This window comes from Bacillus rossius, chromosome 11, assembly GCF_032445375.1.
Source record: "Bacillus rossius redtenbacheri isolate Brsri chromosome 11, Brsri_v3, whole genome shotgun sequence".
NCBI classification, from domain to species: Eukaryota; Metazoa; Arthropoda; class Insecta; order Phasmatodea; family Bacillidae; genus Bacillus; species Bacillus rossius.
In genome coordinates, this window is record NC_086338.1 from 9,176,741 (window position 1) to 9,248,829 (window position 72,089).

The following is a 72,089-nucleotide window of genomic DNA, read 5'->3' on the forward strand; positions in this document are numbered from 1 at the left end:
TGTCCAGTGCTTCCTGAGAAGCTGGGATCCATTGGTAGCGCTGTCGAGGTGACAACAGGTCTTGTCAGTGGGGTTGCGAGTGTGGCGAAGTCTGCGATATAGTTCCATAGCCAGTTGGCGAGGCCCAGGAACCGTTGCAGCTGTTTGCGTGTTGTGGGGGGTTCTGCCCCTGCAATCTTCGCTAGGTGTACCGGTTGGGGCCGGTTGTCCTCAGCATTCCACCTCTCTTAGTCCGATGTGGCACTTCTGGGTGGCGCAGGTCAGGTGGTGCATTTCTAGCCGCTCCAGGACCAGCGACAGGTGGTGCGCATGGTGCTCCCAGGATTTGGAGAACACTGTCACGTCGTTGAGGTAGGCCACCACGAACTGGCCGATGTATCCCTCTAGTACGCGGACCATCATAGTTTGGAATGTGGCCGGTGCGCACTTGAGGCCGAATGGCATGGCACAGAACTGGAATCGTCTGCCATCCGGTACAGTAAATGCTGTCTTTTCTCTGTGGCGATTGGCACCTGCCAGTAGCCAGAGCGTAAGTCAAGAGTTGTAAATACCCGTGCATTGCCTAGACTTGTCAAGGCTTCTTCTACGCTGATCTGTGGTGGAGGATAACTGATCATAACCCTGTTCAGCGGGCGAAAATCGACACAGAACCGCATGGTTCCATCCTTCTTGGCCGCTAAGACAATGCGTGAATTATATGCACTGTTCAATGGCTTGTAACCCCATCTCGCAACATTTCTTGCACCTGCTCTCGTATCAGCCGTTGCTCCCGGAACCCATATTCTCTCGGGGCTTCATATATGGGTTCGTCATGTGTGGTGGGAATTTTCTGCTCGGTCACTGTGGTGCACTTTAGAGGATTTGCAGTGGCAAGTATGCTTTGTCTTTCCCTCAGAAGTCGCCCAACATCGTCCTGATATTCGGAGGGTACCTGATTGTCCAGGTCTTCCAACCATGTGGGCTCCCCCTGGGGTGGTGGTATGCTTCCTAGTGTATATACTGCCAGGCGCTCATGTTTACCTAATACCAGGCTTGATGCTGGCGAAATCAAGGCGTCCTGATCTACCAACCATGGCTGTCTGAGTACCAAATCTTCTCGGAGGCCTTATTATACCACGACTGCTGGAGTTTGGGTCAACATCTCCCGTATACCCACTGTGATGATGGCATCTCCAATGGCTATCCCGGTTCCAGTGTTCGTAGCAAGGTGCAGTGTCTGGGTGTGATATCTGCGGGTGGTACACAGTGCTGGGCGACGAACACATGGCTCGCCCCTGTGTCTATAAGTGTAATGGTGAGCTGCCCCAGTTGTTCTAGGTTGTTCGGCGTGGCTTGCGGCAGGGGATTGGCTGGCGCGGGGGGTAGGACTGTAGGTCCTAACCCCCCCTGCTGCCAGTGATACGTGCCCTGTGGGCATCCAAGACGGCACTGTGGTGGTCAGCCTCCATCGTGCCGATTGCCTGCATTCTGCCATTATGGAGATGTGTTCTGGTCTGTCCCACCAGGTAGGCCCTCGATCGCCCGTGTTGCTGTCCGCCATGGACGTCCCTGCTTGTCCCTGCAGGTGCTCCGACCTGCTGTCTGGGCCCTCGTTCGGGGATAGTTTTCCCGGTCCGACCTCCCAGGAGGTGTCGTCGGTTTCCTTCTGTAACTGTTGCCTGTCGTACATAATCCTCTACTGTTCCATTGCAGTATGGCCTGAGAAATAGTTGCAATTCTTCTCGCATTAATTTAGTAACTTATGGTAAAGCTTGCTCGGGGTCTTCTCCCGGGGCTATGCGCCGGTACAGCCGCAGCTTGTTTGCCACGAACTGCTCTACTGACTCTGAGTCCTTTTGGGGCTCGCTGTAGAAGCGAGCCTTACTGCTCATGACTGCCATGCTGTCGTCAAAGCGCCGTGTTAAGCGGGTAGCAAACTCCTGCCACTGCATGTCATATCGTCCCCACAGGTTCCACCACTCACAAGCTTGCCCGCGCAATTGCTCACTCTTCTATCGGCACCCCGCATTGTGTCAACCGTCCCTTACACCACTGCGCAAACTCGCATGGGTCCTCATGCTATAGCCCACTGCTCTATGGTAGCACTATGTGTCCTGTTGCGGTAGCTGTCCGCCCCATATGCATGTTTGATTGCACTGCTGGGCTTGCAAGCACCTCCCAGTCTATGAGGTTTGCCCCTGCCTTGTGTGTCGGTGCCTGTGTGGGCCTTGGTGTTGCTATTGTGTCCCAAACCAATGTACCCGTTGCTAACTCCGTTCTCACTGATTTGCCCTCAGATGTGTTGTGCCACTGTCCCTCTCCTGTCATTAGGTCAAAGTCCCTTGGTGGCTGACCTGTCTCACGTGTGGTTGTCAGACTGTGTGGTAACATTGTTTATGAATTTCTATGCTGTCTGTCCTGCACACGTTCTTCAATACTTGTTTGGTAAATATACACTTCGGGTCGCCGAATGCTGCTGGCTCTTCGTGCTCACTTGTAGTATCGATGATGAAGTGTGCCACATGTTCGGGCGCCAAATGTCGCGGCTTCGTCTCTGATGAAGATGTGGAGATGGGGTGGATGTCGCTCGGTCGTTCGGTAGTCGTGGTGTTTGCCCGTTGCCAGCTCTTGGGTAGAGCAGCCCCACACTCTGAGGCGGGAGTGGATCGAGGACGTGCTTGCGCGGAACGGGCCTTCGGGGACGATGGTGGCTCACCCCGCTCGGCCTCGCCACGGATGAAGAGAGTGTATAGGTGGGGGTGAAAACCCCCGGGGTTGCAGTGCGCCTAGGTGTCACTGCTGAAGAGCTCCTGCACTCGGGTTGCGGCCGTGGGTCCTGCAGCTGGTTCCCTGTGGTGCAGGTCGGCAGTGACTCGCATGGGGGGGGGGGGGGGCGGCGTGGGTATAGGGAATGAGGCAGGGTAGGGTGCCTTGTTAAGAGAGGTTGGCTCAGGGGGGTGAGGGAAGAGTTGCTTGGCAGTCGGGAGGCGATCTGGGGAGTAGGGGACAGGGGAGAACTGGTAGGAATGGAGGGGACTGTAGGCCGGGCTTGACTCCCCCTGGCCTGTTGCTACCGTGAAGTATCCCTGCAGGTATGCTGCCTGAGACTCCCAGGCAGGCAGGCTGGGTTGGCACTGATGTGGGTACCTCGACGAGTAGAGTTGCCTTCTGCCGAGTGCGGCGGCAGCCGGAACGCTTCCTCATCAAACTCACGGAAGGAGGATGGTGCCAGCGGTCTCACGAAGAGTCGCTAGTGGAGGATTGCCCGTGGTCTCACGAAGAGTCGCTAGCGGAGGATTGCCCGTGGTCTCACGAAGCGTCGCTAGCGGAGGATTGCCCGTGGTCTCACGAAGAGTCGCTAGCGGAGGATTGCCCGTGGTCTCACGAAGAGTCGCTAGCGGAGGATTGCCCGTGGTCTCACGAAGAGTCGCTAGCGGTGGATTGCCCGTGGTCTCACGAAGAGTCGCTAGCGGAGGATTGCCCGTGGTCTCATGAAGAGTCGCTAGCGGAGGATTGCCCGTGGTCTCACGAAGAGTCGCTAGCGGAGGATTGCCCGTGGTCTCACGAAGAGTCGCTAGCGGAGGATTGCCCGTGGTCTCACGAAGAGTCGCTAGCGGAGGATTGCCCGTGGTCTCACGAAGAGTCGGTAGCGGAGGATTGCCCGTGGTCTCACGAAGAGTCGGTAGCGGAGGATTGCCCGTGGTCTCACGAAGAGTCGGTAGCGGAGGATACCCCCGTGGTCTCACGAAGAGTCGGTAGCGGAGGATTGCCCGTGGTCTCACGAAGAGTCGGTAGCGGAGGATTGCCCGTGGTCTCACGAAGAGTCGCTAGCGGAGGATTGCCCGTGGTCTCACGAAGAGTCGCTAGCGGAGGATTGCCCGTGGTCTCACGAAGAGTCGGTAGCGGAGGATTGCCCGTGGTCTCACGAAGAGTCGCTAGCGGAGGATACCCCCGTGGTCTCACGAAGAGTCTCTAGCGGAGGATTGCCCGTGGTCTCACGAAGAGTCGCTAGCGGAGGATTGCCCGTGGTCTCACGAAGAGTCGGTAGCGGAGGAGAGAGAGAGAGAGAGAGAGAGATATATATGCCAATAATACCACTATTTATCATATTGGTCTTTATTCTCCCAGATTGGCTGGGAGAGAGGAGAGCTGCCTAGGCTTGTTAGCCTGTATGATTTATACAGTTCTTTTCTACATTTGTTCGTGTTAAAACTTTACATATTGTTATCGCTTTGGATGTTTTGCATTTACAATGTTACAAGGCTACGAAACATACTTACACTACACACTTAATAGTCTTCATAAATATTTACAATCATAACATGTATTAAAGTAACTATAATACATTGTCTGTTAATATTTTCAACTGCCATCTGGTTACGAGTAGTGGCACTACAATGGCCTTGGCCGGACTGTTGCGCCGCGGACAGGATTGTGACCTGGGTTTTAGTTCAAATAAAGAGGAGGTACGATTCCAAACCTGTGGTAGGTGTGATTTTGAAGTTGCTATAGCCCAGAATCATATAGACAACATTTTATTTAATTTGACAATGGGCCGGTATGCGCAGAACATTAATCAAGTCAACACTCACCACAACAATGAGCCTACTTACTATCCGTGTCTGATGGGAAGATCCCTGGAAGGAATGCGGTTGCCGAGGCTAGCTCTGACGTCTCAAGGTCAGACAGACAAGGGGATATGCGCTACTACGGAGAGCGAAAACATTTACTCGCCTCGTACACAACGTTAAATTTTCCAGTAACACGAAACACGAATGTTATAGAAGAAAACCTGAACAATTATTTACTACCAACGTTACAAACTGTTATTTTTTTCTTAAGATTAAAAAAAGCGCCTACAAAACCATGGAGCGCTGCTATTTTCATGCTATTGAAACCAATTTCGTCAAAAAATCTTCATATTGTCTAAAAACTGAGCGCGTTTCGAAGAAGCTGTAATTTTTATACGCTCGTCAAGTAGTTAACGAGGTAAAAAATAGTAAACATTTTTTCCTAATTTTTTATAAAATCCAATATTTATATGTATTTTTATAATGACATTTTATGGCTTCACATTGATTTGTTTCCTAAATAATCTAAAAGCAGAAGTTATTGTAAATAAATTATGTTGACAACTTGCTGACATTTCTTTTTAGAAATATATAACGTACATTTCATTCACCACAAATCATCCATACTTAAAAAATAATCTAATTTATTTAACTTACAATTAAAAATGATATACATGTATGTTAACTCACCATTTATACTTGACTCCATTTGCGTAGACAAATAGGCAGAGGCAAGCTGAGTCGCTGTGTAGGAGGCTGCGAATTTGTCTTGGTGGAATTTGCTTATGTACTCGTGTTTCTTGATAGTCACGTGAAATAAAAAACGATGTAACTTAAAATAGTAACTTCAAAAATACATCTTCCCACTTATGTTAAATTTTTACAATGGCCTCGCCAGTTCAGAGTCAGATTCACTATCACTTGGCTCTTCATCGCATGATGACTCGTCACTTTCAGTATCAGTGCTATCGTCGGTACCCAAATTAACAATTATAACGTCCGGAATTATGCTATCGTTCTTCCAATATCCTTCTTCAATGTGTTGCACGTGCCTGCAAAATCCCTCCCAATCTTGTTTGGTCACTGACAAAATGGCAGCTTCTGTCAGATCATTTAGTTCCGTAAGTGACAAGTCACCAGTAACATTATTTTCTCTGACTAGCCTCTTGATTTTACCCCATGCCAATTCAATTGGATTAAGGTCACACATGTAAGGAGGTAGCCTAAGTACAGTATGACCAAACTGCCTGAGTTTACCATCTATTCGGTATGTTTTTTCCTTGGGCTTATGTAGTTCTACGAGCTTATACAAATCAATTTTTCGCATGCTCTCACTGAATCCAACACAGTTTTTCTCGAGCCACGTCATAACATACTTTAACGGCGGTTTGTTTATTTGCACACGGTGCATTATCCATCACAATGACAGAATTTGGCGGAAGATTATGTAATACTTTTTCGTCTATCCATTTTTCGAAGTTTGCATTATTCATTTGTCCGTGGTAGTCTCCGGTAACAGTTCCAGCTTTGTAAACAAGTGACGCATAAGGAATAAACCCATTCTGGCTACCTGCGTGCAACATAATAAGCCTCCTACCTGCGCTTGAATTTGCCTCAACTCCAAATTCATCGTCGTGCTGCCAACACTTGGAAAACGTTAAATTGTTGTCAATCCCACTTTCATCGAGATAAACAATCTCTGTGCCGTATCTTGCGTAGGTAATCAACACCACGTAACAATATCTGCTCTCTCAACGAGAATTCTCCTCTTGGATCTGCATTTCCTCCACTTGAAACCCATACTTTTAATTAGGCGATGCAGTGATCTTGCTCCCCATGGAAAATCTATTTTATCCTTAATTATTGGTAGCAATTTCGGGACTGTTGGAACCTTCTTCTCGCGTACGTAAAAATCATTTGTAGCATTTCTTATATATGTCGAAAACATCTACAGTCATAGTAATGTGTTTTCGCCAAGCAGAACGTTCTTTTCCAGGTGTTGATAATTTATTCGTAGAATCTGTAGCGTTTCTTACTTGGTTTTCCTTTCTGATTCGCTTCACTGTCGCTTCACTCACACCTGCGCGACGTGTGGCTTGACTCTTCGTTGTCACACTTCTCTACAACAGTGTTTATAATTGAGGGGTTCACAACCACAGTAGACCAAGTCCTTCTGGTAGTAATTTGTGTAATCAAGCATTCAAGTTTTTCATCCATAATTAATTCTTGTGCACCTATTAATGCAAAAAATACATGGCAATATAATATTAACATTGTGACATTGCATTGTCATGTATCAGGAGATAATATAAATAAAACTAATTTCTTGTCTTATCAATTGATGTTTTTTAAATGGACTTGGTTCACTATGGCTATTAACATTATCGAATACACATCACAGAAACAGAAATTATAATATACATTGCTGAACTTTTTCATTTCTAACCATCCAAAAATAATGGTATGCCATATTACACTATGCACAAGTGTTATTTAATCAATATAAATAATATCGTTGTCTTCTTCTTTACCCGAATGAATACACTGAAGCCGAGTGTTGGTTTCCACTGGAACATTCTTGAAGAACACATGATAGATTGGTGGAATGTAAGGTAGTAGATCCATTATGTCCTTCTTTTTGGCCATGCTGACATGTCTTCTGGCCGTGTACAAAGGTTCTTGATTGACAGACGACAGAGACAGCAATTTACGCCCACGGCATTGCTTTTCCAAATTGATTTTTCGGAAAGTCAGATCTTCATTGAGGGTTTCTTTGAACTTCAAAATGAAGGGACAGCCTCTCTCAACACGTAACCACCGAATGTTGAGCCAACTAAATGCAGTTCCATCGGTGTCTTTTTTCCTGTTTGTGGTGGCTTCTTCTAATGCCTTTGTAGAAATGAAGTCTGAATGTTTAACATCAGTGACTATAAATTTAGGATTTTTTTTCTTTGCATGACAAATAATTTCCTTCCAGTCTCCTGGACTATATGATTTCTCTTGCGGCTCGCTGTTTCAATCACCCCAAACTCTGCATCATTAGGAAGAAAGGAATGACCAGAGACCATGAACTTGTGATCAATAGTCTGTGCTGCTACATCTGTGCTGTTGACTAGTTTGAGAAGTGTAAGAGCCATTTTTATATTTCGATTTTGGCCGCTGCAAGAATCAGAATATAAAACAATTTCATTGTGAGTGTGAGCATTCTCTTTAAGATGTCGTGTGATAATGCTAGAAATATCTTGGGAGCCTCTACCACCCTCAGTCTCATCCCACAGATGCATGTAACCGACACTATTGTTAAAGGAGTGTATTCCAAAATAATAAACATAGAGATTTCGTTTATAGTAAGCTACTGATGTTGACAGCTTAGAAAAAGGAAGTGCTTCCTGTAAGTCAAATGTACAGCAATATCTCTCATCTGAAGCTTTCTCTTTATCACTTTTCATTTCTGTTCTAACCTGCTCTGCTCTTCGGAGATGGAGTTCCTTTTGTGTCTCCAGAACTTTTCTAGCATTTTCTTCGTTTTCTGTTGACAACTTCATGCTAATTTCATCGCATAAACGACATGAATCTGTATTTGGCAGCTTGAAATGTAAATTGAATTTTGTGGAAAATATTTTATAATAAAATTTCTCTTTCACCGGAATTTTATTTTGTTCTCTGCGTTCTTCTGCATACATTTCATACATTTTGCGAATAGAAAGATCAGGATGAAGATACTTTCTCTCGGGATTATCTTTGCGGGAATAATGGCTTTGGTATGCAGGAAATGAATTGATATGTTCTAGAACATCAGTAATGTCAATTTTGTTTCCTGGAGTATGCCGGCCACGGGTATCTACAATGGCTGATACATCATCTTTAATCAAACATCTATAAACACGCCCCCAACTTAGTTGAAGAGCACCAAGAAAATATTTTTTGCATATTCTAATATTAATTCCATCATTCACTCTGAGTGTATACTCATACGTGTAATTTTTCGCCGCCCCAGTACCGTCACGTCGTCTCGGCCTATGTACTTTTTTCCTGTGCACCAAACCACGAATTAATGCATTTTCTGCTGAATAATCTCCAAGTTTCCAGAAACTGTCAAAAACTTTTTTACGCTGATCAGTGGTAAGTTTCTCAGAACATCGACGGGGACATTGGCAATCTAAATTGCGTATGAAGCTCTTACCTTTCACAAGATTGCCTGAATTTGATGACAAGTATTCTTTACCACTATTTCGAGACATCTTTCTGATATTCTTTTTCCACTTTCTTTCATCGCGTTTCCTCTTCCGTCCTCTGCCATGGTCAATAATTTAATTCTCATTCTGTTTAGTACTTCCATTTGCAGTCTGTACATCTTGTTCTCCAGATGTATCTGAAATAAATACATTAAGTTAGATGTATATTTTGTCATTTGAAATGGAAATATTTCCATTATTTTTCAGCCTTTAGGCTTTTCCTAATACTGTGCATTTATTTTGTAATTTAATATAGTAAAACATTTTAATTATTTTTTGCATATAAATTAATCAACAGAAACCAACAAGGAAATTTTTTTTAACACAAAGCAAAAATTACAATAATATTAATTGCACATGAACTGTATCTGAATAACTCCCTTAGCTAAGGGATTCACAAATAGTGCATCGTAATGGAGGCGGTCATTTTGTTGCTGTGTCCGAATTCTCGCAAGGGATGTCGATGCATCCTTTCATGCGTCCATATTTCGAGATTTTTAAGGGATGTGACTCTCGCATCCACTGATACGTCCCTACATCCTTTAGCTTTGAAATATTGCACATACATAACCTTTGAAGAGAGCACAGGTGGTACGAGATGAGTTTGTTAAAATAGATTTTCAACTGCAAAATAAATGTGTGACATGTAAAAGCATACCTAGTATATATTTTTAAATACTTATACTATAACTATATATTTACATGTTTTACTGGTTGACCTTCGAAAGAATTGATATAAACGCTCGTCTGTATTAGTGCATTAACTAGAAGACAGGTAGCGCTAGCGGTATAAATATTTGGATACTGTACATCCTTTAAAATGCAGCCTTTCAACTGTGGGTGCATTTGTTTAGGGATGTAAGGACGTGAATTTACTGGACGCATCCATAGGTATTCGGATACAGCTATGAATTTTGCGGAAAACAATAACAGATGATTTGTATTTCAAAACACGTTACCTCCTATTCACCAATGTAATGGAATGATTTTAACTTATTACCTGGGAAAGTAAAAATTATTTGTCAAAACCTGCTTACATTACATTTGAATTACATTTCGTAAATACTTGTCAGCTTTTAAAACTGTGTACTCAGTATGGATATGTACATACTTCAAGCCACTTCGAAAACACCCTTGGTGTAATGTAAACATGTGCTGCATCCAGTTTGCTTTTACAACTATACATGCAATATTATTTATAACAATTATTAGTTTAACTATAACTTACCATTCATAATGTTATCAGATAATTCTTGTGATGTATCTGGAACATATTCTTCACCAGATGACTCACAACAGCTAGTACTCATTTTAATATTATAATACACACTTTTCTTCCACTATTGCAATCATAGAGAAAAGGCTATAAAGTTACATGGACTTGGTTCTCTATGGCTGTGAAGGCAACGCGGAGTTTGTTCTCCAATTGTTGCTACTGATGCTATCTGTCGGGCGGAAAATGCACTGTGGACTTGGATCATTATGGCAGAGAATATAACATGGTTTTTATATACTTGTACATGAACTATCTCCAAATGAGAAAAATATGGACTTGGTCCACTATGGTTGTGAACCCCTCAATTTCGCGTTCTTCACTATGTATAACTTTTCTCTTTTTCCCGGTAGAAGCCATTGCTAAAATGAGGTTTATTATTACTATTTAAATTTATCTATAGTTACGTAAATAGTAGAGTTTAATAATTACTAATTAAATAACTACCAATAAATTTCAAATATATACATTTAGTAAAAATACTAGTGGACCACGCGTTGCGCCTCAACTTGAAAACAAGAAACGATGTTTGCGCGCAGAACTGTACACTGCTCAGGCGATAAGTGATAACTGGCGCCCACCCCCGTTGTTTCCGGGTAGGGACCGGTTCCCCCCCAACTCCACCACACCCGTGTCTAGGGATCTTCCCTTAAGTCACGTACAGTACACACCTTTGGTCATGGCAACTGGTTCAACAGAGCATGTTTGCAATCTGTCAGGACTATCCAGTAATTTATCTCCTAGGTCCCACCAATGGATGCCATATTCACCAAGTACAACAGGCAACAAAAATGTAAATGACATAATAAATATTAATAGTAACGATATGTAAATAATTCAAATAAATGTTTAAATAAATGTTTCCTTACCTTCACATATTGTGTTAATGAAGTTATGAGGGCCTCACACACCTCAAGAACAATTTCGGATATAGATTGCTTTGATATTTTGAATGTGTACATAAAACTTGTATAGAAATCGCAGCTGGCACGAAACCGAAGTGTGACAGCTAGCCAATCGACTGTGGAATCGATTGTCTAAATGTATAATTTTTTCTGGATATTTTCCCTCCAATCATAACTAACAATTCTTTAAAATCACTTGGGGACATCCTAGTAACATTTCTGAAACCTGCCCCATCTTCAAATTTTAGGCCCCTCATAAGGTCATTGCCATAACTGGTGCCTTCCATTAGTGCTTTTTGTATCTACCACCTTCTTTTCTTTCTTCGATTCCTTTACCTGTTAAGTAAAATAAATAAATTGACAGCACAAATTCCTGCAATAGCCTCACTCGACATGTTCACAACTGGAGAAACACTGACTAAGTCTGGACGCAGAACATTGTTTCGGAACTATTTAGGAACATGTTCAAAAATGTTCCAAAACATTTGTTTACAGTCTGAACTAGGCTTAAGATGTGATGTGTGTAAAGAATTTTAGAAGAAGTAAAATTAGTGAATATCAAAGCACGTGTTCTTATTTGCAGTATCATTCCACGAAAGTGAAATTTTCTAACAGGTTATGGGCCCAGAAGGTACTGCAAAACAAAATACTAGATGAGAAATGTAAAAGACTGTAAATGTATTATTGGTCAAAATAGCGGACAAGACAAGAAGCAATAATATTCCGAAGCTGAACAAGAATAATTATTATGTATGGTCTAGAAGAGCTCATGCTGAACTTGTTGAGAGAAATTGTTGGAATGTAATAGATCCTGGTTTTGATGACAAGATTGAATTAAATGAAACACAAACAAGATTAAACAGGAAAGCGATTGCATTTCTGTTGAAAAATGTTAGCGACCCGTACGTGGAAGATATTGGATAAATAGTAAGAGCGAAGGAAGCGTGGTATAAATTAGCCCGTATTCACTCGTCGTACACTCTTCCGCAATGTCTGGTGGAGATGTTTAGAGAAATGGTCAACATCGAAAAAAGCGGAAGAAATGAGTATGCATGACTACATGGCCAAAATTCAGTCATGTAGTCGCAAATTACAAAGTGGAGGTTTTGGATTGGGACTAAACGACACACAATTAGCGGGGCAAATCCTAATTGGACTACCTAAGGAAAAATACGGGATGCTTGTAAGTTTTATTAGTAGAGAGCCTAACCTAACCACTGATAAAGTGAAAACTACATTGTTGAGAGAGGAAGGTGTAAATAAACTGCAAAACACTTCTGGAGCATTGGCAAGTAAAAAAATACACAATGAAAGGAGGAGTTACTGTGAAAAGAATAGCAAAGGGGGAAAAAATACTAAACAATACAAGAACAACATGGAGAATCGTAAACACGATGGGCGTGTGAGTAATGTGTCGGACGATAATAAAAGGTGCCATATTTCAAGGGTCTGCCCGAAATATCAACGTAACCGGAAAACTCAGTGAGCTATGTAATACATGCGTGCAGGGTAAGTTTTCAAAAATTGGTTTTCCCAAGAAGAGTGAGAGATCCACTACCAAACCCCTACAATTGATCCACAGTGATGTAATGGGTAAGTTGCCTGCATCACTTAGAGGTGCATGTTATTTAGTGACATTTGTTGATGACTTCTCACGTCACTTGACTGTGGTTTATTGAAAGAAAAAATCAATTGTTTGATGTATTTAAATGTTACAAGGCGGAGGTTGAAATGTTCCATGACAGTAAAATTAAGGCAATTCAAACAGATGGAGGTGTAGAATATTGTAGTAATGAATTTGAGAGTTTTTTGTGAGAAAATGGAATAGTACATACCTAGGAAAACAGTTGCAGGTTCCACTGAGCAGAATGGTTTAGCTGAAAGAATGAATAGAACTGTTGCAAATTCTGTAAGGTGCATGCTAATTCAGTCTGTGCTACCTCAGAACTTCTGGGCGGAAGCTGCAAATTGTGCTAGTCATGTAAAAAAACCTGTCCCCATCCAGAGGAGTAAATGACCAATTGCCGCTAGAGTTACGGCGAGTTACGGCGAGGAGAAAAAATTTATGTGAAAGAATATGAGCGCCTAAGAGTGTTTGGGTGCAGAGGTTTGTTTTGGATTGAAGGGAAAGGAATATTTGGTAAAAGAGGGGTAGAGTGTATCTTTTTGGGATATGAACCAAATACAAAAGGATATAGTGTGGGTTGACAATGTACACAAAGTAAAAATTGTACATAGTGTAATATTTGAGGAAACTGTGTTCCCTTCCTTACATAGAGAAAAAAAAAATGATATGACTACTGGACGATTAACTAATGTTTTAGTTATAAATCATGAACCTAGTGAAATAAAAGTATCAACAAAAAAAATGGTTGTCTGTAAAGTCGGTTTACGGACGATAGTTTAACGTGACGTCATAACAAAACATTGATGAAATGATTGATCCAGAACAAAAGGAAATATCATATTCGGCCTGAGACTGAGCTGTAATAGGTTTTTGCAACCAAACCATTTAGGCATTAAAAATGTTATATTGTTTGAGGAAGAATTTTTTTTAAATTTTTCTATCTTTTGTATGATAAAATCTACCTCTGCATATATTTATGAATAAAATTGAATCATTTTTATTGAATTATCACTATTTTGTATGGATACAAAGAAGGAGTGAAATGAAATGTAAGATTTAATTAATAAATTTACTTTTATTTGCATTCATTAATTAAAATATATTTATTACTATTGAAATGTTGCGTATATCGTATTTATTTTTACAAGAACAAAAAAAAATATTTCGCAGCTGCCGGAATTTGAACCGACAACCTTTGGATTAGAAATTAGCCATGCTAACCGCAAGACCACGAGGCCAATCTTGAAAATTAGTAGTTTCAGATGGTATATAATATTAATAAAAAATTTGTTCACGGTAGGGGAATAATATTATTTAGTTTTTATAACACGATTTCATAACAAATACGCATCCGAAATACACCAAACTTATTTATAATGTGTTACAATATTTTTTAAAACATTGTGCAAAAGATCCCAGGTGTAATTTGAATTATTATGTGTAACTGTAAAACACCATTGTTGGTTCAAAACGTATTTGAATATTCAACTTTACTTTTAAATAACCGTACCGATTGTGCTGAAAATCGGTGGACGATCGTTAAATTACGTAATATTAATCATTCAAACGACGAAAATATGATTGAAAAGTCAAATCGATGATTGTTCTAATCGAGTGGAAGAGAGATGCCACACATGCGTACAATGAGTAAACAGGACACATCCGTAGTGGGACACTTTTTCGTGCGTGCAGCCGGCGTTCATCGATTTATTAGACGTTGTCACATCAAAAAGGCTGATTGCTCTCATGAAGCAAATTATTCTGGAGAAAATGTAAGCATATGGGAGAACTTTGCGGATGATTTGTTAGTAGGATAAGCTGAACCTGATGTAAATAATCAGGATGACTCTTAAATTTTCAGTTGCTAGTCAGGATAGTGATACTGAACCATTTCTTGGTTGGGAAAATAATGAAACATCTGTGTCTGAAATGGAGACAAACAGTTTATCTAAGTGTGTACCGAATGTACGTAAGTCGGAAAGGTTTGTTCATGTTGCGATGTAACACAGTATTGCAAAGACATGTACAATTCAAGGCAAGGCTATGTGACAACAAATTTTCCTTATATAGAACCCAAAAATTTTAAGAAGGTTTTAGAAAGTAAAGATGCAGTTTTGTGGAAAAGGGCGATGGAGGAAGAAATGACACAACTTAGGAACAAAGATATATATGAAATCTTTGAAAGGCCAAAAAACAATGTGTACTAGGGTCAAGGTGGAATTATAAAGTAAAGAAAGAGACAGATGGGAAAATAAGATTCAAGGCTAGGGTTGTTGCCAGAGGTTTTGATCAGGTTCATGGTGTTGACTATCAACAAACTTATTCACCAGTCATACAAAGGAAAACCGTGAGGTTGTTATTTTCATTAGCAGCTTGTACTGACTGGACAGTAGAACATGTAGAAGTCTTGACAGCCTACCTGAATAGCCCATTAGTTGAGAAAGTATATATGGAGCAGCCAGAGGGTAGGGATAAGGTATGGAAACTAAAAAAGGGTCAAAACAGAGTGCTTTAGAATGGTATAAAACAATTGACAGCATTCTCGTAAAGCTAGGTCTTCAAAATTTAAAAAAAGACAGGTGTGTGTATGTAAACCATAATAAAGATTTGATATTCGGACTATATGTTGATGACCTGGTATTGTGGGGTAAATACAGACAAATTGACTGGATCAAGCATGAACTAAAAAGGCAATAGAATTGAGAGACCTAGGAAACATGTGTAATTATCTCTCAATTCACGTAAGCATACATGACCAAGCTGTCGAAATTGACCAAATTCATTATCTAAAACAGGTTTTAGATGAATTCAATTTGAGTGAGACGAATGCCAAGGGCAGAACTGCCCCACTTTCATTAAACAGTGACGACAAAACTGGAACAGGGGAAGAATCTTTTGACTGTGAAATGTATCAGAATGCTATAGGCAAATTATTATACTTGTCTAACATGACCAGACCAGATATTAGTTTTGCAGTTAATAAATTAAGCATGAAAACAACAAACCCAACTAGGAAAGATTGGAATGATGTCAAACATGTTTTAAGATATTTGATATATACAAGTGAACTCAAGCTAAGGTACAAGAAAGATCAAGCCTGCATCCAGGCATTTTGTGATGCTAATTGGGGTAATGATAAAGGTGATAGGAAATCCATTAGTGGTTATGTGTTTCTATTAGTCGGGGCTCCTATCATTTGGCGCACATAAAGACTACTGTTGCCGTGTCTACTTTAGAGGCAGAATTTAACTCTATGTGTGAGACAGCTCGGAAAGCTCTATGGCTGATAATGATCTTAAAGGAGTTGGGACAAGATCAGATAGTAAACAAACCATTTGTAATACAGTGTGATAATATAGGTTCCATGTCGGGTAGCCGAAGGTTCACAGATATTTCTCGACATGTAGTTCGGGTGGAATCGTGTGGTTCTGGATTTTTTTTCTTCAACAAAAAAAAAAGTTTATAAAAAATTGTGTCCCATGACATCTCACGTAAAATATTTGTAATACATCGTTAGCATGGAGAGATTTGATAATATTTTACCAAATATTTGATTGAACTTTCAAGTAAGAAAATATTTTTCTAGTCAAGTTATATGATTATTGTTTTTTGTTTATTGTCCATTTACACATTGCTAGTGAAATATGCCTATGATTCAACTGTGTTGTGTATCAATATTGTCTAAAAATTTAATACTGAGGGTTAATTTTTTTGTTTCAGATTGTTTGTGGAGATTCAGCATATGTTCAAGAGCAGTTGAGTGCATTCAAGCGAGAATATTTAAAAGTAAATTTTGCCGGGGCTGAATTATTCAGGTGAGTGGACTCAAAATCTTGTTAATGCCTCGGACACATCACTGTCTGCATTTTGCTAATACAACATAGTATTTCACATAACAGTTTAACTGTACGTAATTGAATCTGACTAGTTACAATCTGCATTGTGATAAGTAGGCCCGGTAAAAGTTCCATATTGCGGATCCAAGTTAACCCTGTGATCCGAATGGTATGATCCTGATGCCATGATCCTGTACATCTGATCCTGTGGTATATTATGCTTATTATTTTCAGCAGTGGGGAGGTGCATAGCACTGATGCATTTCAGGCGATAGCGCGAAACCTTACTTAATTTATTTTTTACATCAGGTTTTGCGCTCTCGCGTAAAAAGCGTTACGCGCCTCTTAACTGCTAAAAAAAATAATCATGTACCACAGGATCATGTGTACAGGATCACGTCATCAGGATCATACCATCACAATCTCAGGGTTAACTTGGATAGCAATACGGAACTTTTACAGTAGGCCCTATTTTGGTTGAATCTATCACGAACAACCAAGTCCCAAATGCTTCTGGTACTGGTTAATGAGCTCATTAAGGTGGCATGGTTACTTATAGAACAGTAGAGGGTAAATGTTGTTAGTCATGGCTCATTTAAAAAAGTACCGAAAATGGTGTTTATATGTGTTCTTGCTAATTGTTTTGGAAATTATAGCAGTTATACTTATTTCCCATTACTACTCATTAATATTTTATATCACACTGTCCATTCAATTCAACACCCTCTTCTCATAACTTCTAAAATGTTGAAAGTAGCCTACATTCTGAATAAAAGGAACCTTCTTGCAAGAATGAATGAGTAGTAATGATTGTGAAATATTTTAAATTTTACTGACCTAGCTTATCCTCATCAATAAAATACACTAAAAAGATACTTTTTTGTGTAGAATTCACACAACATACATCAATTTAAAAAGTTGTTACCTTGGCTACTGCGGATATTCTTTTTCACTGAGAAAGATAAATAATGCAGCATGCGTTCTTTAACATATTTTTAAAAAAATATTCCATGACATAAAATCACTGCTTTAAAAATAATTATAAAATGCAGTATTATATACCATAACCACTTTCCTAAGTAGGAAGATAGAGAAAATTGTATTTTGTTGTACGGGGGTAAATATTTTCTGATGTTACATTAAACTGTGACATTTTACGTTATTCAAACGGTAGTAACCTGGAGTGAAGAAAATCTGCAAAAATAATCATGGCTGTATTGATAGACAAGATGCTACGGGTGGATGGATGTACCCTCTGTATGCTCTGCTCGTGCTGTGTAATGCAGAGTGGAGCAGATTTTTGATTAAAAAGAAATCACATGTAATGGGCCAATCTTAGCAGGATAATGAACCAAAATACCTAGCTATAGTAATTACAATCCAATAAAAGAACTCAAAATTTGTTAATTCTTCAAAAGCCTTTGAACTTTTCAAATTCCATTTTTTTACTAAGCTGCATTAGATGCCCACAGTTGACTGCAAATTGTGTCATGGTTTCACGATTGTGCAATTAAGTATCACCATCAGCTAGCCACAAATAACATGCTGGCATCTATTCTCTTGTGAAAACCTATAACTGTTTGTAAGTTTGGAGTCTGTATGATACAAGAAATGTGCTAGTGAATCATTTTACTACTTTAGATTAGGTACTATTAGCACTAAAAACCATTAAATTACTTGAACTTGTATAACATTAACTATTTGCTCTATGTTTTTGGCAAGAAGTAAAACTGCTTTTTTGATGATCACAATGCTCAAAATTTGTGCTTGTATCACAGCCAATTGCTGAAAATTGTTTAAGTTTTAATAATGTAACTTCTTTAGGTTAAATGGGTTTCCAGCAGTTATTACTGTGAGAGCCATATTACACCATTAAATTAATGTCATAATTAACACCAAGTAGGCTACAACAGTGACGGCTGAGCGTTCATAGCCGACGGACGTGCGCGCGCGCTCCCCGGCTTTAATGTGCTATTATTTCTTCACTATCGTTAAGTTCGACTCATAATTGATTCATCGCTGCTTAATCTTTCCGACTTTCATGGGTTTTCATTACCCGATAATAATGATTCGATCATTGAATTAGTTCCAGACACGGTTACTAAAATGTTCAGATCGCCTACTAAAAAAGTGATTTCTAATTCGCCGGGAATATCTGAAAAAGCAAGTGAAAGTTCATCGAAGCAAAAATCTTCTAGTGAAGCTTGGACGGTAAAACTTCTGGATCCCACCATGGAAGACTTAATCTCGGCCGTGAAATCCCTCAGTATGAAATTTGACGAGTTAAAAAGCGAGAATATGGTGTTAAAAACCCTTCTTATCGACTCTCGTAGTGAAACTGCAGAGATAAAAAATGAACTGCAACAGATTAAACAGATCTTATCTTCTAAGACTGATTCTGTTAATTCATACAGTCAAGTAGTTAAAAAAGTCTCCTCAAACAAGAAACCTGCTTGTGTCGAGTCATCCGGTGTATCTGGCAACAGTGCGCGCACCAGTGACCCACTTACAACTCAGCGTGTCTCCAACGACGTCATCAGGAAAAACGGTAAACAGCTCGTCGACGAAGACGGCTTCACCGTAGTACAACATTCACGCAAGTCCACGAATAATGAAAACTCCGATAGAAAATTATCTAACACGGATCGTAAGAAAAATCCCTTGCAAATTGGCATCAGGAATGTTTCCACATTAAAAACAATTGCTAAACCTATTTACAAAAAAACAAAAGCTCTCTTTGTCACGCGTTTTGAGCCGTCTGTCACGGAACAAGAAGTCGTAGATTATATTTCCAACGAACTAAATCTCAAGCAAGTCAAAGTGGCCAAGCTCCGGACAAAGCATAATTCTTACGCCTCCTTCCATGTATCTGTTCTGGAAGAAGATTTTAGTAGAATTAATAATATTGTTTTTTGGCCCAGTGGCTGTTTAATCAGTCCTTTCTTTGGAAAACTGCATCAAGACCAAATTGTTAGTACTAATTCATCTCCTGAAGCTCTCGGTAATTCTACCCAATTACCACCAAGTTCCTGCAGTACATCGTCACCTTTTATGCCAGCAACTTCTATGCCAGGGCCTGGAGGAGTGCTTCCTACTCACTTCCCAGTGAATGCCCAATCTTAATGAATGGGAAATTGCATATCAGAATGTTAGAGGACTTAGAACAAAATCAGTTGAATTCTTTGATAATCTTATTAATACTCAGTATGACATAATCTGTCTAACAGAAACTTGGTTCAACGAAAGATGTATCAATGCTCATTATTTCACCGATAATTATTCTATTTTTAGAACTGATAGGGATCCGCTACTCTCATCAATGGAACGTGGTGGCGGAGTGTTGATCGCAGTGAACAAACATAAATTCCCTTCTGTTCAGCTAATTCAATTATATGACTATCGTGGAGTAGAAGCCGTATGGATTAATATTAAAATTGCCTTTAATAAGTACTTAACATTGGGTAATATTTATCTTCCTCCAACTACATCACCTAATCTATTCACATTGTATTTTGAAGCTCTTGAACAAAAACTCGTTAATTCTCATGATAATGTGATTATCTTAGGTGACTTCAATGTACCTGGGATAGATTGGAAAGGAAATCACTATTTCAATATTGCCCGTGCACATGTCAGATCCAAGGCTCAGTGCCTGCTTGATTTCATATCTAATTTGGATTTATTTCAGCACAACCTAATACAATCTTCCAATAATCTTCTAGATCTTTGTATTTCTAATCTATCCCATTGTGTGGTTGAAAAAGCTGTTGAATCTCTGGTCAAAGAGGATATCTATCATCCTACCCTACTTATTAAACTACTTATTGAGGCGACCTCACACAATTTTACTCCAGATTCTATTTTCAGAAACTACAAAGCTGGTGATTACTTAAGCCTTTATAACTCTCTAAAAACCCACAATTGGGATGAATATTATAACACCACTGATGTAGATGCTCTTGTAGATCAACTTACATCTTGTATCTGTGATAAAATCAATACTCACATTCCATTATCCACACGTAAGGCCTCTAAACATCCTTATTGGTTCTCTGGTGAATTAATTCATGCCTTAAAATCTAAAAAACACTTTCATAAACTCTATAAAAGAAACAATAATACTCAGTATTACCTTCTTTTCTCTAAATATAGAGCAATAGTTAAAAATCTTATTAAGCGTGATAAAACTAATTGGAATCGTAGTATCAATAATAAGGTTAAGAATAACCCTAAAAAATTCTGGAGATATGTCAATGTTATGAAAAATGGTTATAGTGAATCCCATTCTCTTAATGTCAATGGTGATATCTGTAATGATCCTGGTATTCTTTCTAATGTCTTTGCTAAGTACTTTGCTAGTGTATATGTACCATCCACCAACCACCCTCGTATCATTGATCCCGATATTATTCACGATTCAATTCCTGTATCATTCTTATCAGAAAGCCAGGTCTTATGGGGAATTAAATCATTAAAACCAACTATGTCTACTGGTCCTGACGGTATACCAAATTTCATTATTAAAGGCTGCTCTTTTATTCTAATGCCTCTATTGTTGCATCTATTTAATACAAGTCTAAAATCACAAGTATTTCCCACTAAATGGAAAATAGCTAAGGTTATTCCCATACATAAAAAGGGTAGTAAACTCAGTGTATTTAATTATAGGCCTATATCATTATTAAATGGCTTTACTAAAATCTTTGAAAAAATAATATTTAAACATATTAACTTTCCAATAAACAACAGATTAGCTCCTAATCAGCATGGCTTTAGAAATAGTATGACAACTTCTACTAATCTTCTCTCATTTATTAATCCTATATACAATAAAGTTACAACAAGGGGGCAGGTTGATGCATGTTATTTTGATCTGGCTAAAGCCTTTGATACTGTCAATCACTCCATTTTACTAGCTAAACTTTCTAACTTCGGTCTCTGTAATAATTATATAACCTGGTTTACTAGTTACCTTAAAGATAGATGTTTCTTTGTTTCACTTAATAAAAAAACTTCTACTTTATATCATGCTACTTCTGGTGTGCCTCAAGGGGGTACTTTATCTCCCTTATTATTCAATATTTATATCAATGATATTTTTAAAGTTCTTCATCATACTACTGGTTTTCTGTTTGCTGATGATCTTAAAATATCCAGAGAAATTTCCTCCTTAAATGACTGTCTGCTTCTTCAATCTGATATTACTGAAATCGATAATTGGTGCAAAATGAATTTAGTTTCACTTAACAAAGATAAAACAAAAATTATTTCTTTCACAAGGAAAATTCATCCAGTTAAATATGATTATTTTCTTGACAACTCAAAAATTTCCAAATCTCTTAGTATAAAAGATCTTGGTGTTATTCTTGATTCCAAACTATTCTTTCATCAACATGTTAATTCTTTAGTATCCTTTTCCCGTAGAACCTTATATTTAATAAATTATATAACTTACTATGCATCTAATATTGAATCCATTCTTACTCTTTATTTGTCCTTAGTTAGAAGTAAACTCGAATATTGCTCAGTTATCTGGAACAGTATTAACACCACCGACAGTGACAAAATTGAATCCATACAAAATAAATTTTTCAAAATAATTAGTTCTAGACACCATCAATTACCCAAATTAGAATCTCTTTCAAATCGTCGCATCCATCTGGATGCCCTGTTTGTGTTTAAGTGCTATAGTTCAAAAATTAATTGCTTATACTTACTTGATAACTCTGGTATTCGAGTCCCGCAGTTCAAAAGCCGCCTTCGATCCCTATTATGTTCCTTACACAATAATAATGATTTAATTTACAGACTTATCTCAAATTTCAATAAATATGAAAATTTTATTAAAAACTTCAAATTTTAATTTTTATGATTACCCTAATATTCTGAGTAATTTTATAATCCTGTTTATTCTTCCAATTTTAGATCAATTAGTTAAAATTATCTCAGTTGCTGTTTTGTTTTGTTTTGTTTGTTATTGTGTCGTCCTTTATTTTCCTGTGTAGGTTGTATTTATTCGCTTGTATGTGTCGTCTTTTATTATCCTGTTTATGTTGTATTTATTCGCTTGTATGTGTCGTGTTTGTATTACTTGTTCTGTGCACACCTCTAAAGCTTCGGCTGTTGGTGTGCATGTCACAAATTTTAATAAATAAATAATAAATAAATAATAAATAAAATTGTTTGCATGCTTAATACATATTTAGTATTGTAAATTAATTTTCAATAAATATTTCACAGAAATCATCATGTATGTGAAAGGAAAAATTATGAACACCCTTATACTTAGGTAGTGTTTTGTAAAAATTTCCATATTTATTTTATAAAGTTGTCAATCACCTTATCTCTCTAATTCCACATTAAACAATTACAATATATTGTAATTAAGTTTTGTTTGTTGCAGGCATATGGAGAAATGAACACTAGCTTTCCATCAACTGCAGTGGATACCATGTGTAAATTAGCAAGGATTTATTACTAGTGCAGTGTCTTATTTAATAACATTGTATTTATAATAAAATTTTAAGATGCCTATTTGAATAAAAATGTTTATCAAAATATTTTAATGTGTGGTTTAACAATGTCATTATTCACCAGCAAAAATGTCACAATTAACTCTCTGATGCTCTCAGTGAAAGAAACTTGTAAAATAGGTACACTTTAGTTACAGATTTGTTTATGGTGACATGCTGTAAAGTGGATGAAGAAAAGGGGACAGTGAATAGATTTCTCTTAGCATTAATGCAGATCTTGAATTTCATTAATGAGAGTCATATTCCAAACAGATTTGCTATTTACCTAGTTTACATTCGAAGGGGAAATCAGCTGGCAAATATTGAGATAACTTCTTATAACTTCTTCTAAAGAGGTTTAGACAAAGGTTGCCAGTCAAGCAGTTTATTTCCTTTTATTTATTAATATATATCACTATTATTCCATTACTATTGTCTATCAGGATGTATATAAAAGAGCTGTGGGAAATGGATCAAAGTATGGTAAAAAAAAATTAGCCACTAAACTTTATGTTTACTGTATTGATCAGTAGGTAATTTATTAAATGAATTTCCTTATGCAGTACAGTACAGTATGTTTTAATATAGAGTGCACTTTACACATAGAAATATAGTGGAACTGATACAAATTGTTACTTCATAAACAATTCAGATTCTTTTACAAAACTGGGTCTACAGGGGAACTCTGTTTGCAACAAGTTTAAAATATATGTTAGCCTTTACATCCCTAATGGCTGTAATTCCTTCGTTTACTAATCTCTTAATTTCTGTTACCAGGTCCCCATGTATCTCCTGGGAGAGTTGAGTGCAAATCGTTGAGTGGTTATGGTTCTCAGGGCTACTTACTTTATATAATAACGAAGGTAGCTTATCAAAGCTGTTTTATTTTTCATTAATGCTTTCAGTTTCTTCAGCATCTGAAATCAATGTCAATACATTAGTTTACATACAATGTGATAAACGAAAGCTGGAAGGAAAGAAAACAGAAATCATTCATTGCACATATGTAGTTGGTGTAAATAATAGATTTGGTGAATTCTGCTGCTGAAATATACTGTACACTAACTTCATAGACAAAGTGAATACATATTTACAACTGTGTATACAGTATATACACAACTTGCTAACCATCAAAAATCTCTTACGTTTCAATACAGATGTACAAAAGTGCATACCAATTTTTAATAATGCATCTGGATTTAATAGGTGAACAAGCGTACATCCAAGTAATATTTCAGTCAGCACTGTAAGTTCTAGGTTTGGAATCCAGGTAAGACATAGATAATAAAAAATTCCCTTTAGCATACAATGATCTACCTCATGAAACAAGAAATTATTAAAGTGTTGGAATTTTACAGTTCATATTAGACCTGTAATTTTTTCCATTTATTTTAATGAATAATTCTCTTTCCCAAATTAAATGACACACAGTAGACAGCTTAGTGTCGACAATTATCATGTAAATGTGTACTGTTAAGAGTAAAATTACCAGTAATTTCAATACCATTTTTCAAAGAAACCAGTGTTTAACTTTGATTGATGTTATCATTCTGAATACATTTTCTGTTCCATAATATAGTAATTATGACACAAAATTTAACTAAGAAATGTGATATTATTTGTAGGTAGGAACCATGAAGTTCACATATGTAGCTTACCTTAAAAAAAGCTGTAATTATATCATTGGCTTCATATAATTTTGATAATGTTATTTGTATACATGAAAATCTTATTTTAACATCTCAGTAATTTAAAATAGATGTTAGCCTGTGGGTTATATACTAAGCAAAGATGTATCAGGTATTTAACTTACAGCACGTTTCTTCCGCTCCGTGTTGGGTGCAGCAAATTCAGGGTACACTCTTATGCATTTCACATGCATCATTGCTGGACAATCGAGTTTTCTGGTGTTCTGTATCCAGAACTTCTTTTTGGTTCCGTGTGGGTGATCAGGCTTTAAAAAGCAAATCTTAATCTGTTATTTGTCAATTTTTCATGATTTGTGAATTATTATTTACATTTATACTGAAATACAAGAGCGTCGCCAGCCGATGGTCCAGAGGGGGGCAAATTGATATATGGAGCCATGCTTAAACAGCAGACTATAGCAGCGCGGATAGAATACTTGTAATGGAATAAATGAATTCATTCAAGTTTCGACGTGCGAGACTTGAAAATCAAGTGAGTGGACTTAGGACTTTGATTTCTTTGCATTTGGCTTTGGCTACATTTTTTTTAATCTCTAGAGGGGGTAACTGCACCTCCCTGCCCCCCCCCCCCCCCCTTGGTGACACCCTTGCTGAAATACCTTTATTCAATATGGTTAATTAAGTAACAATAAAAACATAAATAAGAGGGGTATCGTTAAACATCTGCACATTTAATACAACAAACTGCCATAGCAGCTAACCAGATGATATTAGAATTAGCTGGAAACAATCTTTATTGTCAACAACTGCTCATAATTAATTAAAACATATTGTATTACAGTTAAAAAAATATATTAAACTCATATTTTCATTTTTAAACTTCTTTTCTTTGGAAAAATAAAACTGGCCAAGATATAAATATACATTAGCTGGAATGCTTAGGTACACTTTAAAACCATAATTATAGAATTGTGCTATAAAACCAGCTAAAGAAACAATGAATGTACAAAAAGGAGCACAACTTACTAGTTGATCAGAAGTAGTCTTCGCACTGTAGTATTTGGGACCTTGTGAACACTGCAAGGTTGCCCTCTTTTCAACTGAAAATGGCTCCCCAAAATACTCAATTTGAATACCATTAACACCATCATGGTATTGAAAAAATAAGTTGTTTTTTTTCTCACTCCCTGTATCTGTAATATATTAATATAAATGATTAATTGTATTCCCCATGCACTATTATGACAAAATAAAACAATTATGCATATTGTGCATTGTAGATTATTTTTTATAAGCACCCGCTGTTATAATTTGTAGCCTCTTGGAGCACAGTAACAGGTCATGTTTGACTTGAATTTTGATGTGCTGTTGAATTTTTTTCATTATTCAACTTCTAAATTTTCTGGTTGACTGCAACATGCAGTGTAGTAGTTTACTGGTTTCACTTTATTTGTGAGCAATACTCTCCGTGCTCTCTTATCCTACGTCTCTTCACTTCTAGTAACCAACATTATCTATGTCAATAGACAGCTGACAATAAATACCATGCCCACAATACTATTTACTAAAGATGCGCAATGGATGGAGGATGCCCTAACAGTAATTATCGGAATAAGTGAAAAGGCAAAAAAAGTCAATTTCAAGAATTCTGGCTCTTCCATACTCAATAGTCGTTACCTGCTCATGAACTTTAAAGGTAATTTAATTATGGCCAAAAAAAGGGTAATTGGTTTGTAGTTTCTTCAGCAATGTGGTCATTCCACACATGTGTTACGCCTCTTGTCGTTAAGTGGTCATTTCACTTGCCTTCCCAGCAAATATATCTGGGTTCATTCTCAGCGGGATTAGAAATGGATATTTAGAAAGTGTGGAATGTAACAGACATTGTGGTGGTAGGTTGGTTTCTCAGGGTACTTCCATCAATCATCGATTCATTCAATCACTGCTCTATTGTTATTTAATCACTCGTACAGGTTTTGGGAACTTAGGGAAAAATAGTGTCTGCTAATTATAAGGGTCTAGCAATCATACCGAGCTCCACCTGAATGCAAATTTAACATTTTAATGTTGCCCTGCTTTGTTTTCTATAGAAGATTAATTTCAGTAGATTGCACTGCTCTTGATTTAAGTAAATAATATTTTTTCATTCTTTACTTTTATCGTAATAAATAAGCAGTACCGGTAATAATAAAAATCAAAGAAAAACTTTTGGTTATTTGTTCCTAATTTTTATCAAAATAAATAAGTACATATACAAATCTAAGAAAAAAATTAACAACCTTTTTTCTCTCCAGCTGATATCACCTATACAAAGTTTATTATATATAAAACTAAAATCACTAAAGTTACACAGGAGTATTTATTACCTGTTGAGACATGCACAGCACTGTCTCTAACAGAATATGAATAACCTTCAGTTTTCAGAAAATCGCAAAAGTTACTGTAGCTTGCTTCTGTATCTATATATCCAGAAATTGTCTGATTGTTTCCACTTACAGAGCAGTTTTGTAATTTTTGTTTTACCACCTCTAAAAACATTGTCATTGTTATAAATCTAAAGCCCGCTCTGTCATTGAAAGCCCGCGCTTTCCGTGTTACCGAAGTAACATGAGCGAGAGGCTAACTTCGGAGCTGTTCGGGCATGTCGAGAAATATCTGTGAACCTTCGGTTACCCTTCCATGTCACTAGCCGAAAATGGTTTAAACTCCGAAAGATCTAAACATATGCCAATCAAGTTATGTTTCCTAAATGATCTGGTTAGTGAAGGAAAGATAAAATTTAAGTACATTCCAACACATGAGAATTTGGCAGATTTGTTTACCAAGTCTTTAAATGGGGTAAAAACATCCATTTTTGTGGAAGCTCTTGGTTTAAGAAATAAGGTATTGTACCAGTAAAAAAAAAACCTGAATACTTGTATTGCAGATTAAAATGTGTTTTGATTGTTTAAGTGAGTTTAGTTCATAAGTGTGTGAATTGTCATTTTAATAACTGCCAAGGGGAAGTGTTGTGTGTTAAATATTGTTGTTTAAGTGTTTGTGGCAGTCATTTAAATTGGTATGTTTAGTTTTAAGGTTGGTAACATGTTAAAAACAATTGTTGCAATACATATTTTGTTGTAGTGTTGTTTTGACGCGACCATGTTTTAAGATGTGATGTGTGTAAAGAACTTTAGAAGAAGTAAAATTAGTGAATATCAAAGAATGTGTTCTTATTTACAGTATTCATTCCACGAAAGTGAAATTTTCTAACACACAGTTGTCAGGACCAAACAGGCTGAAAATTTATTTCGCTACCCTACAGACAGCAAACCAATTTGTTACCTCTGATAAAGTCAAGTCGCTTCAGGTCAAATGTATTATTCCCCAAGGCTTAATACAGCGGGAGGGACTGATATATGGAATCCCTTTGGACATGGCTATAGAAGATCTGATAGAAGGTATTGAGTCCCCTCAACGAGTCATTCATCTTGAGCGGTTAACTAAATATGTAGCTCCAGACACCAGAGTACCAATTAAACTAGTTAAAGTAATGTTTGAGGGACAAACTCTTTCAGAATATATTGCCATATTTAAAGAACGTTTCATCGTCAAACCTCGTGTTCAGTCCGTACTTCAATGTCATCGATGTCATCGCTTCGGACATACGATCAAGCTATTTTGATATAAGGCTTTATCATGTGCAATTTGTTCTCAGGATCACTCCTTAGATACATGCACCCATAAAGATCCACCACTATGTATCAACTGCCGGGGCAACCACCCCTCCACAGACAAGGTCAAGTGCCCTGCCTGGGAATTTGAGAGGGAAATAACACTGGTAATGGCCTATAATAATCTCCCGTATTCGGACGCGAAACAGCAGGTCCAACGTGCAACGGGTAGAATGTACCCATTACCTAAAGCCCGCATGGATCCTCCCAACATGCAAAGGCTCACCAACTTCCCCCCACTGACTCAGCCTTCACCAATAAGTCCACAGCACAATCCCACTTATGATCACTCCTACGCACAGGCAATACATTCGGGCTCCCCGACTCCACCCCTCAGACCCGATGGGTACAGGGTTTGCTATAAAGCAATACCACCAATCACGGATGTAACAGGTCAGCATTCTTTCAATCTACAACATTACTATTCTCAGTTTAGGCCCTACACGCCTGACATCACCACTGGTGTGGCACTGCCAGAGCCTCCAGATGGAGAACTATCATCTCCTGCTCCTACGATGAATACACGTCTTACTTCACATGATAACACTCAGGAAACTTCCTCATCTGACTTTGGGCCATGGCGCACTACTGCGGCTGCGGCCACGATCACGGCCGGCCGTACATGACCAATGTTATGCCCAATGTACATGCACCAACGCATACCAACGCCGTACCCCGACCAATCAGCTGTTGCTGCCCAAATGTGAAGGAGACAACGCGCACGGTACACAAAGCCAGTGCACGACCAGGTGTCGAACAGTGGTCACAGACTGTGTGTTGATGGGTGAAATGGATTTCCAAACAGAAAATTTTATTTTGCAAGTGAAACAGCGACCTGCGTTATGGGACCTAACGTCAGACGAGTACATGGACAGAAAGAAAAAGACGGCCATGTGGGAGGAAATAGCTATGATGTTTGGAGGCAGCGAATGCACCACTGCAAAAGAAAAAAGTGCGCTATGTAAGTACTGAATGTTTTTAATAACAAGTATGCAAAATTAAAAAAAAAAATATGTAGTTGTACACACAAGTTAAAGTTTGCACTGTATAGAGCTCCAAAAACAAAGATTAACTAATAGATATATTTAGTTATCATAAAAGATAGTTTTTATTGTTGTCTCTAATGACTAGACATGCAGTTTTGGGGTTTATTTGATAGCAAAATTCGTTGTTATTTACCCTTAAAAGTGGTGTTATTTTTTAAACAGTTTTAGCACTATAAATTTTAAAAATTAAGCTAAGCATACCTTGAAATTTTGGACACATTTTTGCATCGTACAGTTGCAATTTACAATCAAATTTACACATCACTTTTTACATACAGTAATTGAAAATATTTTGGTATCTAAACCAGCAAGAATAAATATGAAGTCTCTAAAATAGTGACGTAAACGCATGGGACAAAATCCTCAAACTTTAGCTCTCGAAAGCAAAAGTAGCCATGATACACAGATTAGCCTCACTTAAATTTGTCCTGCGGTCTGTTAGGACTGTGCTATATGAGGACAAAAATCGTTCACAGTCAATGTTTGCAGAAGGCATCCAGATGGCTTCAAGGCAGCTGGAAGCAAACAATGGCTGTGACAGCTTTACTACATTCAATGACTTCACTACGTCCACTGAATTGTCTGTTTCCATTTGTTTTGTAACAATGTCCTGAAGCTGACCAAAACCAGCTGTTAAATTCTTCAGTGCTTATGGAGTAGAGACTATGGACAGTTTTCAGTTTCTGCACCATTACTGGGTTTAATTTAGCAAGCAACAAACTTTCCTGACCAAAAATTTGAATTGCTTCAAATCTCTTTCTACTTGGGTCAGTTGTCATGAGAGAGTTCAGTTTGGAAAGCGCTTGTGTTGCTGTTCTTGTGATGGACACTTTAGCTTCATCAGCTTTAGCGGGGGGCATGTTAGACAAGGCTCTACTGGTTGCCTCAAAATAAATGCCATGAGTGATGTTTTCACATTTTTTTTTATATCTTGCATGTCCCCATATAGTGAATGGGCAGTTGGATACAAAGAACCTTCAAGTTTCTTTATTAGCTCTACAAGGCTCTTGGCATGCTCTTTCACAAAGACAGCTTGACAAAGAATGAGAGAAATGTCATTTTCTGTGAGTGAACACAGAAACTGAACCCCTGAATTTTGTGTTGCCTTTAGTTCATCTGTTTTGCAGAAATCAACAATGTCATGTATGTAGTCTGCTACATAAAAAATGCTGTTGAACCAGGAATACCATCTACTAACAACAGGAAGTGGGAACAATGGACGTTTATCTCCATGCTTTTCTTCAAGAAAGCTAGCATACAAGTGCCTTATTTTCCTGGTGTTGTTGAACACATTTTTTATTTTGCTCCTAGCATTGTTCAACTCAGGCAACTCTTTCACCCAGACATTGCCAACAAGGTTTAACTTATGTGCCCAGCACTGGACATGTGTTAACTGGTCTCCAAGGATTACTTTGAGAGTACTAACAGCCTTGGTCATATAACGAGCAGCATCGGTTACTACTGAGAGCTCATCACCATACTGTACATTGTACATTTTGAGTGAATCTAAAATTGCCCTCACACAGTTTGTGGCATTAGCAGCTTCAAGAAAGTGAACTCCTGCAACAAAGATTTCTGGTTTATCCTGTTGAAGATTCAGAATTCTAAATAAAACAACAAATACACACCTACCCATTTTATCTGTTGTTTCATCGCACAGTATATCAATTTTTTATTTGGCTATGTCCCCTACATATTTCTCACGGACTGTTCTCACAAGTGGCAGGTCTCCAGTACCTTTGATGTATTTGTTCAGCCATGCCCTGATATTAGGATCATCAAGCTTTTAAAGGGGTATATTTGTCTTTATAAAGGTCTCTGTTGTTTCCTTTATAAATTCCAACTTTTTGTCTTCTGAAACACTGAAGATATTGACGACTGGCGTTCAGACGTACTAGATGAGCCTTGCAATGAAGAGACATGCTTCTTGTGTTTTTCACTGCCTACATGTTTTTCACATAAGTCTTTCCTATTCCAAGAGACTGTGACATTGCAGTGATGATAAAAAAGTGTGGTTGAATCACTAGCATAAAGTCCGTGTTGAAAAAATTCAGAGGCTCGCTGTTTTGCTGTTACCGGCACCTTAGGCATTCTAATATGCCTAATGTTTTAGCTGAAGTTTAAATTGTACACCTTTAATTTGTTTCACAGACGTTGAAAACTATCTGTAACCAAATTCAACCCATTAAACTTTAACTTGCGCATAACAGAATGTTACGAATCGTCACTGTGTTTGCATTTTAAATTTGGTATTTGGTTAATAAACATGGACGCAATGGACAAACAACGCTTAGAGAAACAACCTGCTGTAAACTCCATGATAATCAACTGTCCAGGCGAGCCGAATATCAAAATACAGCAAAATCCTTTATTTGCATTTTTCATGGGGACAAAGTAAAAAAGTGTAAAAAGCGGGAAAGTGTAAATAAAGGGAAAAGTAAGAAATACGTTAAAGTTAATTAAAATACAGTCGCATCCTGCAGCGTTCAGAACAAATACGGACTACATTACACATACACATTGCACCACAGTAAAAATATTTAAAAGAAAAAGGGCAGAAAATTCATGGAAATTTACACTCAATAGCGTGCCGTACGCGGTCAGCTGCTGTTATGGCGCGGCGCAGCCGCCGGCTGGTTCTCTTTGTTCGCTGAGCTGCATAAGCACAGTATAATTCACCCAACACTCCGCCCAGACTCGTGACCTTCCATCAGCAGCCAGCCAATAGATGCGAGCTTAGCGGAAAAAAATATAAGCTCCATCTCCCGTGTACCAGTTTTGTCCAGTTCTAATACCAGTTTATTAGTATATACACACCAGTTTTCTCGCTGCTGTGACATGTTCAAGTTTACGTTCATCTTGATGTCTTGATAATAATAATTAATTATTTACGATCCCCAGAAATAAATGGCTAGTTTAAAAAATATGCGTCAACTGTACAATACTTCCGAAATCATAAAATACTTATAAAACAGTTACCAAGCCTCCGCTCATTTTATCTTGTGAAGTTTATGTCTCATACCAGTATTTCGGCTAAGTTGTGACATAAATACAATATCAGAACTTACAAGCAGCCTCGTAATATTCCCGACTTTCCCGTTACGTTTATACATTCGTGAGTTTACGTTTTTCCCTAGTACATTTTAGATTGTCTCCTGCTATAATTACTCGGACTTTTACACGCCTAGGCTAAAATTATTACATGTTTAGAAATAAAAGCAACTTTTTATGTTATACAATATGTATATTTTGCGATTTAAAATATCCATTGCCGACTATAAACGTTACATTTTTGATGATGTTTCTAGCTAATCTTATCTGTTCTTAAAGTACCCACAGTATTTTTTTATTTGAGCAAATATATTGTGTGTTAATTGATATGAAATATAAAAAAAATCTAAACACGGGGCTTACGACACTGCCTTCAGTGTCGATTTTTTTTACGTTTGATTAGATCAAGTGTTGTTTCTGCACGAATAGGATATAATTTCGATCAAAAATACATTAACATAATATATAGTCACGGCAGGTCGTGGCAACGGCAATTCATTTCCCGCGGCAGCGGTGGGAAAATGTCATTGGGGTTGGGGGGGGAGGGTTTTTTTTTTTTTGCCACAAATGGATGTAATTTGGTCTCGCTGGTTCGTACGTAGAATCGAGGTTTCACTGTATGTGATTAAAATATCGTCCAGAAACTCGACAGCGCTCGCAGCGCAAATAGAGCCAGTACAACTTCATCGCCATCTTGTAATGTTTTTGTTGTGGTTTTCGATATGAACGCAACCTTTGACGCATTTCACATGTTAATTCTCGGAGAATTCTTTTACAATTTAATTTACGATTGCACCGTGACGTAAATAGCGGGATGGATTAGATTTTTGAGACGTAATTCGCGTGAAAGTATTGTATTGGACTAAATGGGAACTAAACGAGACCCGAAGAATATATTGCAAATAACGGGAAAACGTAAATAATGGTTACGTAAATAAGGGGTTTCGTTGTATATCGAACATACACACGACTGCTAGCTCGCGAGCGCGATCACAACACCATTTTGTTAAAGATCGATACAATCTGTGCCAACAAACGACTTATTTCCGCAACAGAAAACTTGTGTGCTGTGTATTGTTCATCAACTTGCTATACACTGTGAGCGTAGTTATCTTTGGTTTTTTGTTGTTGTTGTTTCATGTTGGTTACTGTATTTACAAATTGAATTGCCGTGTTTGAGTGAGAAAAATGTTCTGACTGTTTGCCAAAAATTCAAGGATTTCGCGTTATTATCCAAAATGTGAGAAATTCACGTTATTCTTAAAAATATACTCAAATTCGTGTAAAAATTAGTTTTATCGCAATTGCGAATTATGCATGTCTCTACTAATGACACATCTCAAAGCTTTACATAAATGTTCGATTGGTCATAATGATCACAGTAATGAATTGACAGGTGTACTCAATAATGTAACCACAAAAAAATTAACGTAACTTCCAAGACACACAAATTTCATTCAAAAATTGTAAGCTTTGAAATAAAATAGTATTGGATTATTTAGAAAACTTGTATTAGTTAAAAAATAAATACAAAATGAACAGCACGGCTGTATTGATGATACTTTTAACTGTGTGCACGAGAGATTCGAAATAATTATGATGCTCCCTAATTTAAATATGTTTATCGATATACAACCAGTATACAGCAATTGTTTATGGTAATTAGCATTCGCAGGGATTTGACAATTATATTGCATCAATAATGTTGCATTAGTTATGTTGCATACACTTTTAATGTACATTATGTGAACAATTCTCAATAGAATTCTTATATGGCACTCAAATAGCCTTTATTACTGTTCGCAAGAAAGTCAAAGTAATATACCCATAAATAAAATAATAAACTAAGCAATAAATGTGCCAGTTGTTAGAAAAGCGTGTTTTTTTGCATGACAAACATAAATTTAAAAGGTTCAAACACATTCATTTTGCCACGGAACTGAACCTTCATTTACAAAATACTCTGCAAACACATTCCTAATGTTTGAACTGCATTTACGCCTGCGAACATGATGTGAGTCATCCAACGTAGACCATCCCTACTTCGGACATAGTTGTGCAAGATGCAACACATCTCCACAATGTCAATAGCAAAGTCGACATCAACATTTAGCGGCCTATGGAAAATTCTCCACTTATTTGCTAACATCCCAAATGAGCACTCAATGAAACGTCTAGCTTGACAATGACGGTAGTTAAACACTCTTTGTTTCATATCAAGTCCCGTGCCAACATAGGGACACATAATTCTGTGTGACTGCGCAAATGCATCATCGGCAACGAATACAAATGGTAAAGGTGTTACATTTATATCCGAAATCGGAACATCTTCAGGAATCTCCATGTCATTTGATAGTACTCTTTGATAGAAAACTGACTGATGGAAAATCAACGAATCCGCGCATTTTCCATATGCACCTACATCTATAAAGACAAATCGATAGCTGGAATCACAAATAGCCATCAAGACTAATGAAAAGTATTTCTTGTAGTTGAAATACATAGCTGCACTGTTCTCTGGTTTTACAATTCTAATATGTTTGTCATCGACCGCGCCGAGACAATGTGGAAAATGTGCCCTGCTTTCAAACTCTTCTGCTATGCGTAACCAGTCATTCTTGGTGGGTTCCGGGAAACATTCCTCTTTCAAGTGCAGCCAAATCGCTATACACACTCTTCTCACAAGTTCTCTGATTGTTGTAACGCCGAGACGGGAAGCATGATGCAAATCAACAAATGAATTACCAGATGCCAGGTACCTGAAAAATAATAGTGACCTGCATTAGTGTAATATAAGCACATTAATTTCTCTTGTACATGTAACCAGTGCTGTAGTCGAGGGTATGCATGTGTTACAGTACTTCCCTTGCCTGGCACATACCAACTTTTTTTGTCTTGTACACTACTTTTGCACGGTATAATTATTGACATGCATAACAAACATTTACACAAGAATACTCTATAATACACACACTTAGTGTGTTTAATCTGCTGCGAGATACAAAGATTCAGTCTATCTGTGTGAAACATATAATAATCAAATAACAGTTACATGGAAAACCTGCGTATACCCTACACTATAACCATATTATAGAATAATATACTCTGCTAAATGGTTTTGGGACTACAACACTGTATGTAACAGTAGTGTATCCAATAAAAAAGGAGCCGAAACGTAGGCTCACATTTTTGTATTCCGATGGATGGTGACATGGCGAGGAGCCAGAGGTAAAAGGACGGGGGAAGAAAGAGGTCCACGAGAAAACCAGTGGGCGAACGGCATCATCATGGCACAATTCCCGCACACATACCATAATCACATTTTTGTTTTACATTTGGTGTTACACGTGTTAACCACAGCACACGATAAATTATGGCGATTCTCTTATAGACAAATATTGCCCAAGTTATTATGTGCCCGTCACGAATTTCGAAATGGAAATTCACTGTCTCCATGTTCTTTTTTTCAGGCATTTCATTACAAAAGAAGTGGCACAATGTTAAAGATTCTTACAGTAGAGAAAAGCAAAGAATAAGTGGGAGTGAATCCGCTGCAGTAAGGAAAACCCCATATGTTTATTTCAATCTACTGTCATTCTTAAATACTACTAATCCACCTACAAACAGCCAGACATCATTATCGGACAATGCAGAGGACACGCCGAGAGGGACGTACGAGACGAGAGTTCTTGCAAAAAAAAGGAAGCAGCGTGACAAAGTTGGAGAAGAGTTAGTTAATGTTTTGAGACAATCAGTACAAGCCTGACATAAACATGACATCGACGTCTTACAGGATGAGGACAGACTGTTTTTGCTCTCTTTGGTTAGTAAATAAAAAAAATTCCGGACCACTTGAAATTGTCAGTAAAGAAGCAGATTTGTAGTATTATTGAAGAAAGTCAACAAGTAGCTAATGTATCTAACATTTCATTTACACATGGTTTATCTGTACATCGAAATACTTAAACCATTCAGTCAACCTTGACCACCCTTGTACACAACCCAGGGCCTTCTACTCACAATTATAGCTGTGTACTGTCTTCACAATCACATTTGGAAAGTACCAGTGTCCAACACGATGATGGCGATTTCAGCAGATCCCCATTGTACAGTTAGTATTGTTGTGTTTTAGAAGTAATGACTCTATTATTATTATTATTATTATTATTATATATAAACCTATAGAGATAATGGACAAATGCTATTGGACTACCAGACACTGTTTTGTTTTGTATGTAACTTTAAAAAGATCTGCATTCAATTTGTGTCTTAAATTACAGTATTTGTAAAATAAAAGTATACATAATATGACAACATTCTCTGACTTGCCTTGTAATCAAACTTACCTTAATGTTACAAGTAGTTTTTCTTCATTTCCGATGCACAGGCGCATCGTCGTATCTAAGCCTGTTATGCTGTCTGCTATTTTCCTTAACAATTCATCGAAACTTTTCAATGACATTCTCGTGTAATTCATGAACTTGTCTTCGTGCTCCCGCAGTTCACAAAAGAATGTTATGAACATGCCTTGACACCGGTCCGGCTGCCTCCCCGTCAAAGCTATCAAGTTTTTTGAGGGACGGGTCTCGGAGCTTGGGTTCGGCCAAGTGGCGGGAGGCAGGGACGTGTCCGTAGAGGTGATCCTTGGGCTGTTTAGGCCACCCAAGACGCCTTACACTACAAATGATACCCTCCGCTACGTGAAGCGTGTTTTTTTTATTCCGTATCAAAATTTACATTGTGCTATCCATCCCCCTGGCCGCGACTGTTCGGCGTTAGTGAGCTCTGCGCGTATATGGCGGTTCGGTGATGACCCCGGTTACAATGGTAAGAGGGGGAGTTTGATGAGAAACATAAGTGGCGAACGTTGCTGCTGTGATGGTGCTAGGCATGCGACGGCTGTTAAGACCTGTGCGGTGACCTCTCCGAGCTCCCGGTGAATACTGGGGACTTCGCGTAGCGCGGCGCTACAGCGGGCCTGATGATTGCGCGCCAAAAGCACAGCGCACAGGGAACAGACGCGGCCAAGTTTAGGACATATTCGCACGTTGAACAATTGCATTAATATGTAAAAACGTTTGACGAATTATTCATTCCATAGTTTATGTCTGTGGAGGAAAACATGTGCCCTTGAATGCTATAGTCCGGCGGAAGCACATTGCCACACCCGGCGGAGTGCTTCCGCCTATGTGGCCGGTAGTGGTGCTAGCTGCGGGTCGTTTGGTGCACACACACTCATTGCACCATGTTGCACGCGCGGGCATGTTCGTGGCACACGGCTTTGAGAGGCGTCGGAGAGGCATCGCGGCCTGTGCGACTAAGAGGCGCACTATCGGTGGGCGTCAGCCTTTCGTAGAACGAGTTTGTAGCATAGGATGTACCCAGTATCATCGCCTGTTGCTTTTCTTTTTGCAGTAATACAGGTAAATGGCTGCAACCACCTCTTCAACTTCCACTTTGTAAACTCGTGTGTGGCTGGCAGGAAACAATTTCTCCCAGCCGCATGTTCTGTCGTAGTGGTTGCGGCCACGACCAGGTCGTGGTCGTGGCCGCAGCCTCAGTAGTGCGCCATCGCCCTTAGCTCCACCACCGCACTCTACACGCTTACGTCTTATCATGGATAAACTCAAATCACTGGTAGATACAATTGAAATCATGATAGCTACAGCAAAAAGAGAAAATGATTACGCATTTGACAAAGAAAGCCTCATCGCAGCTTCTGTTCAGGTGCTAGTTTAAACATGCTTCTCAAACAACCATTCTCGATTCTTCAGTGGAATGCACAATCTATTTCAGCTAACAGATTCTCCCTGCTCAATTTTCTCTCTACAACCTCATGTGACACAGTCCTTCTTACAGAAACTCTCTTAAATTTGGGTCATCATATTACATTTGAAGGCTATAACTTATACCTCTCAAAAAAATTGGATAGAGGTACGGCAATTCTGGTCACTAGAAAATATCCCACAGGGTTCGTAGAGTCCTTGAATTAAGGTAAGGGGATTGCAAGGCCTTGAAAAGTCCTTGAATTGAGACGTTTGAGTTAACTTGACATGAAATCGTGGGTACTACAAATATCTGGCTACCGGCGTACGACCCTAAACGGAATGACGAAGCAATAAATGTGTGGTACTATGGTACGAATAAACTATAACTATAGTTATAGTGCAACCATATTTTAATTGTACCATAGTATGTGTAGATATACGTTTAATATCGTATGGCTGCCGGAGCGCGTGTTCCGAGCGTTATCAAACATCTCCGAAGGTTGAGAAATTGCTCGTTTCGCCAACTTTACAGTGTAAAATATTCCGCCGAAATGGTTTATTCAGTAACTGCCACCTAAATATTGTACATTAACTCTGATAAGATTTACATAACCAGTAAACTACTTCATCATCGTCACGAATGTATTAATTCGTTTTTCGTGTTGGTCCGTTTCTTTGCGGGCGGCAGTTGGCGTGTGCTGGCTACAGAAGAAAATGACACTGTTTTCATTCGGACTCAGCTGTGATTGTAACTATAGTGTCTGCAACAACTACTTGGCACTATGCAGTTTTGTGTAGTTTAATTTTGTGGTAGTGGAGTTTGTTTTTTCGGTGTGTAATTTGTGTAGACCATAACTAGGGTTAATTTAGGTCTACTAAGTTTAATGTTTGTATCAAAATGCCCGGCAATTGTGTTTTCAATGATTGTGGCTCCAGAATCCCAGTTTTAATAAGTGGCTGGGAAAAGTTGAAAACAAAAATAAAGCTAGGTGTAATGTGTGTGAAACTTATTTTGATGTTAGCAAAATGCTTGTGTCTGCTTTAACAAGCCACATGAATGGGAAAAAACACTCCAATTGTGCAAGTTTAAAAGTCTTGTTTAGGAATCCAGTACTTTTATGGTAGATCCAAGTCCCAACAAGGTTCATCTTCCATGGTGGCTGATACTGAAGTGAACATTAGGCCTACACCTCAAGAAAACCAGAAACTTACTCCCTTCTTCTCGAGCCTTGATTCATTGAAATCTGAAGTTATGTGGGTCCTGAAAGTATGCTGTAGCCACTATTCGTATAAGTCATGTGAAGATATTTCACAAATTTTCAAACATATGTTTAGTGACAGTAGCATTGCCCAGAGCTTTTCACTAGGAGAAACTAAGTGTGCTTACCTTTGTTGTTTTGGCATTGCTCCATATTTTCAATCTCTACTTATGGAAACCCTTCGGGATTAAGAAACTTATGTTTTGCTTTTTGATGAAAGTATGAACAGGAAACTGCAGAAGAAACATGTTCACGGGGTTAGGAGCAAAAGCTCCTGACATGCAGTTTGGCGGCCACGCAGCAGAGATAAGCAGAATTTTTCGACAACACCAGTCGTATGCCCAGGCAGTAGTGGACTTTGTCATTGCTAACATCGCGTCACCGGTGGCGACAGTATCTAAAGTATGCACCGCGGCATTGATGATACTCCAGTTTTCAGGTATGGTAAGCATCCAAACAGCGTATCATTACTCGAAAAACCCTAGCACATGGGCAATTTGCCTGCCCAGCGTCTTTGAGGACTCTCGACGTCTCGTCAGTGACTACGAAAAAATCAAGATGGCACTCAAAGATCGCTTTCCGTTTATGCGACTGTTAGGACTCCCGGGAAGTGAGGAACTAGTGGCTGCGAGATACCCTCACGTCGTCTACGCCGGGTATCTCGCGAAACGAAAACGGGAGAAATCTTATGAGCAAGTAATCGTAACTACCCCTGAGGACTCAGACCTCATCAAAGCGTATTCCGAGCGTGAAATTGGCAAGGGAGCCGTAACCATCACCCCTGCTCACTTCGAGGTCCTTAGGACTATTGGGTTCAAGAGGAAGATGCTCGAAACACAGCACATAACGATAGAGGGTGAAGGGGATGCACCCCATGTTCGTTACTGGGAAGGTGATAAGGTCAGATCGTCTTACATACATTCCGAATTTTTAGAACACTCTACTGCTCAAGAAATGTTCACCTCCTATAAAAAGATGTATTCAGATGTTGGTATCCCAAGCAGTTCTTTGTTACAGCTGTCCATGGATGGCCCAAACGTAAATGGGAAATTTTATGACCTTGTGTGTGATCAGCTGAAGAGAGATTCCAATGTTTCAGTGATTCATACAGGAAACATACAGGATTCATACAGTTAGCTTGGTTGATGCATGTGAGGATGCTGTAACTAAATCTGATGTGATTTGTGCTTTAAGAATATTTTCTCACAGGTCATCAAATTTTCTTTTGTTACTTCACCAAAACTTCCAGCTTCAGCTAGTTGTAGGGTTTGCTAGAGTTTGCGAAGTTTGCCATAAATAACATGAGAGAATGGGTACGAAGACCCTTCCAACAATTTTATAAGGTCAACTAAATCTCTCCCGATTTCTTTAACAAACACAGCTTGGATATTTACAATTTTGATATGATCTTTTGAAGATTGTGTTAAGAACTCAACGCCAGAATTACTCACTGATGCAACTTCTTCCATTTTCATGAATTCAACAATGTCAATGAAATAGTCAGCAATGTATGCAACTGATTCATACCAGGATGACCAACCTGTCAACACTGGAATAGGAAAAAGGGGAGTGTTCTTGCCAGGATACTTCTCATCTAGGAACTGCTTGTAGAGATATTTCCTTTTCCTTGTGTTCAGAAATGCTAACTTCACCTTAGATGTTGCATTTTGAAGTTCTGGCAAGTGCTTTCCAAGTACATTCATCACCAAATTTCATTTGTGTGCCCAACACTGAACAACTACAACATGGTCCGCCATGATATTTGTGAGTGTACCAAAGCACCTGACCATATACCTGGCAGAATAAGAAGTTAATGCTAAAACATTATCAAAAATTATGTCAAATTTCTTGAGTGTATCAAGAACAGCTCTTTGCATCTGCTGTTTCAAGTTCATGAATATCAGCCACGACAGTTTCAATGGAGTCGGAAGCTTCAATTATCTTAAAAAGAATAACAAATATACAGCTACCTCGTTTGTCGGTAGTCTCGTCACACAGCACAGCAACTTGCTTCCCGAAAAGTTTGGCTTTCATGTTTTCCTCCCTCTCAGTTCTAATTGCCGGAAGGTATTTCTCACGCAACACTTTTGTGCATGGAATATCACCTGCTCCTGTAAGAAATTAAAGGGTTGCATGTTATGGCCAACTTTTAAATATATACTTTTATGAAATAATGTGGATACATACACCGGGATAATTTATTTTATCACAATTTAAATAAGTAGTAAAAGAAGAAATAACTACCTACCTTCTATGAATTCGTTCATGAACTTCTTCATATGTTCATTTTCCAGTTTCTCTAGTGGAATGTTGGCTTTCACAAATGTTTGTCAAACTTTTACCCAAATGCTCCACAGTTTTTTCCCTAATTTATACACTATTTAAACACGTTGCTATAGATGTTTGCAACTTAAATTTTCTTTTTTTTCGGCTGCCAATGCCACATGCTTAGCCGACTTTAGGTGTTTGTCAATGGAATCTTTTCTTTCCCATGAAACTTTACAGTTGCAAAATTTGCACATCACTGTGCTATTGTCAGTACAATAAAACCCATGTTTCTGATACTGATATGCTCTGTCTCGAGCACTCAAAGTATTATTCAGCATTTTCAAACTCAAGACAGAAATATGTTGCAACATACTACATACAGGCTGTTACGAAAACAATCAACTAAACTTGGCGCGTGAATAAATATCAGCAGTGGTATGCCACTACGTTGGGAACGCTGTCCTGGCTCGTGACGTCAACAACAGATGCTGGCTGCATGATAGTCACGCATGCCCGCACACTCCCAGTCTCGCTGCGCAGACTAATTTCGTACCTGCAAAATCATTATTTGCTTATTCTTATGCTATTTACGAAGTTACACAAAATAAACAACTACGGTTAGATAAATTCGTTAGCCGCTAACATATGTGTTTAGCTTTACACAAAACAAAACTTCTCACAGTCTGGGAAATGTATGATCTTCGTTAAGGAAGCATTTGCTTACAGGAGAAGTTAGTAGAAGCTATGTTGGCTAATTTGGACAAACCAGGTTTTTTTTTTTTTACATTTTACCGTATATGACGCAACTTGGATAAATACAAGATATTAGGTTACTCTTTTGCTTTGATGTAACATTTTATACACTTTTCGCAAAGTACAATAAACACGTTCTCATATCCGGCCAAGTGTGCACAGTAGTTTAGAATTCGGCATCATATTATTTTTATTTTTCATAGAATGCGAAAGTTAGTTTGCTTGCATTCAATAAATACGGTATTGGCATAATGGAGTGGAGGAACACGGGGTTGCCACTTGAACAAACCCTGGCGCACAAATGAGAAGAAACTTAGTGCGAACTATGCCCGAGATCAATTTTGAGCATCAAAACCATACACGAACATGGCTTATGTAAAAATACAAGACTTGGGTTAAAGGTTACTTTAACCTTGCGCGAGTATTAGTGATCTGCAAATAATGGTACTTTTCGGGGATATATTCGCAGTGTAATATAGAAATGTTGTGGTTTTCGCGAATGTACTTTTCGCGTTTTCATGCGAAATTAGCAAAATTTGCAATCGCGAAAAATTCCAGGCCCTCATCATGGAAAGTTAAATTTTTGATTGGTCCCCACTTGCTGACACAGGATACTCTGCTGTTGTTACAGTTTAATTTTTAACATGTTAAAACGTAGTGTTCCTGAGCATCAGGTTAGCTAACCAAATGAAATTTTGACAAAAGTTATTGTGTAGGTTAAAATGTTCATAAGTTAATTGTGAATAATAAGAATGTTACAAAGATATTGGGAGTGATATTTCAAATCTTTTACTGTCTTTTCTCTCATCCTCTTTGTTTCACACATTTCTCTTTTCTGGCACAAATGACTTTGTGGAATGAATTGTACTTTTAAAAGCATAGTATGTAGAAAGTTCTCATTTATTTTTCAGGAGGCAATTCACCAAAGTTAAAGAGAAGGCACGCAACTGCATTACTGATCAACACAGAAGCAGAGAAAGTGCAGGAGCTGAACAGCATTGCGACCTGCGTAACATAAAATTGCTGATAGTAACATTGCCCTCGCAAAATTAGTGGAATCTGCAGCAATAATTTTGATGCAGGGACTGTCAAATGTCGCTGATGCGATACGAGGGGATTAGTCTTAACTTGAAATAGTCATGTACATATTTTTTGAAAAAAATACAATGATGTAATAAATTGATTTTCATGAATAAATACCACTCTAATACATAATATTTGTATTGTATTATTAAGTATATAGAAGGATGATAATAAAAACTCTTGGCTACATAGGCTGAGAAGTGCAATGAGTAAGATAATCATAAGTTGCTTTACATAACATTTATCAACTGTTGCATACACAGGCAAGAATATCCTTCAACACAAAACAAAAAAAAATTCTTTTAGTACATAAAATACAACCAAATTACATTAAGTTTAAAACAATTACTATATATACATACACAATGAGGAAAATTATAATTGTTTTAGCTGAATTTGAAACAGGAAAACTATTTTCACTAAAATATCACAAATTATGCACTTCCTGCTTATAATAGTAATAATGTTTGCTTTCTAAAATTTAAGAACAAATTTTTCTTTCATTTAACTATTAGAATGCTTGCTTCCAACTGAAGTTAAAACCAACAATAGCACCTACTTTCCACCTTATTGTTTTGTTACCAACTACTTAACACCATCGATAAAGATAGTTCAATTGTATATATGTATTGCTGATGTCAAATTTATTCATTTGTAGAGTGAAATTTAAAAAACCTGATCAAGTGGTGAAGGAATTGGTATCTGGCATTACCACTCTTAACTCTAGCATTGACTGACATACTGTGCAGAAATGTTACAGAGTTTAACAAAAGAAAAAGTGTAACGCAAGAAATTTGTTTACCTAGCTTGTCAAGTCCCATTAATAAAATTTTAAAATACTGATTAGTTTAAAATTGTTAATTCCTGCTTAAGATTTACTTTGTCCCTCTTTAATTACAAGAAAAGGTGAGCACTGAATCAACAAACTTTCAAGTATGAGTCAAAAGCGCTAATCAGATCTGTGCCGATACAAATTGGCGGAAGCAGATTTTTCTGATTAGTTGACTCAGCATTTCTGCTTATTCACATTAGGCTTGTTGATTTTCAATGAATATCACTGAAAAATTTAAGAGTCTGTCATAACCAAAAGAACAAGTACCCTTTTCATTTTTCATAGTACTGCATACTTAAAACTTGCATAATTTCTTAGTAACTTGCTCTAGCCATGCATAGTAAACTAATATATATAACCAAACCGTTGTGGTTAAGTTAGATAGGGACATAAATTTTATTAATTTTTTTAGGGCATGGCTGCCAACAATCGAAAAATGCTTGAACTACAAAGAAATGATGTAACAGCATGACAGATCTTTTTTATTATCCCGTAAAAAACATTTTAAAATAGAATTTAAAAATTATGGAAAATTAAAACCCTCACATAATTTAAATGACTTTCACAGTTTCCTGCGCGCAAAGCAGTCTCATGAAACACCTTACCGAATAAGATTTTTGGATAGTGAATTTTTGCTGCAGAAACTGTTGATTTGGTATTGGAATTACTCTTATGGCATTGTTAACATTTACAAGTCTCGCAATCTTGCACATTTTATATTCTTTTTTCAACTTTGTATTTTGGGAATTAATATACTTTTCCATAGTTACATATTAAATTTTCATACTTTATATAATTGTGTTTTTAATAAAATTTTCCAGCATCCTTTTGCAATTTAATGTTAAGCTAAGCAACTAATGGGTTGGCAAGAAATAATGAAAAGGTGTTAAAAAATAAATGAGTTAAATAAAACAGAAGTTATTTTTCATTAATTGTAAACTGAAGACAGGATGTTTATTTTGTGACTAAACTAAACACAATTTTGTAGAATGATAATGTATGGCTATGTAAGCATTCACTTGTTTTTGTATTCATATTACTTCTGGTATGAGAAAAGAAATCCCATCTTAGGTAATTTTTTTGTTGAACTTTGTTTATTCAAACCTAAAATGTAAAGAAGTTATTGCATGCTTGCTGTTACCTCTCACATAGCAGAATAGCAGAGTTTCTTTATATTATTACAATTTTTTTGTTGTTCCTGTCTCAACCACTACTCTAGCATATTTACAATACAGACATAATTCACTAACATATTAAGCGATTCCTAGTTGAGTTTATTATAGTGTCTTTACAGAATGGTATGAGAATCCACAAGTAGTTTTCCGCCTGAGGCAGGGTCCACATGGATGGAATCGGCTGCCCTGCCCGAGGAACAATCTGTCAAACCGGCCAGCCTGAGGAATGAGACAGATGAGATGGGGTGTGGAGGGGTAACGTGGTTATCCCTGAGAAAAGCCTGTCTGGTTTCCTACTTAGTAAACCAGGTTTGAACCCGCCTGGGTCGACTCAACCACCAATTTAGGAAAAATTAATAAATAGTTAAAATTTATAAAAAAATAATCAGTCCAGCGGAATGAATAAAGGTGTTGGTACAATAGTGACATTTATCAGAATTAAAATATTTAGCGAAAATTTGGTAAAATTATCAGATGGCGGCTTTTTCGTAAATAAAATAATAAAATTAGGGAAATACTTTGTACACGGATTTTCTAAATTCTGACTGCTTTTTGAGTAATCACAGTTTATAGGTTACACTACAATACCTGTGCATTGATACTGCCAGTGTGGGTCTCTGTTTTTTGTTTACGAGAACTTTAGTCAATATAGGTACTACATTCATAATCAAAGTAGTTAATATTTACAATGTATTGCAATTATAATGAAATTTTAATGTTTCTACTAAAGAAGTTTCTCTATTTACCCTGCAAACAATGTTTCTTAATTCCTACTGGTTTCTCAGAAATTTTCTCTAGTAGTTCACATTTGATAGCCTATGCAGTAAAGCAGCAGCCACCACGTTGTGCTTTAATTGCATTGGTGATCGTGTTTTTTTTCATATACAAACGTTTATATTTTTTATTTGGATATTATGATGCAATGTAATGTAAAAAATAACATAAAAAAATTATGTGAGTCCCTACTGTGCATCCAAACCCAAGTGTCAACCCTTGACAGGGATTTTTTTAGCAGTATGGAGGCGCGGAGCGTCGACTTGTTACGTGCGACAGCGCGGAGCCTGACTTGTAAAAGGAATTACAGCAAAACCCCTTATTTGCACTTTTCATGGGGACAAAGTAAAAAAAGTGTAAATAAAGGGAACAGTAAGAAATACGTTAAAGTTAATTAAAATACAGTCGCATCCTGCAGTGTTCGTAACAAATGCGGGCTACATTACACATACGCATTGCACCACAGTAAAAAAATTAAAAAAAAAGGGCCGCAAATTGGAAATTTACCGTCAATAGCGCACCGTGCACGGAGAAAGGTCATCGTACTCAATCAGCTGTTATGGCGCGGTGTAGCCGCCGGCTGGCTCTCTCTGTTGTCTGAGCTGCGCATGCGCAGTATAATTCACCCAACACTCCGCCCAGACTCGTGACCTTCCATCAGCAGCCAGCCAATAGATGCGAGCTTAGCGGAAAAAAATATAAGCTCCATCTCCCGTGTACCAGTTTTGTCCAGTTCTAATACCAGTTTATTGGTATATACACACCAGTTTTCTCGCTGCTGTGACATGTTCAAGTTTACGTTCATCTTGATGTCTTGATGCCAATAATTAATTATTTACTATCCCCATATATAAATGGTTAGTTTAAAAAATATGCGTCAACTGTACAATACTTGCGAAATTATAAAATATGTTTAAAACAGTTACCAAGACTCCGCTCATTTTATCTAATGAAGTTTATGTCTCGTACCAGTATTTCGGCTAAGTTGTGACATAAATATAGTAACAGAACGTTTATACATTCGTCAGTTTACGTTTTTCCCGAGTACATTTTAGATTGTCTCCTGCTATAATTACTCGGAATTTTACACGCCTAGGCTTAAATTATTATATGTTTAGAAATAAAAGTAACTTTTCATGTTATAAAATATGTTTATTTTGCGATTTAAAATGTTCACTGCCGACTATAAAAGTTATGTTTTTCACAATGTTTTTAGGCCTACTATCGTTGTTATGTGACGTAAATATCGGGATGGATTAGATTTTTGAGACGTAATTCGCGTGAAAGTATTGTATTGGATAAAATGGGAACCTAACGGGAAAACGTAAATAACGGTAATGTAAATAAGGGGTTTCACTGTATTACATTTGATAAACGCAATGACAATTTGACAATGACTGCGCTACCGAGGTCAACGTGGCACAGTGGTAATACTGCACTAACGTTCGTGGAGACACGACCTAGGTTTGAGTCTCGGCACGCCATATCTGTTTTAATTTTCCTACGTATTCATGTATAAACACGGAGCAACGACTTGTTACGTGCGATAGGAATTGTCATTGAGTGTATCAAATGTGAGAATTCCTTTTACAAGTCAGGCTCTGCGCTGTCACACGTAACAAGTCGACGCTCCGCGCCTCCATACTGCTAAAACAATCTCTGTCAAGGGTTGACACTTGCGTTTGGATGCACAGTAGGGACTCACATAATTTTTTTTAAGTTATTATTTACATACAATATCCAAATAAAAAATATAAACATTTTTATGTATGTATAAAAAAAAAACAAGATCACCAAAGCAATTAAAGCACAAAGTGCTGACTGCTGCTTTACTGCATAGGCTATCAAACATGAACTACAAATGGTAATTTCTCAGAAACCAGTAAGAATGAAGAAATGCTGTTTACAAATTAAATAGGGGAATGTATTTACTAGGGCTGATCGGTTGACCGAATTCCCAGAAAAAACCGATGATTCGGTTTTTATTAGGGCATTAAAAACTAACTTCAAGTATCTACCAAATAATTTATTTATTTATTTATTTATTTATTTAAATTTTTTGTTACATGCGCACCAACAGTCCAGGGACTTTAGTGGTGGGCACGACGTATACAAAATATACACAAATACATAAAGAAACAAGAAACAAAGGACAAGACATCCATACACACAGACAACACAAGGACAAATACAAATATAATACTTAAAATAATAATTAGTACAAAGTGGTAAGATAGTAAGCAGCAAGACATAAAATTTAATAGAGTACAATAATGTAAACGTGAAAGAGAAAAAATACTGACTATAATTAGTATGAGGATATAAATTACATTAAATACTTTAACATAGCTCTGTACACAATTAATTTGACTTGGTGTTGTGTCTATTATAGTTTTTAACGAGTCTATAAATAAGATAATTCTTGTTATAAATAGTACATAAACTAGAAAAGAGGCGAGAATTGAATTGGGGGATTCTCAATCCGGTGTTCTCAAGAATATAGCTACATTTAATTTTATAGTTATAAATGTTATGTACAAAAAGATAGTCCAAATGGGCTCTACGGTCTGCTAGAGGAATAAGTTTGGGATGCGGAAAACCTCTATGAATTATTAGTTGAGACAATTTGTTTTGTAAATTTTCTAGTTTCTCAATATCAGTCGACCCAATGTCATTCCAGATAGTTGAACAGTATTCTAATTTAGATCGAATTAATGCCAAGTAAAGAGAAATAATTGAATCAGAATTGGTAGCATAATGAGTGATATATTTTATAATAGCAAATGTTCTTTTTGAAATGGAGTTTAAGTAGTCGATTTGTTTATGAAAAAATAATTTTGAATCTAGAAAGACACCAAGGTCTTTTATAATGAAAGTTTTTGAGATTGGGTTACTATTCAGAATGTAATTATAAACTATAGGGTTATATTTCCTAGTAAAGGATATTACCTTAGTTTTACTATCGTTAAGATTGACCAAGTTTAGAAGACACCAATTATTGATTTCATTAATGTCCCTTTGTAGAAGAGCGCAATCATTGACTGTCGATATTATTTTAGAGATTTTCAGATCGTCAGCAAAGAGTACACCAGTTGAGTAATTAAGGACCATGGTAATGTCATTTATAAATATATTGAAGAGGAGAGGTGAGAGAGTGGCACCTTGTGGTACTCCAGAACTAGCATGGTGTAAAGAGGATTTATGGTTATTGACAGATACAAAAAAGTATCTATTATTAAGATAGCTAGAAAACCAGTTCAAGTAGTTAGTACAAAAACCAAAGTCTGATAGTTTTTTTAAAAGTAGCGAATGGTTTACTGTATCGAATGCTTTGGCTAGATCAAAATAACAGGCATCTGCCTGACCTCTGTTAGTAACTACATTATGGATTGGGTTAAGAAAAGTAATTAGGTTAGTAGTGGTGGACATTCCAGATCTGAAATCGTGCTGAGTGGCTGATAATTTATTTTGAAGTTGAAAATTTAAAACTTTGTGTATAATTTTTTCAAATATTTTTGCGAAGCCATTAAGTAGTTTGACACAATCAATTTAGAGCCATGTTTGTGTATCGGAATGACCTTTGCTATTTTCCATTTGTCAGGGAAAACTTGAGAATGCAAACTGGTGTTAAAGATATGATAAAGAAGAGGAACTAATAAGTACGAACAGCCTTTTAAGATAAAATTAGGGATGCCATCTGGGCCGGTGGATTTGGATGACTTGAGAGCCTTGATGCCCCATAGAATAAGGGATTCGGAAATGTAGCACATAGGAATAGAATCCGAGGACATGTTTGAAGACGTCACATTATTGGTTGAAGTCTTGTAGACACTGGAAAAATATTGTGCAAAAACATTAGATAAAACATTTGGATCATCACAAATATCATCATTGATTTTTAAAGAATATTGTTCATAGTAACCATCTTTCATTAATTTAACATACTTCCAGAATTTCTTTGGATTTTTCTTGATGTTGTTATTAGTAGAGCGGATCCAATTAATTTTATCACGTTTTATATAAGATTTTGCCATTTTGCGAAAATGTGAAAACTGTAAATAATAATAAGGATTGTTGGATCGTTTATAAAGTTTGTGAAAATGTTTTTTTGATTTTAATGCTTGAATTAAGTCATTAGAAAACCATAATGGATATTTGGGTAATTTTTTAGAAATTAGTGGTATAAATATGTTCATATTGTCAGTTATACAATTTGTTAAAACATCCACCTGATGATTAACATTGGTTGATTCATAGAAATGAGACCAGTCGTAATTTTTTATGGAGTTATAAAGACCTAAAAAATTACCATCCTTGTAATTTCTGTAGGGAGGATAAACACTTCTTGTGCTAGAATAAATTTCAATGTTAATGTTTAGAGCTGGATGATACAGATCTTCTTTGGTAAGTATTTCAGAGGCTTGCGTTACTGTACACTGAGGTAGATTTGTTAAGCATAAATCGAGAAGATTTTTGCAAGGTTGGGTGTGATTATATTGGGTCAGACCCAATGTAGACACAAAATTGAGAAGGTAATTGGCTTTGGATTTGACATGTGAATGAGTAATGTTTGAAGAGTGCCGAGTGAGCCAATCAATACCTGGAACATTAAAATCACCAAGAATTAAAATATCTTCTTGAGTGGTAGATAGTTTTTCTTCCAAGTGTTCAAGGTACTCGAGATATTTGTTCGGCGAGATGTCCGGGGCTAGGTAGATAGTTCCGATGATAAAAGTTGTTGCATGAGACGTTTTTACCTTGATCCAGATAGCTTCAATACCGGGAAAGTCGTACATGTAAACAGGTAGCACTGATAAAAATTTGGTTTTGTTAAAGGCTGAAAGTACACCACCCCCTCTATTTTTCAGTGTAAGTTGAGGATTTCTATCATTTCTAAAAACTATATACTGGTCTGTGAAATAGTGAGAATTTATGTTGTTATCGTTGAGCCAGGTTTCTGTTAAACAAATAATGTCGTAATGAGAGTTTAAAAGGTTTTCCAGAAATTCATTAGACTTAGTTCTTAATCCTCTCACGTTTTGATATGCAATATCATAATTTCTAAGGAACTGCTTCACTGTGGGAAGTAGGATGCTCCTCCAGCATCAAATTAGATGTGGAAGTTGACGCCATTGGATTAGGAGGCATGATGGTCACTGCTGTATTGTCTTGATTGGTAGCATTAGTGTAGACTTGATCGGGATGTAGTTTACCGTAAAACGGGCTAATTAAACAGCCACTTGGCCAAAACACAATATTATTGATTCTACTGAAGTCATTTTCAAGTACTGATATATGAAATGAAGCATAAGTATTATACTTCGTTCGGAGTTTAGTAACTTTGACCTGAGATAAATTGAGTTCATTTGTGATGTAATCCATAATTTCTTGTTCTTTAACTGAGGCTTCAAAACGGGTAACAAACAGGGATTTAGTCTTTTTGTAGGTAGGTTTGGAGACAGTTTTAAGAGTGGATGTATTACGTATTCCTACTTGGGGTGGAGATTTCTTACGTTCTTGATCATGGGTACCAACTGGGTTTTCATTATGTCTTGACTTATGCTGTTTTTGTACCAACGTGAAACCTTCAGAGTCGACTCGCTGGTTGTTATTGTTGGAGTTCCTGACCGTGCGCGTTTCTTGCTGACCAGAAAGTAGGTCACTGCACGTGGATCTGTTGCTGGGTATACTCACTGCACCATTAACATCGATCACCTTATTATTGGGCACTCTTTTGGTCACTTGGCTGTAAGATAAGTCTGAATTTTGCTTTATGTATAAGCTTTTTTTGATCTCTTTTAACTCTTGTTTGATTAAAGAGTATTCTTCTCTTGAGTCCATTAACAAGGATTTAAGCACCGCATTTTCACTCTTAAGCTCATCAAACTTAACACAGAGAGATTTTACCATATTAAATAGATCATCCATGTTGTTGTCTTGAAGTTTCAGAGTAAATGAAGGTGAATTTGAATTTTTATTCAGGCTGTCGACCGTATTATTTGACGATTTTTTCGTAGGCGACCTGAACATGGCTAAATTAGTATTATTAATACAGTTCACAAATACACCATCTTGTAAGGGTAAGGGAAACCCCTTAAAGTCTTGCTGATCTAATAGAGACAAATCAATATTGATAGTTATCACACTTTGAACATCAATAATTACAAGAACCGACTGCGCGCACAAGACACGTCTGTCCGGCTTGAACTCCCGGCCGACACTGAACTCCCGGCCGACACTGGATGTATTTAACATTCATATTGGATAAGAAACGTACCGCTTGCATAATACATCAAAACACATTTAAGACGCATGCTAAGTTTTTCACTATAAAACGTTTAAATCATCTATTCTCTTAATGTTCGCCATTTTAACCATGGGATAGTAAAGTCTAAGCGTTTCTTACAGTTCACTATTTCCTATGTTTAACGTCGGAAGTTTCTGTCGGAATACTACTATTTTCTCTTAAATATATGGTTTTTTCTTATTTAAAGGATATATCACTTCCGTTACTAAAATAATATTTATTTAATTCCGGTTCGTAAGCTAAAACGGTAGAAGTTTCGTAGCATTGCTTAGTTCCGTTCGTATTCTGCAGGGCGCTCACGACGCATGGCGTCACTCAGTTCTATTTTCACATCACAGAATGCGCTATACGTGCGCTAGGATCGATTAGTTGCCTTCCAAGTTCCGTTCCAAATGGCAGTTGGAGAATGAATGTGCATGTCGTCAGACCCTTTAGATGTAGTTTGTTTACTATTCGCGCGTGATTATTGCGGCTTTGCGTCGTTATAGTCTAGAGTATTTGGTTTCTCGTAAAATAAATATTCTTTTTTGCCACTACGTCTTGGTAATTGGAGGCAACTATGAACATCTGTGACGAAGGAATTAAAAATAATACCGCCCGTGTTCCGCAAAGATGATGATGTTACGCACGTGACGGAAAAAAAATCCTAGTAAATACCGCATACTAAATATGAATACTTTACTTGTGTATTTTGAAAATATGGTCATTATGATTCATTCTGCCTTTAATGCACTGGTAGGTTAAGACGTTTTCTTGGTTAAGACGTTTGTTTATGTTGGCTTGTCCATTAACTCCCGGCATAGAGGCTACAGTAGGAAGTTTTTATTTGTATATTGCTTTTAATCACATTATTGCTATTGAATTTTATTCCAGTACATTTCATAAATTCAAATTATGTTTGCCACAAATATCCTCGGTTACGAAAAGTAGTAAAAGAGGTTAAAAGGTCACGAAAAAATAGCAAGTAGGTAATGAGAATTTTTTATTAGTGAATATGGCGCCATGCAGTCATGTCTACCACGTCTGCGCACGTACACACGTACACAGTATTGTACATTGAGTTTTCCAGTAGTGGTCTTATTTCCAAGAGCTTTGCTAGTTTTTTTTTTCATGACGATAATTAATATTCATGGTTTAATAGCCCATACAGCCAGACGTTGTCTGACAATCATGTTTAACGGAACATTTAAAAATAAATAGGGAAACTTTTTTTAAAGGTGGGAATTCTTTTCTTACAGCCATACAGGTTGCATTTGTTTACATTTTGACGCTCGTGAATGTAACTAGTACAAGCTGACCGAAAGTAGTTTCTTTATTATTTATTGTTACAAATTGTAGCAAAACGCAAGGATGGTAAGATAATAGTAACTCTTTTTACAATGACTGAACCAGAAAAAGAAGTTAACATCAATACGCCCGGCTGTTCCACTTGGGGAAATAAAGTGGCAATCTTTCCACTTTTTAAACAGCAAAAAACAAAACCGGACGACAATGAATCGAAGCCTAGAAATGAGCTGCAGAGAAAAGTCAGTGGCTCAAATGTGTGGATGTATTACGAAAAGGTGCTGGATTCAGGTAATAAAATAAGCAGTGCAAAATGTTTGGTGTGTGGCAACACCTATAAAACCAAGTATGGTTCAACTAGTATTTTAATTAAACACCTTGAAAAGCACCCTGACAAACATTTTGAATTCACAAAAAGTCAGGAAGTAAAAGAAGCACAAAAACACAAATGTGAAGAAAGTAGTGCCACTCAAAAAACTCTAGCAGAAGTGATTTCCAAAAAACAAAAAAAATGGCCTGCAGATAGCACAAAGAGTGAAGCTCTTACCACCAAAATTGGAACATGGATAGCTGTTAACATGCACCCCTTCACAATTGTTGAAGAAGAAGGATTTAGAGATATAATGGCAGAAGCTCTGCCCAGCTACAATGTTTCATCACGCCACACATTCTACCGGCGTGTGATACCCAACATATATGACACATTGAAGAAAGATGTCAATAATGTTCTACAGAGTAACCTTGGCAAGATAAAATCATTGTCTTTTACTACAGACATATGGACTAGTCGGTCCATGGACAGTTTTATTTCGCTAACATGTCACTTCATGGGGGATGATTTTGAGATTCAACGCTTGTGCTTAGGAATGTCGTGTTTCCATGGACCAAAAGATGGAAAAGCAATATGCGAAAAGCTAAAAGAAATTGTGAACACATGGCACATGGATCTTGAGGACAAAGAAATTCCTGTTTACATAGTTACTGACAATGGGCCAAATGTTGTAAACGCTGTTTCTCGTACTGCATGGATAGGTATTTCTTGTTTTTCCCATACACTGCAATTAGTAATTTCAAGTGCCAGAAAATACACCACAGGTATGGAAGAAATTCTCAAGAAAGCACGTCGTATTGTTGGACATTATTCCCAAAGCAGCCAAGCAAGAAGCAGACTCCAAACAATTCAAAAAGCTTTCAACGAACCCGTACTTGAAGTTGTTCAAGATGTTCCTACTCGTTGGAACTCTGAATATGCTATGCTTGAGCGCCTTTGTAAGCTGAGAAGTTCTATAACTGCTGAACTGGCTTCTGCAGAAACCAACTTAAGGAAACTGCAAGATTCTGATTGGGCTCTTCTGGAAGGTTATGTTGAAGTGCTGGCACCATTTGAAGAAGCAACTCGGGAAATAAGCAAAGAACAGTACCCAACATCATCATGTGTTATCCCCCTGCTAGATGGTGTGAAGGATAAACTGAATATATTTCTGGGTCAGGAAAATTCCAAAGGCAAAGTCTTTGCTGCAAATCTGCTAAAAGAACTAGATTCACGTTTTTCAGATGTTAGGAAACAGGAAACGTACCTATACGCCACAGTTCTTGACCCCAGATTTAAAAGTGTTTTATTTACAAACGAAGAGACCAGTGAAGTTACAAGAGGCTTGCAGGATGAGACCAGTGCTCTCCAAAACAATGATTTGGAGTACTCTGTAGACATTTCTTCGGATGAGCAGGAAGGAAATTCTGTCTGGGATAGTTTACGACGTGCTGCTAAGGTAGCTTGTAAAGAAAACCATGAACATGATGAAGTTACAAACTATTTAAGAGAGCCTATTATTAAGAAAGGTAATCCCTGCGCGTGGTGGGCAACCAACAAAAAGAAATACCCAGCACTCTCAACTCTTGCAATGCGGTATCTTAGCATCCCTGCGAGCCAGGTTTCTAGTGAACGAATGTTTTCAGCAGCAGGTAATATTGTTACAATGCGTAGGGAGTGTCTTAATCCTGACACCATTGAGAAACTTGTTTTCATTGAACAAAACAAACAGTACCTATCTCATCTCAACAAAAAGTGACAATACTCTATGATACAATACTTGAGTGATTCTCTGGATTTGACTGATATGAAAGTGAATGTGCCTGCTATAAAACTGAATTTGTATTCAGGGTTATGTTCATAAATGCTGTGATTTTTTATTGTTACTTTTACACACAATTAAGTAACATTTGGAAGATACATTGTTTTTATACTTCTCTGTTAAATTTATTTAGGGGTCTGACTGAAATGATAGTGAAGGTGATTCCAAGGTTTTCTCTTTATGAATGTTATAAATTATTTTTTTACATGTGATACTTGTAAGTTTCACTGATTTTATACTTATGTCTTAAATAGATTTAGGTGTTAAACTCAAATGAAAGTGAAGCTGGCAACAAGGTTAATGTAATACTAATTATTAATGTTCTAAACTGTTTTGTTCTGTTCCTTTTTACACATATGGTTGTTTCAGTAGCATATAAACTTATTTATAAATACAAATAGTAGTTGAAAATAACTTTTATATTGCTGAGAAAGTGACTCCCCTAAGAAATTAAACTTTTGCAAGATATTGGAAGTAATCAAATACTATAGTGGAATTTTTTTTGGTGTGACAGCTCAAAGAAAAATTTTGAAGTAGTGACCGAAACGAACCTAAAACCGACATTTTTAACAAAAAACCGAGCCGAGCCGAATCGAACTGAAAATGTGGGAACCGATCAGCCCTAGTATTTACTGTTCGAAAAAGGTAATTTCCAATATATTTAAAATTTCATTAATGGAAAAGCAGTGACCCGAAAATTCTACCGTAAATAAAATAACATGGGCAAATGAAGTGACTGGTTAAATCCAAGCTAGTGATATGACATTCATTCATGTATACTTTTCAGATCTCAACAGAGTAGCATGACGTTTGTGTTGCCCTGTTGTTTATTCTATGATTGTTTATATTTAGGCCATGGATTAAATTCTTTTTATTCATTCATTGTGTGCCTTAACAACCTGCAACTTCAGTAATGAATCCTTTGCTGATCAGGGCAACTGAAATCTAAAATATGTGTCTTAAAAATTATAGTAAATTATTATTTCCTTAAAGAGGCCTTTGGCCGAACTAGAGTCTTCACGAGCAGTTCTCTGCTATGTTTAAATTAAGAATAAGAAATAACCCCACTCAATAAGAAATAACCCCACTCAAGGTGGACTGTTTAAAGAGTCAATTATACCACAAAACTTGGTTACATTTCAAAATACTAAATCTGCAAGTAAGTAATTTATTGAAACAAATTAATCACCTAAAAGCCACAATCTTCTGTTTCCTCCTTGATATTTTTCTAGCAGAAAGTTTCTGACTCCAGATCGTTGCCAAATGTATGAGTCGTGTGTTTTACCAGGAAATCTTGGCCACACTGACAATATTTCCCTGTCCGGACCAGCAACCTGTAATACACAATACAGTTTCCTAAATTATATACTTTTGCACTGGTTTAAGCAGCCTTTTCAAATTTCTTGCCTCATGTACCTATACATTGCTTTTAACCTTTCCCAAGGAACTCTGAACAACTAAATATAAGCATTTCATTGTAGCTCATAAGATGACAATTTTTGGATGTACAATCCATTACACTTTACAAATATTTTATTTCAATTGTTGTTTAAATGATAAATTTTTGGCAAACTACATGACATACAAAAAATCTATTTTTAAAAGCAGCCAATAAAGTATTATACTATTAAAATTATTAGATTACCAATTGGACGTTGATGGAGTGGAAGTTATTTCTGTTGATATAGGTGTTCTGGGTGCTCAGGATCGTCTTTAGCAGAGAGAACAATTGCTACGTGTGTACAGTCGATTGCACCAACACATTCTGGCATTCCATATTCATTATGAAACCTATAAAGATAATCAAAGAAGTAAAACATTAAAATACATATCAGTGACTGAAAAAAAAAACTTGATAAGGACTACTCCAAACTGCAAACTTGCCTTCTTTTCATGTCCAATAACTCTGCATCTGTTTCAGGCGCCTTTATCCATTCTTGAATATGCAGCAAAATTGCTCTGCACACTACCATTATGCACCTGCTGACTGCTGAGATACATGTAAACATAAATCACGGCCAATATATGTCTGGTAGCTTCCAGAGGCAAAAAACTGCAATGCAATCAGTACCTAAGGCACAAAAAAAACATAAATTTGAAATTAAAATAAGCTATCATTCATTACGTAATGCTGCTACCTAATTACTACTATTAAGTATAATACTTTGGCATAAGTATGAAATCTATTCCAGGATTTGTTTTTTGCAGCTTTCGGGAAAATCATTTTTAGGCAGATTGTTAGGTAAATTTACCAGAAATATCTGAAAAAATGGAAAATTTTCACATACAAATACTGTTTTATGCAAATAAAACCAATTAAAAAATGAAGTGATGCATTAGGCCTATGTATTAAAGACAAAAGTAATTTTTAAATTACAAAGGTTTTTATTACATGTGCTATGCCTTGTAACAACCCAGATTACAGCCTACCCCATCCATACAGTATTAATCTTTTGTTATAAATTTTTTTTGTCAAATTTCAGGTTAGGTTTTCAATTGATGTAAAGTTTTTTTTTTCTTTTTTGAAGTTAGACGTAAAGTGTTTCATCGGGTTTATTGTTTTTTTTTAATTCATAAATTTATATTTAAAGTAAATTTTTTTGCTGGTTTCTTTGTGTGGGAAGGGGTGCTGACTTTTTTCCACGACCGAGGCTTTGTTTCACACGCTAGGCTTGTGAGTCACGGTCACGGGAGTGCGAGAAAGATACAAAATCACTGCGTCGCCAAATCGCAAAAAGCTGGCCAAAACCTCAGATTCACTTGTATTCAAAGAGAAATTGGTACACAAGGGTTTTCAAGGCCGCTGGTTACAAATAACAAAAAATAATTACATTAAACAAAATAGCGGGTCCAATATGGCAGACAAAAGTGGAAAAATATCGAAATTTGATAGCAAAATGTTGGGGAGGGGGGGGGGGGGGGGGGGAGATTTTAGATGTGGTTTGAAAATTCGAAGGGCTTATGATTAGTACAAAACTCAACATGTCAAATACTAAAAAAAATAATAACAAATTATAAAAATCATTTGCATAAAAACTATATATATTTTTTTGATCTTTGGTTTAGTTTGTCACTTCAAATGTTATATTAAACTATCTATATTAATATTCTTAATTACATAGATTAAAATATATTTTATACAAAAAAAACTTTCTTTTCTAATTGAAATCTTCATCAGAGTCAACATCCGAGTCGGCATCAACATCCGATTCGGGATACAAGGTAGGGCCAATTTCAGTTTTATTGTCAGTGGTTAATGCAGGAGAGAGTACTAGTAAGTTTATAGCTTCCTGGCATAAACTATTTAATTTATTCTGCGGTAATTTTCTGATATTGGAAATGTAGGTATCGGAAGTAATGAGTCTACTGAAAATATCTTCCATGGTTTTTGTTCTGGAACACTTTCGCGAGAAGTCTTCACGATATCTTTTAATATCTTTGTTATGAGCTTCTTGAGCATCTTCAGATAACTGGCCAATTGGTAACAATGCGTGAGCGATTATAATTCGACCATGAATTAATACTTTATGCACCGAAGTTGGCATGTATACCAAGGGTATAGTTCAACAAATTTTCTTGCTGTTTCCAATGCATATACTTGAAACTTATCACAGTCTATATAATAGCCACTCGAAATAACTTGCAGAATCACATGAAAACGTTTGATTAAGATTTCGTCCAACCTTGTTATCGAAGCAGACACAGCCGAGTTTTCAAAAAAACGCCGCGCTGTATTCACATCATTTGTACTTCTGTATCCTGGCTTTGGACGATTAACTGTTAATCCTAACCTCACACGAAATTCTTTTTGAAGGACTCTCTTGCAGTTTTCAGTCATCTGCTTCTCTTCTACACTGCGAATTTGCCTCTTTTTAATGTCAAGTCTGTAGGACAAATGCAAACAGCATTCAAAGAAACGTATCCAAGCATGTAATGTCGACAATCCAAACTTTATGTTGGCCTCATCAACCATCTTTTTTAGAATAGAATCAATATCATTAACATTTTTGCTTGTAGCTCCACACAGATAGCAACGTTGCGCAGATTTCGTAGATGTCACTGCATTGCACAATTTAGTATCGATCATTGTGAATGCCATATTGTACATAATCGTAATTTCTTTTTCATCGATTACAGTTTCGAAAGGCACAAGTTTCTTTATCTGTTCTTCGAAGTGTTGCACTTCATCCACTGTCGTCTCTCTATCTTCGTGCAAAAACTGAAGTCTTAGTGGTCTACAGAATCGTGTAGACAAAGACCTAGGATTCTTCCAAACTACTATTTTTGCCTTAGATTTAGAATCAACAGAAATAAGTTGTAATGGCACAACTGAAGTAAATAACACATTTGAATCTGATTTGCTGCCATCCACAAATGTCTGCTTATATTCACTTAGTGCAGAACCTCCATCGCAACCCCACTTGCACATTAAGTTCATACTGCTTTCATTTTCTTGAGACAAACTTCTAATTATGTCACTTTGGAGAAATAAAATGTGCTCAACAGTATGGTCCAATAATGCTTGAAAATTTACTTCTGCACTACTTTCTGTAATAACAATAGCCATTGGAAGTGGAAAACACCTCTTTTTTGCTTCCACTACTTTCTTATTGGGAGGACAGACCTGCCAACCCTCCCGCTTTAGGCGGGAGACTCACGATTTTATACCCTTTCTCCCGCCCTCCCGATTTGTCATTCAAATCTCCCGATTTTTGGTTCTGTTCCTCTTGAAGTTTCTAATGCAATAAATTTATAGAATTAATGTTTGTACCATTATTCCGTACAATCGTATAGTAACTACGGTTAGTACCATAACGTATAGTTATTTTAATAACCTAAATGCCCACAAATGTCGGCTAAAACGCTTGGTGAAGCGTACATCTAAGAAAGAAACGTAGTTATTTACGATAATTATGGGAGCTGTTTTGGTACGCGTTCGTCATTGGTGTTTATTAGCCAACCAGAAAAAGGTTTCATTTGTTTTCCAAGATGGCATGTGTTAACATTGTAAACTGTATTTTCGGTGGTGTTGGTTTGAAATAAAGACGGAGTGGATTAATAATGGGTTTATGATACCACTGTTTACATTCGTGCGCAAATTCGCTTTGGTTTGTCAGCCGGCTATGTGTGAATTGTTTGTTCGTCCCCGAACAAATTCGCCTTTGTTCGCGTCTGCTCACAGACGAAGTGTAGAGGTAGCATTATAGTAGTCTTCGAATTTATTCAACGGTGTATTCATAAAAATATTATTTTGTGGAAGCAGTTGCGTGATGAGTATTTTGTATGCGTTGTCTAGTTATAGGCCTACTCCGCAATATGGATTTAATAGAAATGGCGCTAAGTAAGCCTACAGTGAAGTATCTTGCTGTGTACAAGAAGACATTTAGTGACGAATTTCCATGTATTTTGCAATCGAGGAAAGGTGAACATGCTGCATTTTGTTCTTTGTGTTGTGATTATTTCGTCTCGCATGCCGGAAAGGGCGACATTGTGAAGCATATAAATACGAAGAAACATGCCGTCAATGCTATGGCATCAAATCAGAAATTAGACGTTTTTCGTGACACAAGTCGGAAAGAAGATAGTGTGACAAAAGCAGAGTGTTTGTTAAAGTAGTTTATTTTAGAACACAATTTGCCCATTGCTTGTGCTAATCATGCTGGTTTACTCTTAAAAAAAATTCAAAATTTACAAAATAAACAAAATCCCCCCCCCCCCCCCCCCCGCCAATAAAAAAACTCCCGCTTTTGGACTGGCCAAAGTTGGCAGGTATGGGAGGATACAAATTACAATGATTGGCTATGCTCACAGATCTTATTCCTTGATATTGTCCTTTGGATAATTAATATTCAACTAAAAGGGAAAGTGCAGCCTCATCAGATAAAGTATTTTCAGTTTTTGATAGATAAGATTCTCGATTCTTGGAAGCTTTCGATGGAGTTGACAATGCCATATCTTTCAAAACTTTAGAAGCTTCTAATTGTCCTGTAGAACGTAAGCTCATTTGAGCAGCATACAACAACTCGTTCGAGCTTAACTTTACACGAATTTCTTCGGCCTTCCTTCGCTTGGATCTTTCACTGAATAAGATAAAGCCAGTAGAAGGACGACCGCCAATATTGGTACCGTAGGTGAACTCTGAGAAGTACGAGGTAAAGTAAAGACTACAGGCGCATCAAGCCATTCCTTGATTTTCTGAAAAAATATCTTCTTGGTTCTACTGGCCTTTTGCCACATTTCCCTCATTTTATGAAACAGCGCTGAAAATGATGCTTTCTCAACTTCACGTGCATGTATCGAGAGTCCAATGTTTTCAGAAATTTTTTCTTTCAAGTAATCTATTATATCAGCAGGGTGTCCACAATCTGGAAAATCAGGGGAAGTTGAAGTTGGTCAGGGAAAGTCAGGGAATTCACTTTAGATCATGGAGAAGTCATGGAGATTCCCCAATGATAGCAAGTTGAGGGGGAAATGTCATGCTCCAGTCTGCCATCACCCAGACTGTGAAAGCATTTTTTTTTTCAGGTCATGGTTTGAGACACTGTTGCATACAATGTAATGGTAGATGCAAGGTTTTGTTTGAATTTGCATTTTTCGTAATGCAGTTGAGTATGATTATTGCAATTTTATGAAAGTCTGCCCATGCAGTGGTAGGAACTTTACTGTGGTAACCTGTATATGCATGTATTTGTATCCTTGTCTTTCCCAGAAACTGTTAAATAATACAATGCAGAACTCTGCATGATAAAAATTTTCATATTTATTTTGAATTGAAGATTACAAGAACTGAAATGCAAACAGACAACAAATATATTTTTTGTATATGATTGTGTACATATTATTAATGTCAATGATTTGTTTTGGTGACGTGTTTCGGGTTTTGAAAAAGTTTGATGTACTAGTGAAAATAAAAACTGAACTGCTCCATCGGGTGGTGTAAACCTGGTTCTGTCAATTTTTGTATCATTGCAACATTTTTCTATAGTTTAAGGAACCATGGCTAAGCAGTGTAAATTTAATAAACAATGGTTAGATTACAAACTGAATCCAGAATTTGCCAGTTGGTTAGACTTAGTGCCTGGAGATTCTTCATTAGCTTATAGTAAAGTGTGCATGAATTTTTTCAAGCTTAGTAATATGGGGAGACTGTCTGTTCTTTCTCATGCTAAGGGACCAAAGCATGTGAAAAATGCTCAAAGTATATGTTTGCAACCCAAAATTTCGTTTTTCACCAAATCCGCTATAACTGAGCAGTGTGAAGTGCCTTCATTTCCATCATGTAGCTCACATGCATCAACTCCATCTTCAACGTCAGACTCATCCTGTAGTAGTTCTTTAACTCCAGTCATGCAGCAAACTAATGTGAAGACTTTCACAGTGAATGATGACGACGTTACATCAGCAGAAATAATGTGGGCACTGGAAGTAGTTTCAGGGAAGATGTCTTTGAACGCTTGTGACAGAAGTGCATCTGTTTTCCGAAGAATGTTTCACGATAGCAAAATAGCTCAGAATTTCTCAATGAAGAAAGCTAAAGCCTCGTATGTAATTAATCATGGATTAGCCCCTTATTTCAAAGATTGTTTGAAGTCTGACTTGAACAACTGCAGTGATTATGTAGTGTGTTTTGATGAATCACTTAATAAGGTGGTGCAGAGGGGTCAAATGGACATGTTTTTGGGATGCCAACCAACAAAGAGTTTGCACACGTTATTGGAACAGTGTTTTCTTAGGACGTGCAACTGCTGTACATCTGTTGGCAGGATTCTCTGAAGGCCTTATGCTCCCTTTAGAAAACTTGTTGCAAGTTTCGATGGATGGGCCAAACGTAAATCATAGTTTTTATAAGAAACTTGAAAGTAAACTGAAAGATGAAAATCCAGATGGAAAATCTCTCCTTGATATTGGCACCTGTGGCTTACATACAGTTAATGGAGCTGTGAAGACTGGTCATCAAACAGCTGGTTGGGATGTTAATTCCATTCGGAGAGCCATGTATGGTCTTTTCAAAGACAGTCCAGCACGGCGAGCAAAGTACATAGACATTACACAGAATAAAGACTTTCCCTTTAAGTTTACTTCTGTGAGGTGGCTAGAAAATGGAGCTTGTGTTGAACGAGCACTGAAAATATATGACAATGTTCAGAAATTTCTTGAAGAAGAATCACTTCCAGGAAATGATAATTATAAATGTCTCAAAGAAGCTATGGCTGACCCTCTTCTGAAAGCCAGGATGACAGCTTTCAAAAGTCTAATATCAGAGGGTGAACCTTTCTTGGTTCGGTTCCAAAGTCAGAAACCTTTGGTGCCTTTCCTGTACACAGCACTTCAAGAACTTGTTAGGAATCTCCTAATGAGATTTTTCAAGCAAGAAGTAATTGCTGAAGCCAGTACAGCATACAAACTGATGACTTTAGATTTGTCCGACAATGAAAATCTAATACCTATAGAGAAAGTTGATGTTGGATATGCTGCCAAAAAGATGCTTAAAGAAGTAAAGTGTTCTGACAAGAAGAAACTTATGTTTAAAAATGAGTTTCAAAAATTTCTTGTCAGCATTGTAGAAAAGCTAAAATTGAAAAGCCCTCTGAAATCACATCTTGTACGAGGATTAACTTGCTTCGATCCAAAGGTTATTTTCTTCCAGTCAGGTTTGGGTTTGAAGAGAGTCGACACTGTTCTTGAAGAGTTACATGGTGCCAAAAGGATCTCGGAAAAGCTGGCTGATAGAGCCAAAAAGCAGTATGTTACTCTGACTGCAGAAGCTCAATCGGAGACATGGAAAAAGAGTTTCACAGATTTTGCCACTCACAACAATGATACTTTTGGACTAGATGAATTTTTTCACATTCACTTATTGGCAATGACAAGAAGTTTGAGGATTTGTGGCAAGTCATGAAACTCTGTTTCATCTTGTCACATGGGAATGCTTCCGTGGAAAGTGGCTTCTCAATAAACAAGTCTCTCCTTGTTGAAAATTTATTGGAAGAATCTCTAGTGGCTCATGTTATTTGTGATGCTGTGAAGAATATGGGTGGAACACAAGAGGTAACCATTAGAAGAAGCATGCTTGTTTGTGTGCGAGCTTCAAGGAAAAGATACCAAGCATATTTGGAAAATAAAAATGAGTTGAATGCAGAAGAAGAAAAACAACGGCAAGGAAAAAGAAAAATTAAGCAACAGCTTATGGAGCTAGAAGAAAAGAAGAAAATCATGAAATTGGAGAGAGAGAAAGAAGACATCGAAATTGAACGCAAGAAAAAACTTCTTCAAAATATGAAAAATAACTAGAAGCTATAATTAATGTATCAAGATCCTTAAATCAGTGTTTTAAAGACTAAAAACTACTAATTAATGACTATTGATTATTCCATTTAAAATTAGTGTGCAATATCATTCTAACTACATACTATATTTAGTTTCATTGTATTTTTATTGATTTTGTTGTTGCTTTCTAGCCTTTTTATTGATAATTTTTCAATTTTATAAATATAAATAAAAATTAAACTAAAAAGAAATAAAGTGGAGAGAGAACTAGGCCAGCTATGGGGATGGTGGAGGCTGGATTATCTTTATTTCGTTCAAAAATGGTGAAATAGGCAAGTTTCAAAAAAATCAATTGGTCAGGGAAATTTGAAATTTTGGTCAGGGAAAATCAGGGAAAAGTCAGGGAAATTTTATTGCAGATTTGTGTGGACACCCTGATCAGTTAATCCCTCTTTTAAATGATTTTCAACTATTACAAAAACTTCTTTCCTTGTTAATTGTATTTTTGTGTCTTCAGCTCCTGTAACAGAATAAAAATACATATATTCTGTAAAGATTTGCTAGCCCTTTTCTCGTAAACTAGGTTGTACTAGAATCACAAGCAAAAATTGTTAAACATGTTCTGGTGTATTTTTCAAAACACTTAAGTAAAGAAATGAATAAAATAAGTCTTTTTAAAGAACTTTATTAAAAATTAAAACACTAATTTACCTACATAAAATGACAAATTTTGCTTATTCAGTTGAAAAATGGACAAGCTCATTAAATATTAACTTGTGAAGAAATAAGTTTTTTTAATGAAAAATTCACATTTTCCAGGACTTTGGATTATTCATATTATAAATTATGTCTTGTTCTTATATTATGTTTATATTATGGAAATAACTAGTAATTAAAATAATGATTACATTAAGATGAGTTATGGCTGTAACCTTACGTTGTTCGAAACATAAGTTAAGAAAGCATTATTTATATAGTTTGTAATATAATCTCAGTCATGCATAATTCTTAATTAACAAATAAGCCCCGAAAAAAACCTCTCTTTCTTACATAACAAAGCCAAACGCATGACTAATCGGAAAATTTTGGAGGTTATGTAAATTTGTGATACAAATCTAAAAACTTGCGCATGTGAAGGATAATACATAACATTTAAATAGGCAGCTAAAGGCAGCTAATTGTTCTGAATTTTGTAGGATGATAGATTGATCTAAAGTCATGAACTTATATCTTTGTGTTATATGGTGTTATATGCAACTTTTTATCTTATAGAAACTATAAATAACTAAAATGTTAATTTTTGCTAAGGGCTTTGAGTTAAAAGTTCTTTAAGGAAGAATAAATTTTAATTTTGTAATGCCATAATAAAAAAATATTCTACATAACTCCAGGAATGTTGTCCATGTCATAGAATAAAAAATGATCATTTCACTTTCACGTGATTGAATTTCTGAGAAACTGTATTTGTTGTTGCAGTAATGCTCACTCGATACATTTTCCACGATGGCTGACTTTGAACTGAAAAATCAAAGATATATGCAAAGCCAAGAACTTCCACTACCAACTTTACCAGTCAAAATTACTCTAGCGTAGATTTCCAATTTTGAGGTTTTGGCCCAACTGTGCATCGTGGGAACAAAAGTAAGCATTTCGTTGACACTTCTGTTGCTATGCCCCGTGATTAGCTGAAAATTACGTCAGTGAGCCCAGGACACTGCCCTCACAAAGAAAAGGAAGCAGTGTTGCCAACCGTACGGTCATTTCACTGTGTGTACGGACGTACAGTCCTGCCCTTGGATTGTACGCCATTTGTACGGTCCAATCAACACAAGTAGAATGTGGTTTCTACCCAATAAAATATTTGACACAATTGTTTCAATAATATCTAACTAGTTTTGAAAATCTCAACATTTTATACACTTCTATGTAGGCCTATTATGGCTACCGAGCGGGGAATATGGCGCTCCGTAATTTTTTACTGAAAGGGAATGCCCGTACTATCTGGTTGGAGTTGGACACTGATAAAAAAGAGCCAGTAGTAACAGAAAGGCAGTGCGTGGCCGTTGCGTTTCTTGATTGTCGGAGTCGGTAAAAGCGCCGCGGTAACAAAGTTTACGAGTGAATTGTGAGCGATGTAGCAAATCGGGTTTAGTTATAAAACTCGAGAAGTACTGTATTTATTCCGTCACATTATTTTCTTTTCCTTTTGCGAGTTACTGCATTTTATAATAATGAGATCTGAATGTTCTGATTCAGACGATGACGAATGTGGTCCTCCGACCCCAAAAAAAAGTAAAAACTTCATCTTCAACAAAGCCAACAAGGAGGAAACAGAAGTACAGAAAGGTTTGGGAAACATATCCTGAATTTAAAGGTTGGTTGTGCAGCGATCCCTGTAGTTCTGAAAAAGCGAAATGTAAAGTATGTAATATTTCTTTCATTTCAGAACTTAGTTCGGTGAAAAAGCACTGCAAAAGTGATCATATTAACAAACTGAAAGGTGTTTCTGCAGCAAGCCAGAGTGCAATTAGTTTGTTTCTAAAAAAAACCTGACACTGCTATATCTGACATTCAGAAGCTAGCACACACCGCAGAAATTAAGTTGGCAGGTTTTTTTGCGGAGCATAACATACCATTCATGGCAATGGACCGTTTAGAGGGTGTTTTGAAATCGTGTTTTCCCGACTCGAAAATCGCCAACACGATACACATGAAACGTACTAAGTGTACAGCTGTTGTAAGTAATATCGTTGGTGAAAACTACAAGCAAGAAATTTCAAAACTCTTAAAATCATCAAAATTTAGCATTTTGACTGACGAATCAACTGACATAGGAAACTGTTAAAACATAATGTATTTTAGTTAGATATTTTGATTTAAATTTAAATAAAATAGTCGATTCTGGAATCTTTGTAATGTCTTTGAGTTGGGAAACTATTCGAAAGCGAATGAAGGGGCAACTGGTGAGAATTTGTTTAAAGGCATAATTGACTCGCTGAAGGAGTACGATTTCCTGATTGAAAACATAGTTGGATTTGCATCTGATGGGTGCAATGCAATGATAGGTGCTCGAAATTCAGTAATGAGTCATTTTAAAGAACATTGTCCTGATATTACAGTTCTCAAATGTATTTGCCATTCATTGCATATTAGTGCTAGTGAGCCATGCAAGTACCTTCCTAGACATTGTGAAGATTTAGTAAGAAACATTTATAATTTCTTTGGTGCCAGTGCTAAAAGACAAGCACAGTTTCACGAATTTCAAGTATTTCTTGATTTACCCATTCACAAGTTACTGCATCCATCTCAAACGAGATGGCTTTCTTTGGAGGCTGTTGTTGTCAGAGTTGTAGAACAATGGGAGGCTTTACGGCTGTATTTTAATTCCAAGTATCTAGAGGAACGGTTAATAGCAACTGAGGAAATTCACAGAAGTTTAAATGATCCATTTCTGAAATTGTATTTTTTATTTTTGGTGTGGGTTTTGCCGAAGTTTACTTCAATCAATAAGTATTTTCAGAGCTCGAAGGTTGTGATTACAGAACTGCATGAAGTAAGGTTCAATGAAAGACATTCTCTTGTGTTTCATGGATCGGACGTACGTGATACAAACAAAAAATATCTGAAATTGTCCCCAAAAATGTGAACAAGTTTGTTCCCAATTCAAGTTTGTATTTAGGCGTTTAAGTAATGAAGTACAGTAGAACCTCGTTAATCCATGACGTGCTAATTCAGGATTCTGATAATCCAGGACCATTTAAAAGTGCAGAAAAAAAGCATAGAGAAGTATAAATTGTCAGCACTTGAAATTAATGTCACGCGGGCCGGCAAACTCTGCAAGCCATCCCGTGGGCCGCCTAACTCTGCAGGACGGCACTTGTACCGGTAGTTGGAAGTATGGAACAAAGAATAATGGACAGTGCGTAGAAAGAATGGCATGAGAAATTAAGGAAAAATCAAGGGCGGCCGAGAAGGGAGGGGACGGTAGAAGTGCGGCCGAGATGGGAGGGGAAGGGTGTGCTAAGGACTGGTAAGGCCGCAGCAAGACTTTGTGGGAGAAGGGGTATTCCCTCGGAAGGCCGTCCACCACCCGGGCAGAGTGACAACAAGAAGGGGAGAGGGATCAGTTTACCAAGCCGATTGTGTGCATAGTCGGCTAATTAGTGTTTTGTCTACAGCCGGATATGTTTTCGCAGTTGTTCACCATGTTCAAAAAGAAATAGTGTGAAGTGTATTTTTTTCAACAATGAGCGGTAGAAAACGTCTTGTTATTGATAGTGCAGGCCCTAGCACAAAACGGCGGCATAAAACTTTATATATCCAAGAAAAAATTGAGGTGCTAAAAAAACTAGATGCAGGATCAACTGCCAAACAGTTGAGTGAAATGTACGATGTTGGTACACAGACAATTTATGACATCCGTAAAAACAAACAAAGCCTTTGTAAATTTTTTTTCGGAAACCGATTCTAAGGACAACATGAATGTTTCAAAAACAATGAAAATAGGCAAAGTGACAGATTTAGAAACAGCTCTTATGCAGTGGTTTCGGCTACGGAGGAGTGAGGGCGTCAGTATTACAGGTCAAATGCTTATTGAACAAGCCAAAATTTTTAATAGTGAACTTGATACGCCTACTGACTGTGACTTTTCCTAAGGCTGGCTTCAAAGATTTAAACACAGGCATGGCATTTCACAATTCAGTGTATGCAGGGAAAAACTTTCGGCTGACCAGGAAGCAGCTGATAAGTTTGTAATCGACTTCAATAAATTAATTACAGAATCAAAACTGACACCTTAACAGGTGTACAACGCTGATGAAACAGCATTGTACTGGAGGTGTATGCCTAAGAATACACTGGCTACTGCTGAAGACGCCTGTTCGGGAATTAAAGAATCTAAAGATCGTGTTACTGTACTCACATGTTCAAATGCTGCAGGAACACACAAACTGTGAGTTGTTGTTGGCAAAAGTAATAAGCCGAGAGCATTTAAATGAATGAATGTGTTTCCAGTTGATTACAGAGCAAATAATAAAGCTTGGGTTACAACAAATTTAACCACAGAATGGTTTGACAGCTTTGTAAGGCAAGCACGTCAGCACTGTAACAGTTATTTAGGCATTGGTACGAGCATGGGACAGCATACCACTCTCAACTTTAAACAATGCTTGGCACAAAATTTGGCCATCCATTGTATTTCATGAGAATGATTGTTGTGAACAGACAGAATTTAGAGGATTTAAAATCTCGCAAGAAAAAAAATGGTAAACAATTTGTTAGAGTATGCCAAAAGTGTTGTAAACCCAGCAGTTTACGAATTTACGGCCGCAGATATTGAAGAATGGACCTTTCATTAACCATCTAACTATAGAGAAATCTTTGACATGGCGATGAACAAAGACATTCCTTGTGAAAGTGATGAAAATGAAGAAGCAGATGAAATTCTTTCCATCGACGACTGTTTCACACTCACGGGATGTCTTATTTCCAGCCTTGAAAGACAAAGCTTTATCACGCTACAACAAATAATGAATTTGTATGTGTTGCAAAGCCATCTTATTCAAGAGAAACCAAAACACTTGAAGCAGAGGCGTATCACAGACATGTTTGCAGCCATGAACGTGCATTCATGTTCTGGTAAGCTGACAGTGTGTGACCCTGCTCGCAGTGAAAATTCAACAGTGAAACCTGGTGCAGGCACAAGTAACATTTAATAACATTTTATTGCATTTAATGTCAGTACATATACTTTGCGCAATGACTTGTAAATATGTAACATCCAACCTTGTTTTTGCATTTAGTGCAAGACAACAAGCCGAGTGAAACGAGCTGCGGACTGAAACAGAAACGTCTGTGTGCCAGTGCGTTTACCTACTATGTATTGGAGAGAGATCGCGCATGAGGATAGATGGGACGCAGAGATAAGGAACCACAAGACAGCTGTTGGGTGCCGTGGATGCTTGCTGATAAGTCATGTAGATAAGAATGTCGCCAGGTTGTGGCGTACAGCATTGCCACACATCAGCAAGTGCGATAGCAGTGCAACAACAAAGTTGTATGTACATACAAATATAGAGCATGCGCCTGTTTTCTACGGACAATTGCATATGAATGCACTCGTTAAGTTTGGCTAATGTTATTTTATTTATTTAATTTATTTATTTAATATTTGTTGCATGCCTACCTACAGCTTATGGCCTTGGGTGGTAGGCACAATACAAACAACACATATACATACAGACAGAACAAAACAATACAAAATACAAGACAACAAAACAAAACGATACACACAACATGCAACATTTAACAATTAGTAAATAATTTATTTTTAAATTTTATAATGTAGGAAATAAGAATAACACAAAAAAAAAAACTAACTTGAAACAATATGATTATTAACCACAAGAAAGAGAAAAAAAAATTAAGTTAGGAATAGTTGTATTTTTTTAAATTTTATTTTGCTATCTAATTCAGGAAATAACCTTGCATATTTATTGTAATTTTTAGTTATTCTGTTTAATAGATCATTAGTTTTACTTAACGTACAAATTAAAGATTGATTACGACTATTGAAAGTTGGTATTCTAATTCCAGTGTTGTGAAGAAAATAATTACAATTAATTGTATTTTTGTAACAATTGTGTACAAATAATGCATCTAATACTTCTCTTCTTAATGGTAAGGAACCAAGAAGGGAGTGTAAATCTACATTTAGATTAATGTTACTTTTTAGGTTTATAATTTTGATCAGTTTGAATTGTATGTTATCCAATTTGTCACTATCTGATTT

The 72,089-nt window shown here is 37.1% G+C and overlaps 1 long non-coding RNA gene across 1 annotated transcript; it reads right to left on the reverse strand.

Moving 5' to 3' along the window:
- Nucleotides 1–21,331: 21,331 nt before the first annotated feature.
- LOC134536626 (uncharacterized) lies at nucleotides 21,332–46,445 on the reverse strand. The gene is made up of 3 exons (XR_010075826.1): nucleotides 41,395–46,445; nucleotides 25,614–25,780; nucleotides 21,332–24,892 (listed from the first exon to the last, which is right to left on the reverse strand). It is a non-coding gene; the product is annotated as an uncharacterized LOC134536626 (long non-coding RNA).
- Between the last annotated feature and the right edge of the window lie 25,644 nt (nucleotides 46,446–72,089).